Raw genomic sequence first — 72,089 nt, 5'->3', positions numbered from 1 at the left:
ACAATGTTTACAATGGTATGCCAATTTTAAAATTACTTTTTCCTTAAATAATCTGAAAGAATGAAACCTAATTTTAGAGAAAGCTTATTGTTTCTAAAAATGAAATGTTCAATTTTTATTTTGAGGCTTCTCAAATGACAGATTTTTGACCAACTTTTAACACAATTTTGGCACCTCAAATAGTGATAAAATATATAATGGAATAGATGGGCCTCTGCAATGCCTACAAACCTTCCCAAATTGTGTAATTATTATTTGCTTATTTAGCAAATTGTAATTATTATTTGCTTTTTATTGAAAAGTTATATAACTGCAAATAGGGCAATAATGACATTAAACTTTATTCTCCCAAACAGGCAATAAATATATATTGACAATCCATTATGTACAGGACTGGGTGTGCAAAGGTAAGAAAACCCTTTTCTAAAGGAAGCATAATGTGAAGTGTTTACAGATGCAAAATGGGATATACTAAACAGTGATTACAGAAACTTCCATCTCAGGCATTAAAGGAGAAATAAAGTGAAGGCTAGAGAGACACGAAAATCAAACATTGTCTGATTCATGCTTCCAATGGCAAAAGGCAGATAAGACATCTCCAATGACATGGTCAGTCTAATGTTCCCTGCTTTCATCATCTATACAACAGTCTTCTATTTTCAGAGAGAAAAACATTCAAAATGATAAAGAAAAAAAAAACACAGAGATAATACTTTTCTTCTTACTAGTATTAATAAGTGGGAAAAGAGGAAAGGGGATTGTGCAAACAGTGAGGAAAGAGAGAAGACCTACTCTACAAAAACTGACAGTAAGAGAATTCGAATTTTCTTCAACATGGTGAGAAAGAAAAAAGATTTTCAATAAAATTATTTTAAACACAGAAAATTTCTATTTGTCACCCTGTGACTAATTGCACAGAGAGATCATTTCTAATTAAATTTTTCTTCTATTCAGAGTTTTTCTCAGAGCAGTCTTCACATCTTTATTTCTCAAGCTGTAGATTAAAGGATTCATCATGGCAACCACATTGGTGTAAAAGAGAGAAGAGATCTTTCTCTCATTCATAGACCCAGCAGAAGATGGTTTGAGATACATAAATATACATGATCCAAAGAACAGAGAAACAGCAATGATGTGGGAACTGCAGGTATTGAAGGCTTTGGACCTGCCCTGTGTGGAGCGTATGCAGAGGATGTTGGTGAGGATGAGGCCATAAGAGACAATGATGGTGAGATCAGGTACAACGATGTTAATACCTGCCACAATGAAAAGTTCTAGCTCATTGACATAGGTACTTGTGCAGGAGAGCTGGAACAGAGGAAGGATGTCACAGAAATAATGGTTGATGGTGTTTGCATCACAGAAGGTCAGTCTCAGCATGCATCCAGTGTGAGCCATGGCACAAGAAAATGCCACCAAGTAGGAACCAAGTATAAGGCTGGAACACACTTTAGGAGACATAACAACATTATACAAAAGTGGGTTGCAGATGGCCACATAGCGATCATAGGCCATTGATGTCAGCACATAGATTTCAGAAATACAAAAAAAACAGAAAAAGTAAAGCTGAGTCATGCACCCCAAGTAAGAAATAATATTCTTCTTTGATGTGAAATTAATCAGCATTTTGGGTGTAAACACAGAAGAATAACAGAGATCTATGAAAGACAAGTTAAAGAGGAAAAAGTACATGGGGGTGTGTAGGTGTGAGTTTAGCCCAATTAGGATTATTAATCCCAAATTCCCCATCACAGTGACCATATACATTACTAGAAACAGGAGAAACAGGGGAAGTTGGAGATATGGTTGGTCTGTTAATCCCAACAGAATGAATTCAGTCACAAAAGAGTCATTTCCAGGAGCCATTCTTCTCTAAGGGAATCTGTGGACTCAGGAGAAAAGAGTATCATTAGAAAACACCTCAGTTCTTGCCATAATATTTCATCCTAAAATAGAGTGCATACACTGGCAATGCATGAGCTTAGACCTTACCTAGATGTGTGGAATTAACCTTTACCATTATCATGATACAGGGTGAAATGGACTTTCATTTTATCAGAGCTTTTATAAGCTAATATAGCAAAGGCATCACAAACTTAGCCTATAGTGGGAAGACCACAGGCAATGATGACGCTGGAAAAACTAAGGGAGAAGAACTGTTGATCAGGACAGGGGTGTATTACTTTCCTCTCAACGTTTCCTCATTCACCTGAACTCTTTTCTCACCAGTAAAATAAGAGGCAGTGTTCCTAGCAAGCTGGCACTAGCTTCTAATGCAGATTAGTCTTGACTGGTAGGAACCAAGAACACTGTTTCTAATACAAAATGAAGGCACCAGAATCCTTATGTGGTTAAATTATTTCTCCTGCCAGACAGTAAAGGCTACAAAGGCAGAAGACGGAGAGTTCCACCTACTTAGAGGAGACTTCCTGACTGATATACTCTTTGAGCCCCTGAATGACTCTGAATATCCTCTGACCAATCCCCTGAAGAGATTTTCCCACAAGTTTCACTTGAGTCTCAGAACTACACAAAACGGGAAAGAATGGACGTATTTAGGTCCCTGGATTTTCGTGTCAAAACAAGGATTATATGTTGTACATTGAATTCAGAAACTTACCCTCCTTAGTTTAGAAAACCTCAGGACTGGCTGTCTTACCAGTGGTCTCTCCCCAGTTGATACTCGAAATGCATTTTCAGATTCTTGAGGCTTAATTCCTTTGATTCTAAGGGAGACAGCCTAGACTTAAATCAACATATTCCTTGGAAATTTTTCTTAACTAAAATAATATCTGATAATTATTTTCAGTCCTTTCGAGCAGCAGAGAAAAAAAAGTCTTTTTATTATTACACTTGCTACCTGATTAGACACAGAGGATTTAATGTGTGTGTAATGATGTGATGCATTTGGTTAAAAATAAGCTAGAAGCTCGTTCAGTCTTTTCCCCAGGGCATAGATTATATGTATAAATGGGAATAAGGCAATTATATATCTTGGATCATGACCAGTCTTTTGTTTCTTGGAGGATCACTGTTTTACTCCTTTTCATTTTAGGTATTGTACATCCCTCAGTGTAGATCTGAAGTAAATTCTCATATCCTCATTACCTTCACCTCGAAGGAAAAACTACTTAATTATTTCATTCCCTCTTTATTTCCATTTCCCCAATGTACATATTCTCTGTAAGGCTCCTATTTCCAGGTTTCCTCATTTCTTTATCTGAAATTTTTCAAGTGTTGCAGTAACTCATTTCAGTTCTTCTCTCTCTAGAATATCTCTGAAATAATTTGCAATGTTGTACACTCCTTCTATGGGGCTTCCCCAGTAGCTCAGTGGGAAAGAAACTGCCTGCCAATGCAAGAGACACAGGTTTGATCCCTGGATCAGGAAGATCTCCTGGAGAAGGAAATGGCAACCTTTTTCAGTATTCTTACCTGGAAATCCCATGAACAGAGGAGCCTGGTGGTTTATAGTCCATGGTGTCACAAAGAGTAGGACACGACTTAGCAACTCAACAATATATTCCTTCTATAGTTTATATTTTTAAAAAACTTACTTGAAATTTCTACCTGATTTGCTCGCTGGCTCATTTTATATAACATTTCAATAACTGAGATTATCAAATTCTCATCACAGAAAAGAATAGGGGCTATGGAGTTAGAAAGAGTGTTGTTTATCTTAAATTCCTACTTACAAACTATAATTCTTTGGGCAAGTGACTTCTCTTTCTGTTCCATCTTGTAAAATAGTGGTGGTAGAGACAGTTTCTGTTTCATTGGACTACTCTGTTGATTTAATAGAAAAAGCCTAAGTGAACTGGTTAAGAAAGTACCTGGCATATGGTAAATAGTCAATAAATGTCAGCTGTCATTATCCATGCTCATAAATTCCACTATGTTCTCCACCATAACACTCATCAGAACTTTTTGCCACTTGAATACCTGTGTTCCTCTAGAAACTGTAAATTCTATAAGGAAAAACATTTATTCTATTTTGTTTACTATATGGTTCCCAGATCTAAGAAAATGCAGAGTACATAGAAGAAACTCAATAAATATTTCTGAAAATCATGTTATTTTTCTCTAAGATCCATCAGAACATATTCAACATTTCTCTTACACAAAATCACAACATATACAACCACAATGACCTCCATCCATGTCCTTTAGCCACCACACAACTTCTGGCTTTTGATGTTTAAACTGAACTACAACCTAGATAGCATATTCAAAAGCAGAGACATTACTTTGCCAACAAAGGTCCGTCTAGTCAAGGCTATGGTTTTTCTAGTGGTCATGTATGGATGTGAGAGTTGGACTATGAAGAAGGCTGAGCGCCGAAGAATTGATGCTTTTGACCTGTGGTGTTGGAGAAGACTCTTGAGAGTCCGTTGGACTGCAAGGAGATCCAACCAGTCCATTCTAAAGGAGATCAGTCCTGGGTGTTCTTTGGAAGGAATGATGCTAAAGCTGAAACTCCAGTACTTTAGCCACCTGATGCGAAGAGTTGACTCATTGAAAAAGACCCTGATGCTGGAAGGGATTGGGGGCAGGAGGAAAAGGGGACGGCAGAGGATGAGATGGCTGGATGGCATCACCGACTCGATGGATGTGAGTTTGAGTGAACTCCGGGAGATGGTGATGGACAGGGAGGCCTGGCATGCTGCCATTCATGGGGTCGCAAAGAGTCAGACACGACTGAGTGACTGAACTGAACTGAACTATAATATTGAACTTCAATGGCTTCTAATGATTATTTTAGCATTTTTCAACATACCCACTCTTATTTAGCCATAAGCATTATCATTAAGCTCACTCTTATTTAGCTATATACACTGAAGTCTGAAATCATTGCTCTATGTCTCTCTAGTTCAAGTACCTTCAATGATTCTCCATTACCCACTTGAAAATTCAAACAATGTAATAAAAATATACTTTTCAAACTTATGATTAAATATTTGTTAAAACTAAATAAGAAATTGAATCAGAGTTATCTTTGATGAGAAGCCATGAAAAGACCAATTGATTTATGAAGTCTTTTGCACAAATTAACTATTGTACAAAATTTAACCTTCTCAAAACCATGTTAAAGAAAATGAGACAATGTTTACTTTTCTCAGACAATGCAATTGCTTTGGGGAGTTCAATCTATTTTAGAAATATATATATATATATATATATATATGTGTGTGTGTGTGTGTGTTTGTATGTGAAAAATAAACATTTATAAGTATATTTATACATAAATTGCTTACATTTAGTGGAACGAGGGGAAAGATTATCATTTGCCAATATAAGAGGCTTCTCTTATTAGTAGAAAAGCATCAAATTCTCAAAAAAAGTAGTACTCCACACACAAAACAGTCACTTGTGCTACCAAAATTAAATGATTTTTTTTTCATAACAACTCCAAAGAGAGAGATGGAAAAGACCAATAGGAACTGAATTTCTAATGTATAAAAATTAAGAGTACGGCATCTAAATTTTGGGCTTTTTTGAAAATTTTCATAGCTCCCTACTTCCTGTTTAGAATCTTTCTAATATATTGTATAATATTTAAATTGACTAGTCAACTAAATTAGGTAAGATAAGGTATGATACATGATATATAATTTTGAAAAAAAAAATCCAATGTAAAGAAAAAATTACTAATTATATGAACACTAATTATATGAGGTTAGAAATACCCCAGGAAATTTCACAAATGCTTATGATATTAATTTTAAATAAGAGACACTAGACTCTCTTCAGGGAAATCCTTGTACCAGTCCTGGCTCTCCATCTCAAAGAAAGTCTGATTATACACAATAAAGATTCCAGTGGAAGTTATGATGTATTAAGAGCTGACTAAAGTGAAAGAGGAGTGAAAAAGTTGGCTTAAAGCTCAACATTCAGGAAACGAAGATCATGGCATCTGGTCCCATCACTTCATGGGAAATAGATGGGGAAACAGTGGAAACAGTGTCAGACTTTATTTTTTTGGGCTCCAAAATCACTGCAGATGGTGACTGCAGCCATGAAATTAAAAGACGCTTACTCCTTGGAAGGAAAGTTATGACCAACCTAGATAGCATATTCAAAAGCAGAGACATTATTTTGTCAACAAAGGTTCGTCTAGTCAAGGCTATAATTTTTCCTGTGGTCATGTATGGATGTGAGAGTTGGACTGTGAAAAAGGCTGAGCGCTGAAGAACTGATGCTTTGAAACTGTGGTGTTGGAGAAGACTCTTGAGAGTCCCTTGGACTGCAAAGAGATCCAACCAGTCCATTCTGAAGGAGATCAGCCCTAAGATTTCTTTGGAAGGAATAATGCTAAAGCTAAAACTCCAGTACTTTGGCCACCTCATGCGAAGGATTGACTCATTGGAAAAGAGTCTGATGCTGGGAGGGATTGGGGGCAGGAGAAGGGGACGACAGAGGATGAGATGGCTGGATGGCATCACTGACTCGACAGACATGAGTCTGAGTGAACTCCCTGAGTTGGTGATGGACAGGGAGGCCTGGTGTGCTGTGATTCATGGGGTCGCAAAGAGTTGGACACCACTGAGCGACTGAATTGAACGGAACTGAACTGAAAGGGACTGTGATTCAGAGACACTAAGTAAAGATAATGAAGCAGAAGGAAGACCTGTCAATCCATGTGATCAGTGCTCAGTTTTCATGTCGTCTTCAGAAGCAAGTGGCCATATTTGAGTGCCCTTTCATTTCCTCAAAAAATCCCATAGCCAGAAATTTCTGAACAAATGAAAGAATGAAAAATTGCTTGCAGAAATGCATCTTAACAAATCCTGCAGTGTAACAGTACATGCATTATTTGAAAAGAAGTGCAGTAATCTGGGGTTCACTCTATTTAGGGTATCAACTATCCTATCAATGAACACTTACAGGAAAAATATCTTGCCTCCGAGACTCATTAGATCATAAATTCTCCAGTCTACAGCATAATAGATGATAGATGAAGAAAAAGAACATTGGATCCAAAGATCTTCTTTCCTAAAGGGAAAAAGAAAGCCTTCTTCAAATACCATCTGTCCTAAAAGTAACAATATTCTTCTGAATCAAAACTAACAAAGAGTGAAAAATCAATCTCTGATTATTCTCCCTGTGAGTTAAGGAAGAATGTTATTTGTCTCTGAGTAGGTCCTTGTCAGAGAATGGAGATTTTATCATTTGGAAATGTTTTGGAAACATTTTAAAATGTTTTCAAGATAATTAAGTAGCCAGCTCCCATTGGTGGGAAAATTTGACTTGGATAAGATTTGAATTAATTAAAAAAATTGCTTTAGCAAATTTCCCAAATGAGGGCTCTTAAGAAAAATTTTAAAAATCAGATTAAGATCCTTGAAATATATGGCTAATGTTTTTAATTGCAGAAAAATTTATATTATGGGAGAATAAATCGGCAATTATTTTGAAAGCTACTTTCACGTCTTCTTATTTCTCTCTAAGAAGACTTTGAGTTCTTCAGAGGAATGTTATTAGGTCCTCTGGAAAGCAGTTCTTTTTTTAATTTAAACTTTTTATTTTCTATTGGAGTATAGCTCATTCACAATATTGTGATAGATTCATTTGACAGTGAAAAGGTTCAGCCATATACATTCATTTTTCCCTTCTCCCCCAAACTAGTCTCCCATCCAAGCTGTCACATAATATTAAGTAGAGTTCCCTGTGGTATACCAGAGGTCCTTGTTGGTTATCCATTTTTAAATATAGGAGTGTGTACATATCCATTTCAAACTCCCTAACTATCTCTTCCTCCCTTCCTTCCCCCAGCAACCATTAGTTCATTCTCTAACTCAATGAGTCTCTTTCTGTTCTGCAAGTTCATTTGCATTATTTCTTGTTAGATTCTGAATATAAGGGATTTCATATGATATTTCCCCTTCTCTCTCTGATGTACTTTGCTCAGTATGACAATCTCTAGATCCATCCATGTTGCTGCAAATGGCATTATTTCATTCTTTTTTTTAATGGCTGAGTAATATTCCGTGGTATATAGGTACCACAGCTTTCTTATCCATTCATCTGCTGATAGACATCTAGGTAGCTTCCATGTCCTAGCTATAGTATTGCGATGAATACTGGGGTACACATGTCTCTTTCAGTTCTGGTTTCCTTGGTGTGTATGCCCAGCAGTGGGATTGCTGGGTCATAAGGCAGTTCTATTTCCAGTTTTTTAAGGAATCACCACACTGTTCTCCATAGTGGCTGTACTAGTTTGCATTCCCACCAACAGTGTAAGAGGGTTCCCTTTTCTCCACACCCTCTCCAGCATTTATTGCTTGTAGACTTTGATTGCAGCCATTCTGACTGGAGTGAAATGGTACCTCATTGTGGTTTTGATTTGCATTTCTCTGATAATGAGTGATGTTGAGCATCCTTTCATCTGTTTGTTAGCCATCTGTATGTCTTCTTTGGAGAAATGTCTGTTCATTTCTTTGGCCCATTTTTTGACTGGGTCGCTTATTTTGTGGAATTGAGCTCTGGGAGTTGCTTGTATATTTTTGAGATTAGTTCTTCGTCAGTTGCTTCGTTTGCTATTATTTTCTCCCATTCTGAAGGCTGTCTTTTTACCTTGCTTATAGTTTCCTTTACTGTGCAAAAGCTTTTAAGTTTAATTAGGTCCCATTTGTTTATTTTTCCTTTTATTTCCATTACTCTGGGAGGTGGGTCATAGAGGATCCTGCTGTGATTTATGTCGGAGAGTGTTTTGCCTATGTTTACCTCTAGGAGTTTTATAGTTTCTGGTCTTACATTTATTGATTTATTTTAAATATAAATTTATTTATTTTAATTGGAGGTTAATTACTTTACAATATTGTATTGGTTTTGCCATACATCAACAGGAATCTGCCACAGGTATACACGTGTTCCCCATCCTGAACCCCCCTCCCTCCTCCCTCCCCATACCATCCCTCTGGGTCGTCCCAGTGCACCAGCCCCAAGCATCCAGTATCATGCATCGAACCTGGACTGGCGATTCATTTCATATATGATATTATACAAGTTTCAATGCCATTCTCCCAAATCATCCCACCCTCTCCCTCTCCCACAGAGTCCAAAAGACTGTTCTATACATCTGTGTCTCTTCTGCTGTCTCGCTTTACAGGGTTATCATTACCATCTCTCTAAATTCCATATATATGCGTTAGTATACTATATTGGTGTTTTTCTTTCTGGCTTACTTCACTCTGTATAATAGGCTCCAGTTTAATCTACCTCATTAGAACTGATTCAAATGTATTATTTTTAATGGCTGTGTAATACTCCATTGTGTATATGTGAGAGAGTCATTTCCTAGGCAGGTTGATAGGGAGTCTAGGGGTCCCCAAGGAGAGAGGGGTCTGGAATTCCCAAGGAGGAAGAAAGGACAAACTTTTTTCTTTCTCCACATTCCTTAGGATTATATAACAATAATGTATCCTGCCTGAGGACAGTCTCTGGATTAAGGACAGTCTCTGGATTAAACCTTCTGTTATCTTAAAATGTAAATTATGGGAGTAGACCTGGTCTTTACAAGGATGTATCCTGCCTGAGGACAGTGTTATCTTAAAATGTAAATTTTGGTCTGATGAGGTCTTTACAACCTCCAGACATTCTTTAGATTATATAACTTCACTGTTAACACTAGCAAACGGGTACTCTTTCTGCCCCCTTCCGATGCCTATGTCAGAAGCTTTCTCTATCTCCTTTATACTTTAATAAAACTTTATAACACAAAAGCTCTAAGCGATCAAGCCTTGTCTCTGGCCCCTGATTGAATTCTTCTCCTCAGGGGGCCAAGAATCCTGGTGTCTTCGCGTGATTCAACAACAACCTTTCATATGTACCACAGCTTTCTTATCCACTCATCTGCTGATGGACATCTAGGCTGCTTGCATGTCCTGGCTATTATAAACAGTGCTGCGATGAACACTGGGGTACACATGTCTCTTTCAATTCTGGTTTCCTCGGTGTGTATGCCCAGCAGTGGGATTGCTGAGTCATAAGGCAGTTCTGTTTCCAGTTTTTTAAGGAATCTCCACACTGTTCTCCATAGTGGCTGTACTAGTTTGCATTCCCACCAACAGTGTAAGAGGGTTCCCTTTTCTCCACACCCTCTCCAGCATTTATCGCTTGTAGACTTTTGGATCACAGCCATTCTGACTGGTGTGAAATGTTACCTCATAGTGGTTTTGATTTGCATTTCTCTGATAATGAGTGATGTTGAGCATCTTTTCATGTGTTTGTTAGCCATCTGTATGTCTTCTTTGGAAAAATGTCTATTTAGTTCTTTGGCCCATTTTTTGATTGGGTCATTTATTTTTCTGAAATTGAGCTGCAGGAGTTGCTTGTATATATATATTTTTAAATTTTATTTTATTTTACTTCTTAACTTTACAATATTCTATTGGTTTTGCCATATATCAAAATGAATCTGTCACAGGTATACATGTGTTCCCCATCCTGAACCCTCCTCCCTCCTGCCTCCCCATACCATCCCTCTGGGTCGTCCCAGTGCACCAGCCCCAAGCATCCAGTATCATGCATCGAACCTGGACTGGCGAGGTTTTATATATGATATTATACATGTTTCAATGCCATTCTCCCAAATCATCCCACCCTCTTCCTCTCCCATAGAGTCCAAAAGACTGTTCTATACATCAGTATCTCTTTTGCTGTCTCGTATACAGGGTTATTGTTACCATCTTTCTAAATTCCATATATATGCATTAGTATACTGTATTGATGTTTTTCTTTCTGGCTTACTTCACTCTGTATAATAGGCTCCAGTTTCATCCACCTCATTAGAACTGATTCAAATGTATTCTTTTTAATGGCTGAGTAATACTCCATTGTGTATATGTACCACAGCTTTCTTAGCCATTCATCTGCTGATGGACATCTAGGTTGCTTCCATGTTCTGGCTATTATAAACAGTGCTGTGATGAACATTGGGGTACCCGTGTCTCTTTCCCTTCTGGTTTCCTCAGTGTGTATGCCCAGCAGTGGGATTGCTGGATCATAAGGCAGTTCTATTTCCAGTTTTTTAAGGAATCTCCACACTGTTCTCCATAGTGGCTGTACTAGTTTGCATTCCCACCAACAGTGTAAGAGGGTTCCCTTTTCTCCACACCCTCTCCAGCATTTATTGCTTGTAGATTTTTGGATCACAGCCATTCTGACTGGCGTGAAATGGTACCTCATAGTGGTTTTGATTTGCATTTCGCTGATAATGAGTGATGTTGAGCATCTTTTCATGTGTTTGTTAGCCATCTGTATGTCTTCTTTGGAGAAATGTCTATTTAGTTCTTTGGCCCATTTTTTGATTGGGTTGTTTATTTTTCTGGAATTGAGCTGTAGGAGTTGCTTGTATATTTTTGAGATTAGGTGTTTGTCAGTTGCTTCATTTGCTATTATTTTCTCCCATTCTGAAGGCTGTCTTTTCACCTTGCTTAGAGTTTCCTTTGCTGTGCAGAAGCTTTTAATTTTAATTAGGTCCCATTTGTTTATTTTTCCTTTTATTTCCAATATTCTGGGAGGTGGGTCATAGAGGATCATGCTGTGATATATGTCAGAGAGTGTTTTGCCTATGTTCTCCTCTAGGAGTTTTATAGTTTCTGGTCTTACATTTCGATCTTTAATCCATTTTGAGTTTATTTTTGTGTATGGTGTTAGAAAGTGTTCTAGTTTCATTCTTTTACAAGTGGTTGACCAGTTTTCCCAGCACCACTTGTTAAAGAGATTGTCTTTTCTCCATTGTATATTCTTGCCTCCTTTGTCAAAGATAAATTGTCCATAGGTGCATGGATTTATCTCTGGGCTTTCTATTTTGTTCCATTGATCTATGTTTCTAGGTCTTTACCCTGTTGGTTCTGCAAATGTCATTTCACATTCTCCAGGCTTGATCCTTTTGTTTTTAGAGGACAGGAGTAGACATTAATTCACCTATGCCATGGAAATCTTTCTGAACTTCTGTAATTTCTTATATTTTCAGTGTTTTCAAGAGACAGAAGAAAATAATCTTTTATCATACTTGTTACTTGATTAGGCACAGAAGATTTAATGTGAGTGTAATGTTGTAATACACTTGGTGAAAAATAGGGTAGAATCTTGCTCATTCTTACTCAGGGTGTAGATTATATATATATAATGAAATAAGGAAATTATGGATCTCAGTTCATGATCTGTCTAGTTCCATAGGGACCCACTCTTTTAATCATTTTGTATTTTTTCTAAGGACTGTATATCCCTCAGGTAGATCCGTAGTGAATTCCCATCTCCTCATTATCTACACCTCTGAAGGGAAAGCTACTACATTGTCTCATTCCCTCTTTATTCACATTTATTAAATGGACATGTTTCTACAAGAGATTTACTTTCAGATTTCTTTATTTATTTATCAGAAATTCTTCAAATGTTGCAATCACTCATTTCAGTTGTTCTCTCTCTGAGATGTCTCTGAACTAATCTCTAATATAGTCCATCCCTTCTATAGTTTATACGTTCAACATGCACCTGAAATTTCTACCTTACTCTTCTACCAGCTCATTTTCTGTAATATTTCAGTAACTGAAGTGTTCAATTTCTTCTCATTGTAGAAAAAAGTAGAGGCTATGCAGTTAGAGTGTTGTGAATTCTATCCTTCTTCTTCCACTTTTACAAACTACATCACTTGGGACAAGTTACTTAATGTCTTGGTTCATCTGTGTAGAATAAGGACTGTCAAAACAGCTTTTTTTTTTTTTTTTTGAGCTGTTGTGTTAAATAAATGGAAAAAAAAAAAGTAAAATGGTTGGGACACTGTCTGGCATATAATAGTCAATAAATGTCAGCTGTTATTAATGTTCTCATAACTTTTGGTATATTCTGTTTTATAACATTCATCAGACTTTTCCCCTTTAACTGTGTTCTCTATAAATTATAATTCTATAAGGACAAAAATTTATTCTATCTTGTTAAGTATTTGGATCCTGAAACTAAGAACAATGCAGAGTACACAAAAAGAATTCAACAAGTACTTCTAAAACTCATCTTATTTTTGTCTAAGGGCTTTAAGAATACATTCAAAACTTCTCTTATGCTAAGCTATAAGAACTACAACCACAATGACTTCCATCCACGTCCCTCAGCCTCCACTCAACTTCAGAACTTGTCTTTAAACTGCACTAATGTAATACTGAACTATATTGGCTCCTAACTATAATTTTAGCATTTTCCCACGTATTCACTCTTATATGGTCATGAACACTGCTCCTTGAATAAGGTCTGAAAGCATAGATATGTCCTTCCCTAGTTCAAGAACTTTCAATGGTTCTTTATGCACTTGAAAAAATGGAGTTATGTAATAAAAATACAATTCTCAAAACAATGATTTTGGCTTGGTCAAAACTAAAAAAAATTGAGTCAGCATTATCCTTTTTTAATTTAAATTTATTTATTTTAATTGGAGGCTAATTACTTTACAATATTGTATTGGTTTTGCCATACATCCACATGAATCCGCCACGGGTGTACACGTGTTCCCCATCCTGAACCCCCCTCCCACCTCCTTTCCCGTACCATCCCTCTGAGTCACCCCAGTGCACCAGCCCCAAGCATCCAGTATCCTGCATCGAACCTGGACTGGCAACTCGTTTCATAGATGATATTATACATGTTTCAATGCCATTCTCCCAAATCATCCCACCCTCTCCCTCTCCCACAGAGTCCAAAAGACTGTTCTATACATCTGTGTCTCTTTGCTGTCTCACATATAGGGTTATTGTTATCATCTTTCTTAATTCCATACATATATATGCATTAGTATACTGTATTGGTGTTTTTCTTTCTGGCTTACTTCACTCTGTATAATAGGCTCCAGTTTCATCCACCTCATTAGAACTGATTCAAATGTGTTCTTTTTAATGGCTGAGTAATATCTTTGATGAGAAGCCATGAAAGTACCAGTTTGATTGATCAAAGTATTTTACACACATTACATATGGTACAAAATTTTAACCTTCTCAAAAACATAAAAAAGGAAGTTGGATAATGTTTACTTTTCAGAGACCACTCAATTCTCTTGGGAGATTCAACCCATTTTAGAAATATATAAATATATGTGTCTGTGCTAAAAATAAGCCTATATGAGTCTATATTTAAACACACTACTTATATTGAGTGGGAAAAGGGAGAAGAATATCATTCTATGATAAAAGAGAGTTCTTTTATTGATAGAAAAGCATCAAAATCTCAAAAATATGTCTTCAAAATGTTCTAAAGAAAGAAGGCCTCCACAAACAAAACAATGAATTGTGCTACCCCAATTATGGGATTTGTTTGCTTGTTTTGAGTATGGTGATTTATTCACTAAGTCATGTCCAACTATTATGACCCCTGTGAACTGTAGCCTGCCAAGTTCCTCTATCCATGGGATTCTCCAGGCAAGAATACTGGAGTGGGCTGCCATTTCTTTCTCCAGGGGATCTTTCCAACCCAGTGTTTGAACCCAGGTCTCCTGCATTGCCGGCAAACTTTTTACCAACTGAGCTATAAGGGAAACCCATTTTTAGTATGGCAACCTTTAAATGAGAGAGCTGGAAGAGACTGTTCAGCACTGATGAATGATGATGAATGAAAATTCATCATTTCTGATTAATGAAAATTAAAACTATGTCATGTGAAATTTTAAATGTAGGCTTCTTTGAAACATCTTAGCTCTCCATCTCTTGCTTAGAATCTTTCCAACACATTGTATAATATCTGAAATCACTAGTATAGCTAAATTAAGTAAGAAAAGGAATATATACAGTGTAGCATTTTGGGAAAGAATCCACACTTCACACCAACACAGAGAAAGCTCCATCCTGGTTCACAGGCACAAGAGAAATCTAGGGCTTAAGAGGTTGACTCTTAGCTTTAATACCTTCAGCAGAACTGCAACTTCCCTCAAAACCTGTCAGTGCCAATCACATAACTCAAGAAAGCAAAAACTACTAAGGTAGCCATGTTATGAATGCAAAATACTCTGACTTGATCTCCCCTCCACTTAAAAGAAGTACAAATATGGAAATACACAGTTCCGTTGCTAGCTAAAACATGATTAAGTTGCTGAACAATCAGCAAAGTTGCCTCTTTTAAAACGCTACCACCTGCAGTTTTCACAAACTGTATTCTAAGTTACTTTATTTTTTTCAAATTAACCAATGGTAGAAATTACTCATTTTAAAGAGCAGTTCTTTTATGTAAATGAACAGGTTTCATATTAACTTTGAGGCTCTTGTAATGAAAGATTAAGTGACCGGGCTCAACTCTCTCTTGGGGATCCTCAAATTGTTATCAAGTACCTAACAGAGTAGATGCAGCTCTACTCTGTAGATTTCCAAATGGCCCAGTTACATTCACTTCTTGAGAGGCACATTCGTTTCCATTCAAAAAAGAAGTTTATATAGGGAAACACTAGTTTAAACAAGGATACTCTAACCAAGATCAAACATTTTATATGAATAGAAATTGTTAAGGGAAAATCAATCATGTTCACGATGCAGTCAGATGGAATATGAGTGGTCATTGAAAACCATCAGCCAAGGATTTCTCTGTGCTGAACATCTGGAAACAAACTAGTCAAAAATCAGCTTTGACAAATTTCAAAAGGCAAAAATACTTACTGGAGATTAAGAAAGTTTTAAATAAAGAAAATTATTCAAAATACCTTATAAAATGTTTACATTGTCACTGACTGCTACAGCATATTGAGGAGTTTTAAAATAGCACATTTTTGCCTTAAAAAATAATCCAACATCATCTCTCATAATTTTATTCACCACATATTTCTTTCATATTGTCATTATTCTCCAAGCTGCAATTTGATGTTTCTATACCTAAAAATCTATATGAGTGTAGCACACAAAAGCCAAAAAAAAACAGAAATAATCTAATTGTTCAAAGGTCATCTAGCCCTGTTGGTTTACCATTTTAAATCATAAATAACTTAAGCTTTCACCCTATCTAGAGAAATCTGGTGATCTCAATAATATGTCTAGGGTCTTCCACAAGGAGTGAGTCCATTGGTAAGCATTTTCAGTATCCAATACTTCTCTGTGTAAGTTACTTCCTTTCTTGATGCAATTACTCCTCACAATTTATCTCCTATAAACTGATGCCCTCTATCTACCTGTTTTTCTTTCTAAAGTTGTGTTGAGTTTATGTAAATCATTATCCACTCTTGGCTTCACATTCCCATCCATGCAAAACATGTCTTTTGATGATCAGCTATGTGTCAATTTGACTTACAAAAGTAAAAAATAAAGCTCTTTGCCAAAAGAAGTTTACACCAAACATTTACAGATGCAAAATGGGTTATCCTCAATAGACTTAGAACCTTCATTCTCTGGCATTTAGCTAGGTATATTCTTCCCAAGTGAAATATGAAAGATAAGAGTATAAACAGAGTATCTTATTCATCCTTATTGCAAGTGACAGATAAAAACACCCCCAGTGATATGTTTTCAGTCTAGTGTAATGAAATGCAGTATTTGGAGAGTATTCATCTTTCCCAGTGGAAAAAATTTCAAAATGACAAAGAAAATAAAAAGATAAAATATTTACTATTTAATGATTTTACAAAAAAGGAAATAGAGAGGATATGTATTGTAAAAACAGTGGGGAAAACAAATACTTGCAAAAAATGGAAATAAATTATTCAAGCAGGACTCAAATTTGTTTAAGGTATTAGGAAAAAAAGATAATAGAAAGAATATGGCAAGAAAGCTGTCACTAAAATTAAACAGAATCTCACTGTCCTGTAATTCATGCATGGTGAGTGTTTCTGATCAAAACTGTCTCCTCCTCAGGGTTTTTCTCAGAGCACGTTTAACATCTTTGTTCCTCACACTGTAAGTTAAGGGGTTGAGGAAGGGAACAGTATTGGTGTAAAAGAAGAAATTTTACCCTCATCCATAGACACAGCAGAAGATGGTTTGAGATACATAAATGCCCCTGATCCAAAGAACAGAGAAATAGCAATGATGTGAGAACCACAGGTGCTGAAGGCTTTGGATCTGACTTCTGTGGCCTTGATGTGGAGGATGTTAGAAAGGATGAGACCATAAGAGACAAAGATTGTGAAACTGGGTGCAATGATATTGATGCCCACCACAATGAGCATTTCCAATTCATTGATATAGGTACTTGTGCAGGAGAGCTGGAGCAGAGGAAGGATGTCACAGAAATAATGGATGATGGTGTTTGCATCACATAAACTCAATCTCAGCATGCATCCAGTGTGAGCCATGGCACCAGAAAATGCCATCAAGTATGAACCAAGCATAAGGTGGGAACACACTTTAGGGGACATGATAACATTATACAAAAGAGGTTTACAGTTGGCCACATAGTGGTCATAGGCCTTTGATGTCAGCAGATAGCATTCAGAAATGACCAAAAAAAAAACAAAAAAACAAAAAAAACAAAAGTAGAGCTGAGTCATGCATCACATATAAAAAATAATATTCTTCTTTGATATGAAATTAACTAATTAACATTTTGTGTGTAAACACAGAAGAATAACAGAGGTCTATAGAGGACAAGTTAAAGAGGAAAAAGAACATGGGGTTGTGTAGATGTGAATTTAGCACAATTAGGATTATCAAGCCCAAATTCCCCAGCACAGTGATCATATACTTGCCTAGAAATAAAAAGAATAGGGGGAGTTGGAGATCATGTCAGTCTGTTAATCCCAACAGAATGAATTCAGTCACAAACAGTCATTTCCAGGAGCCATTCTTCTCTAAGGGAATCTGTGGGCACAGGAGAAAGGGTTCCATTAGAGAACAACTCAGCCCTTGCCACAGTGTCTCATCTACAAGGGAGGGTAAACACTGGGAATGTCAGAGACTCATCCTACCTGGTCCCACAGAATCTGTCTTTACCTTTATCAGGATACAGAGTGATGGGGATTTATATAAGCTAAATGCAGCAAAGGAAACCACAAAGTTCAGATCTAAAGCCAGTGCTGCTTTATGCACACATAACTGCTGGAAGGTCAAGAAGGATAGATCAGGACAGAGCGACCTAATGTCTCTAAGCATTCTCTGATGACCCTCTAACAGATTTCTCCTCCAGTTACACCTGAGTCTCAGATCTGCACAAAATGAGAAAGAAAGGGCATGTACTAGGTCCCTGTACTTTCATCTCAAATCAGGGAATGAGTATGTAAATTGAATTCAGAAATTCACCCTCCTTAGTTCAGGGAAAAAAAAAAAACTTCTTGGCTGGCTCCCTTATCCTTGGTCTTTACCCAGTTGGGACTGGAAATGAAATTTCAGATTGCTGAGGTTTGATTTCTTTGATCCTGAGAGGTACCAGCCTAGATATATGCCTGAGAAGTCTTTCTGAACTACTATGATTTCTAATTATTTCAGTCCTTTCAAGCAGGAGAGAAAATAAAGCCTTTTAACTATCACACTTGATACTTTATTAGACACAGAGGATTCAAAGTGAGTATAATGATGTATGAACTTGAGAAAAACAAGCTAGAAGCTTCTCAGTCTTTTCCCCAGGGAGTAGATCACATGTATAAAAGGGAATACAGAAATAATATATCCTGGATTATGATCTGTCTTTAGTTCCTTAGGAGTTTGTTCTTTTACTCTTTTTCATTTTAGGTATTATATACCCCTCAGTGTAGAACCAAAGTAAATTCCTATCTCTTCATTACCTTCACCTCTGAAAGGAAAGCCACTACATTGTTTCATTCCCTTTTTATTCCAATTTACCAAATGGACATATCTTCTGTAAAGCTCCTGTTTCCAGGTTTCTGTACTTCTTCATCAGGAATTTTTCAAATGTTTCAGTAACTCATTTCAGTTCTTCTCGCTCTGGAATATCTCTGAAATAATTTGTAACATTGTATATTCCTTCTATAGTTTATACTTTAAAAAAGTCAGTAACTAGACTTATCCGTTTCTTCTCATCAAAGAAATGAGTAGGAACTATGGAGTTAGAGAGAGGGTTGTGAATCTTAATTTACTTACAAAGTATAATTCTTTGGGCAATTTATTTAATCTTTTGGTTCAAAGTTATAAAATTGGATGGTAAAGATGGTAATCTTTCATCGTGCTGCTGAGTTAATTAAATGAAAAAAGTCTAAAGTAAAATGGTTGAGTCAGTGCCTGGCATATGGTAAATAGTCAATACATGTCAGCAGTCGTTATTCATTTTCACCTAAATTCTACTAGGCTCTCCATCATAACACACACTAGAGATTTTTTTCCCCTGAATACCTGTGTTCCTTGATAAACTGTAAATTCTATAAGGAAAAGTATTTTTCCTATCTTGTTTACTGTTTGCCTCCTAGATCTAAGCACAATGCAGAGGACATAGAAGAAACTTAATAAATATTTCTGATAATCATGTTCTTTTTGTCCTAGAGTGTTCAGAATGTGTTCAACATTTTTCTAATGCTAAACCATAGCATCTGCAACCACAATGACCTCCACCTATGTACCCCAGCCACCACACAACTTCTGGCTTTTTGCGTTTTAACTGAAGTACTGTAAGGTTGAACTATACTGACTCCTAATGATAATTTTAGTATTTTCCAACATACTCCTATTTAGCCCTAAACACTGAGGTCTGAAATCATAACTCTGTCCCTCTCTAGTTCAAGTACTTGCAATGATTCTCCATTACCCACTTGAAAATTGAAGCATGAATTAAAAGTATAATTCTCAAAATTATGATTAATCCTTGGTTAATTTCTTCCTAAAGGAGAAATTGAGTCAGTTATCTTTGATGAGAAGCCATGAAAGTACCATTTTGATTGATATATATATTTTGTGCAGATTAACATTTGTACAAATTTTTCACCCCAAAAATCTAAAAAAGAAAATTGGAGAATGTTTACTCTTCTTAGTCCATGTAATTGTCTTGGGAAGTTCAACCTATTTTATATAAATATATGTGTGTTTGTGTGTGAAAAATAAAAATATATGCCTATATTTACACTTATTGCTTATATATATTGGAAGGAGGGGTAAGAATATCATTCTGCAATAAAAGAGGTTTCTCTTGTTAGTAGAAAAGCATCAAAATCTTAAAAAAGGTCTTCATATTGCTCATAAAAAAGGAAGTCCTCCACACAAAACAGTGACTTGTGCTATCATGATTATGTGATTTATTGATTTATTCATTTGCATGGCAATGACAAAGAAAGAGAGATGGAAAAGACCAATAGGCACTAAATTTCTGATGAATCAAAATAAAGATTATGCCATTTGAAATTTTAATTTTGGGCTTCTTTGAAACTTTACATAGTTCTGTATCACTTATTAAGAATCTTCCCAATATATTACATAATATTTAAATCTATTAATCTAAATAAATTAGGTAAGGGAATGGTATGATACATGATGGAGCATTATGGACAAGGATCCAATGTAAACATAAAATTATTAATTATATGAATTGAGGTTATAAATACCTCAGGAAACTTCACAAATGCTTATGATATTTAATAAGAGACACTAGACAACAACCTGTGGGAAATTCTTTAAAAAAATGAGAATACCAGACCACCTAACCTGCCTCCTGAGAAATCTGTATGCAGGTCAAGAAGCAACAGTTAGAACTGAACATGGAGCAACGGATTGGTTCCAAATTGAGAAAGGAGTATGTCAAGGCTGTATATTGTCACTCTGCTTATTTAACTTATATACAGAGTACATCATGCAAAATGAAGAGCTAGATGAAGCACAAACTAGAATCACGATCGCAGGGAGAGATCAATAAGCTCAGATATGCAGATGATACCATCCTCATGGCAGAAAGTGAAGAGGATCTAAATAGCCTCTTGATGGACGTGAAAGAGGAGAATGAAATGGCTGGCTTAAAATTCAACATACAAAAAACAAAGATCATGGCATCCAGTCCCATCGCTTCATGGCAAATAGATGGGGAAACAATGGAAACAATGACAGACTTTATTTGGGGGGGTCCAAACACTACAGATGGTGACTGCTGCTGCTGCTGCTAAGTCCCTTCAGCCATGTTCAACTCTGTGTGACCCCATAGACAGAAGCCCACCAGGCTCCCCCGTCCCTGGGATTCTCCAGGCAAGAACATTGGAGCGGGTTGCCATTTCCCTCTCCAGTGCGTGAAAGTGAAAAGTGAAAGGGAAGTCCCTTAGTTGTGTCCAACTCTTAGCAACCCCATGGACTACAGACTACCAGGCTCCGCCGTCTAGGGGATTTTCCAGGCAAGAGTTACTGGAGTGGGGTGCCATCGCCTTCTCCGATGGTGACTACAGCCGTGAAATTAAAAGAGGCTCTCTCCTTGAATGAAAAGCTATGACCAACCTAGACAGTATACTAAAAAGCAGAGACATTGCTTTGCCCACAAATGTCCATATAACTAAAACTATATTTTTTTCAGAAGCCATGTATGGATGTGAGAGTCAGACCATTAAAAAAGCTGAGCATGGAAGAATTGATGCTTTTGAACTATGGTGTTGGAGAAGACTCTTGAGAGTCTCTTGGACTGCAAGGAGATCCAACCTGTCCTGTCCGTCCAAGAGGAAATCAGTCCTGAATATTCATTGGAAGGACTGATGCTGAAGCTGAAGCTCCAATACTTAGGCCAACTTATGCGAAGAGCCAACTCATTAGAAAAGATTCTGATTCTGGGAAAGACTGAAGGCAGGAGGAGAAGTGGATGACAGAGGACGAGATGATTGGATGGCATCACTGACTCGATGGACATGAGTTTGAGCAAGCTCTGGAGATGGTGAAGGACAGGGAATCCTGGCATGCTGCAATCCATGGGGTCACAAAGAGTTGGACACGACTGAGACTGAACAACAACAAAAAAACTCTCTTCAGCAGTGTCCTTATACTAGACCTGGCTTTATATCTCAGAGAATGTCTGATTATAAGGGCTTCCTTGACAGCTCAGTTGGTAAAGAATTGGCCTGCAATGCAGGAAACTCTGGTTCAATTCCTGGGTTGGGAAGATCTGCTGGAGAAGGGACAGGCTACCCTCTCCAGTATTCCTAGGCTTCCCTGGTAGATAACCTGATTTTAAATAAAAACATTTAAATCAAAGTTGTGATGTATTAAAGACTGACTAACATGACTGTGTTCCTGGAACTCTGAATACTGGATGAGTTGTCATTCCCTTCTCTGGGTGATCATCCTGACCCAGGGATTGAACTTGGGTCTCACGTTGCAGGCAGATTCTTAGCATATGAGCCACTTAGGAAGATCCTAAGTAAAGATAAAGAAGCACAAAGAGGACCTGACAATCCATGACTCATGTGATCAGTGCTGAGTTTTCATGTTCTCTTCAGAACCAAGTGGCCATGTTTGAGTGCCCTTTCATTTCCTCAAACAGTTCCAGAGCTGAAAACTTTTGAAAAGATCAAAAGAAGAGAAATAGGACTCAGAAATTCATTCTAGCAAATTCCATAATGTAACAGAATCTGCATTATTTGAAAGAAAGTGCAGTAATATGGAGTTTATCCTATTTGGGGTGCCAACAATCCTATCAACAGCCCACTAATAGGAACATTTTGTTGCCTCTAAGATTTGTTAGATCATAAACTCTCTAAAAAGTCTACAACATAATAGATGATTTTTGAGGAAAATAACACTGGCTCTAAAGACTTTTTTCTAAAGGGGAATGCCTTCTTACAGATTTCATTTGTCCTAAAGTAAAAATGTGCCTTTGAATCAAAACTACTACAGTGTGAAAATTAATCTCTGATAACTCTTTCTGGGAATTAAGGAAGAAGTTATGTAATCCAAGTAGGTCCTTGTAATTTTATCATTTGGAAATCTTTTGAAATGTTTTCATGATAATCTAGGCAAACAGCTGCCTTTGGTGGAAATTTTTGACTTGGGTAAGATTTGCATTAAAAGAAAAAATTGCTTTAGGGAATTTCCCACATGAGGGCTCTGAAGAAACTTTTTAAAAATCAGAGATCCTTGAAATATATGTCTGATGTATTTTACCTGCAGAAAACTTTATAAATTATAATACTATAGGATAACAAATCCTTGATTATGTTCCACTCTACTTTCACTCGGAGAAGGCAATGGCACCCCACTCCAGTACTCTTGCCTGGGAAATCCCATGGACGGAGAAGCCTGGTAGGCTGCAGTCCATGGGGTCGCTGAGGGTCGGACAAGACTGAGCGACTTCACTTTCACTTTTCACTTTCATGCATTGGAGAAGGAAATGGCAACCCACTCCAGTGTTCTTGCCTGGAGAATCCCAGGGACAGGGCTGCCGTCTATGGGGTCGCAGAGTCGGACACGACTGAAGTGACTTAGCAGCAGCAGCAGCAGCTACTTTCACTGCCTCTTATCTCATTGGAAGCAAGCTTTGAGTCCTTTAGAGGAATATTAATGGGTTAAAGGAGCAGTTTTTCCAGAAACGAGTTCAGGAGAAAAAAGTGTCAGTAAAGCCTCTTCCTTTTACCTCTCTGCCCTCTCTCTTACTGTCATGATGGTCACAAGTTCTAGCTTGAAAACGTTATAACATCATGCCAACATTTGCTTTTAACCAATGGAAATAAAGCAATTTTAAATAAATATATTTAAAAACAATGATGCAAGCACAGTAGAGAAATGAAGTGAAAGAAAATGAACAGTTAGAGCACAGATATGAATTCATTGCATTTACATACAAACATGAGAGCCCGAAAATAAGCCATTCCATTTATGTTCACTTGATTTTCAACAGGGATGCTATGATTATGTGATGGAGAGAGTAGTCTTTCAACAAAAGCTACTAGAATGATTAAGTCTATTTTGAAAGAATGAATTTGAAGGACTCCACAAAATAAGAAAGTTAACTCAAAATAAACCTTATATCTAAATAAGAAAGGTAATATTATTAAACTCCTAGAAGAAATCATCAGAGTAAATCTTTTTGACTTTGGGATGGACAATGGTTCTCAGATGCCGGGAGCCGGCATATTGCATATTGAGTGAGGATCTGTAATAGCTCAACTGGAATTCTATCACTGCCGGGAGCCAGCGTGAGGAACTCCGCCCATGACAAAGGTCATGAGGAAGGAGGCTCGGCATACGCAAAGGCGGGATCGAGCCTCAGGAGTCCCCCTGGAAATTCTCGAGCATCTACCCCCAAAACCAGAGTCTGCCTACTTTCTGCTTTGTGCTTTCACCTACACCTCTGACTTTACGGGGGGCTGTCTCCCACTACCTCTCTCTGAAAAAAGAGTTAGCTTACAGCTCCAGTTAATAATTCTTGGATGTGACAGTGTTTCAACCTACAAACTCCTTTGGAAATCCTCTAGCCTGCCTGAATGGGTTTTTCCGGCCACATGTGATTGTTCAGAGCCTCCCAACTGTGAGAGGCAGGAGATGTTCTAAACTGCCTAAACACAGATTCCTTTGAGTAGTTAAAAGATTGATTAGAAATTGTATTGGTGAAGGGTTTTTCACTTGTTCGGCCAATGTTTGCTGCTAAGGCTCCATACTCCTTACCTACTGTGTCCTTGGCAGTGTATTGATTGATATAATGGGTGTATAGAAATGTAAAATGCAGCTTTGTCCAATGCTTTTTTGGAAGGCTGGCGCCTGACTTTGGAATAATCACCTTTAGAGAAAGATAAGTTTCTTAAAATGTTAACAGGCCTCCTGGCCAGAAGATGATGTCTATCACCTGAACTTTTGCATATGATAAGTTTACAGGAAAAAAGCCTGGCTTGCTGCATGACTCTACCCCTTCCCCCATTATCCTCTATGCATAACTTAAGGTATAAAAACTACTTTGGAAAATAAAGTGTGGGCCTTGTTCACTGAAATTTGGTCTCCCCATGTCATTCTTCCCTTTAACTTCCAGCTGAGTGTCCATCTGGAGCGCGGATGTCCTCTGCGACCATTTATTTGCCTGGGCTTCTAAGACCCACTCGAGAAGGTGTCTAAGGTGGGGCACCTTCCGCTATTCGAGAGGGCGCCTGTGGCCTCCGTGGTCAGAGCTAACCTGGTGTCACGGGTTATATTGATTTTCCGCGTAAACCAAGCCACCCAGCTTCTTTTCTCCACTGAATTTTCCTACTGAGCTATCCTTATTTCAGCCGCTTTTCTCCACTTAATTTCCTCACTGAGCTATCCTTATTCTATTACTCTTTGTATCCTTAATTAAAGTGTAATTAAGCAGTTGTTCCCTGACCCTCGCCTAGCCGTCTCTCCTTCGAATACCCTGGATCAGCCGGGGCTGGTCCCCGGCACTCAGATATCTTTAATAAAGGACAAATGAAAAAAGAAAAAGAAGTGGATGCTGAGTATCATGAAATTAAAACTTTTGAAGTTTCAAAGATATCATCAAGAGAATGAACAGAGTACTAACAGAATGGAAGAAATACTTGTAAATCATATAACTGATGCTATATAAGCTAGTGACATATAACCTATTGTCCAGAATACATTCAAATCCAAACATGTGCATTTTTTTTTAAAACATGTTTCTTCTGGGTTTTGAAATATAATCTGCTTCTGGATGGCTCAGATGGTGAAGAATCTGCCCGCAAATGCAGGAGACCTGGGTTCAATTCCTGGGATGGAAAGATCCCTTGGGGAAGGGAATGGCTACTTACTTCAGTATTCTTGTCTGGAGAATTCCATGGAGCTTTTGGGTACAGTCGACGAGGTCGCAAAGAGTAGGACACTACTGGGGAGCCTAATGTTTTCACTTTTTTTCATATGGTATTGTGTAAATTTAAAGTGTACAGTATAATGTTTGATTTAAATGCATCATGAAGCAATAACCACAATAAGAACATCCATTATCTGATATGGATACCAAAAAAAAAAAAAAAAAGGGAAAAATATCCTTTTTTCTTTGTAATGAGAACTCTAAAGATTTCCTCTCTTATCAACTTTCATATAAAACATACAGCAGTATCATTTATATTCATCATATCGTACATTACATTTAGTACTTTTTTATCTTAAACTGGACATTCATCCTGTCTTCATCCACTTCCCTTTTTCTTCAGATCCCCACCTTTGGTAACCATAAATCTGATCTATTTTTCTATACATCTGTTTGTTTGTTTGTTTGTTTTTAAAGTATACTTTTCCAACAACATTAAGGTAGTTCCTAAGGGGTAATAAGATGATTTGCTATTTCTATACTCTTTGAAATTAACACCAATATGTCTTGCTACCAACTTTCAGCATACAAAGATGCTACATTATAATCAACTACATTCCCCACAATGTTCATGACTATTACTTGTTTATTTTGCAACTGGAAAATTATACCTCTTAAACTCTCTCACCAATTTCTATCCTGTCCCCGCTTCCTTCATTCTGGCAACAATCTGTTTATTCTCTGTATCCATAACAGTTTCTGCTTGCCTATGGTTAATCTTTTCTGTTTTGTAGATTCCAAATATAAGTGAAATCATATAATATTTGTCTTTCCCTATCTGACTTATTTCACTTTTCACTTTGCATTCTATAAGTTCCTTTATGTTTCCTCAAATAGCAAGATTTCATTCTTTTTCATGTATAAAAAATGTTCCATTGTATAAATATACACCACATCTCCTTTATCCATTCATCTATATCATCAGGCCTTTAGGCATACGTAACTTGGCCATTGTACATAATGCTCCAGTGAACTTCAGGGTATGCACATATTTTTGAATCGGTGATTTTGTTTCCTTTAGGTAAATACTTAGGAGTGGAGTGGCTGAACTGTAGAGTAGTTCTATTTTTAATTTTTGAGGAACTTTCAGACTGTTTTCCATTGTGTTTACATGCTGCCAACAGTGCATGAGAGTTCCCTTTTCTCCACATCTTAACCAGCAATTGTTGCTTGTTGTCTTTTTGTTTGCCATTCTGACAGTAGTGAGGTATCTCCTTGGATCTGATGTGCATTTTCCTGAAGATTAGTGAAATAAGCAACATTTCAGGGGTCTGGTAGTCATCCATATGTCTTTGAAAAAATATACCACTGCCTATTTTTCAATTGGGTTCTTTGTTTTCTAGATGCTGAGTAATATACATTATTTGTATATTTTGGATATTAGCCTGTTACCAGACATATTGTTTTCAAATATTGTCTCCCATTCAGTAGACCGATTTTTCATTTTGCTAAGTTTCTTATGCTGCACAACATCTTTTCAGTTTGATGCAGTCCCTTTTGCTTAATTTTGCTTTTATTTCTTAGGTTGAGGAGGCATATCCAAAAAAACTTTTCTATTACTGCTGTAAACCTTTCTAATAACCACTCTGATAAAGAGTCATATACCACCCAAAGACGAAGTCAACTTTCAAATTAGAGTATTTTCTCCTTTCTATGTTTACTGAAACAAAAACAATGACATAAAGTAGAAACAAAGTGCCACTCTCAACTTAGCTCTCTCATCCAGGTAATATATTTTAACAATGTGTTACATGCACGACAGTATGTGCAAACTAAGACTGCTACCATAAACATCATGTGTAATGTTCAGAGAAGTAAAGCTGTTTATTCTTAATAGTCATTATGGAACCTTCCATATCAGACATTTAAGGAGATACATTCTTGCTCAAGGACGACTGAAAAGATGGGAAGAGAAAATAATGTCTGATTCATACTTCCAATGGCAAGAGGCTGATAAGACATCCCAGTTCCAGTTCCACTTCAGTCGCTCAGTCGTGTCCGACTCTTTGAGACCCATGAATCGCAGCACGCCAGGCCTCCCTGTCCATCACCATCTCCTGGAGTTCACTCAAACTCACGTCCATCGACTCGGTGATGTCTTCCAGCCATCTCGTCCTCTGTCATCCCCTTCTCCTCCTGCCACCAATCCCTCCCAGCATCAGGGACTTTTCCAATGAGTCAATTCTTCACATGAGGTGGCCAAAGTATTAGAGTTTCAGCTTTAGCATCAGTCCTTCCAAAGAACACCCAGGACTGATCTCCTTTAGAATGAACTGGTTGGATCTCCTTGCGGTCCAAGGGACTTTCAAGAGTCTTCTACAACACCACAATTCAAAAGTATCAATTTTTCAGTTCACAGCTTTCTTCAGAGTCCAACTCTTATATCCATACATGACCACTGGAAAAATCATAGTCTTGACTAGACGGACCTTTGTTGACAAAGTAATGTCTCTGCTTTTTAATATGCTATCTAGGTTGCTCATAACTTTCCTTCCAAGGAGTAAGCATCTTTAATTTCATGGCTGCAGTCAACTTCTGTAGTGATTTTGGAGCCCCAAAAATAAAGTCTGACACTGTTTCCCCATCTATTTCCCATGAAGTGATGGGACCAGAGGCCATGATCTTTGTTTTCTGAATGTTGAGTTTTAAGCCAACTTTTTCACTCTCCTCTTTCACTTTCATCAAGAGGCTCTTTAGTTCCTCTTCACTTTCTGCCATAAGAGTGGTGTCATCTGCATATCTGAGGTTATTGATATTTCTCCCAGCAATCTTGATTCCAGCTTGTGCTTCTTCCAGCCCAGCGTTTCTCATGCTGTACTCTGCATATAAGTTAAACAAGCAGGGTGACAATATACAGCCTTGATGTACTCCTTTTCCTATTTGGAACCAGTCTGTTGTTCTATGTCCAGTTCTAACTGTTGCCTCCTGATCTGCATATAGGTTTCTCAAGAGGCAGGTCAGGTGGTCTGGTATTCCCATCTCTTTCAGAATTTTCCACAGTTTATTGTGATCCACCACAATTAAAGGCTTTGGCATAGTCAATAAAGCAGAAATAGATGTTTTTCTGGAACTCTCTTGCTCTTTTGATGATCCAGCAGATGTTGGCAGTTTGATCTCTAGTTCCTCTGCCTTTTCTAAAACCAGCTTAAACATCTGGAAGTTCAGAGTTCATGTATTGCTAAAGCCTGGCTTGGAGAATTTTGAGCATTTCTTTACTAATGTGTGAGATGAGTGCAATTGTGTGGTAGTTTGAGCATTCTTTGGCATTGCCTTTCTTTGGGATTGGAATGAAAACTGACCCTTCCCAGTCCTGTGACTGCTGAGTTTTCCAAATTTGCTGGCATATTGAGTGCAGCACTTTCACAGCATCATCTTTCAGGATTTGGAATAGCTCAACTGCAATTCCATCACCTCCACTAGCTTTGTTCATAGTGATGTTTTCTAAGGCCCACTTGACTTCACATTCCAGGATGTCTGGCTCTAGGTGAGTGATCATACCATCATGATTATCTGGGTAATGAAGATCTTTTTTGTACAGTTCTTTTGTGTATTCTTGCCGCTTTTTCTTAATATCTTCTGCTTCTGTTAGGTCTATACCATGAGGACCAGTAAGAAAATGATACTTGTGGCAGAAATTGGAAAACTCGAAAAGAATTCCATTGAAGGGCCAACTTCTTTCATATCATTTACTATATTTGGGCTGAATGTTTATTTTTGACTGGGCTTAACCGAGCAGAAGCTTGGCCGAGAGGAACTATCCCTCGCCCAAGGTCAGGGGCGGTGACCACAAGTGCCAGGCTGTGAGGGCGCAGGAGCGGCCGAAAGGAGGTACCCCACATCCAAGGTCAGGTGCAGCGGCTGAGACAACCATGGAGAAGCGTGGCCGAGACAGACCACACAGAAGCATGGCCGAGAGGAGCTACCCCTCGCCCGAAGTCAGAGGCGGCAGCCGGGAGGAACTACTCCACGTCCCGAGGTCAGGAGTGGTGCCGGGACAAACTACCCCACACCTGATGTCAGGGATGGCGGCTGAGATGAGCTACCCCATGCCCGAGGTCAGGGGCGGCCCTGAGGAGATACCCCTCGTCCAAGGTAAGGAGCAGCAGCTGAACTTTGCTGGAGCAGCCGTGAAGAGATACCCCGCGACCAAGGTAAGATAAACCCAAGTAAGATGGACACCTGTTGTGAGACGGCATCAGAGGGCAGACACACTGAAACCATAATCACAGAAAACTAGCCAATCTGATCACACAGATCACAGCCTTGTCTGACTCAATGAAACTAAGCCATGCTGTGTGGGGCCACCCAAGACCGACAGGTCATGGCGGAGAGGTCTAACAGAATGTGGTCCACTGGAGAAAGGAATGGCAAACCACTTCAGTATTTTGCCTTGAGAACCCCATGAAAAGTATGAACAGGCAAAATGAACAGTATGAACAGGCAAAACGAACTCCCCAGGTCAGTAGGTGGCCAATATGCTACTGAAGATCAGTGGAGAAATAACCCCAGAAAGAATGAAGGGATGTGGCCAAAGCAAAAACAATACCCAGTTGTGGATGTGACTGGTGATAGAAGCAAGGTCCGATGCTGTCAAGAGCAATATTGCATAGGAACCTGGAATGTCAGGTCCAGGAATCAAGGCAAATTGGAAGTGGTCAAACAGGAGATGGCAAGAGTGAATGTCGACATTCTAGGAATCAGTGAACTAAAATGGACTGGAATGGGTGAATTTAACTCAGATGACCATTATATCTACTACTGTGGGCAGGAATCCCTCAGAAGAAATGGAGTAGTCATCATGGTCAACAAAAGAGTCCAAAATGCAGTACTTGGATGAAATCTCAAAAACGACAGAATGATCTCTGTTCATTTCCAAGGCAAACCATTCAAATCACTGTAATCCAAGTTTATGCCCCAATAAGTAACACTGAAGAAGCTGAAGTTGAACGGTTCTATGAAGACCTACAAGACCTTTTAGAACTAACACCCAAGAAAGATGTCCTTTTCATTATAGGGGACTGGAATGCAGAAGTAGGAAGCCAAGAAACACCTGGAGTAACAGGTAAATTTGGCCTTGGAGTACAGAATGAAGCAGGGCAGAGGCTAACAGAGTTTTGCCAAGAGAACGCACTGGTCATAGCAAACACCCTCTTCCAACAACACAAGACAAGACTCTACACATGGACATCACCAGATGGTCAACACCGAAATCAGATTGATTATATTCTTTGCAGCCAAAGATGGAGAAGCTCTATACAGTCAGCAAAAACAAGACCAGAAGCTGACTGTGGCTCAGATGATGAACTCCTTATTGCCAAATTCAGACTGAAATTGAAGAAAGTAGGGAAAACCACTAGACCATTCAGGTATGACCTAAATCAAATCCCTTATGATTATACAGTGGAAGTGAGAAATAGATTTAAAGAACTAGATCTGATAGACAGAGTGCGTGATGAACTATGGACGGAGGTTCGTGACATTGTACAGGAGACAGGGATCAAGACCATCCCCATGGAAAAGAAATGCAAAACAGCAAAATGGCTGTCTGAGGAGGCCTTACAAATAGCTGTGAAAAGAAGAGAAAGGAAAAGCAAAGAAGAAAAGGAAAGATATAAGCATATGAATGCAGAGTTCCAAAGAATAGCAAGGAGGGATAAGAAAGCCTTCCTCAGTGATCAATGCAAAGAAATAGAGGAAAACAACAGAATGGGAAAGACTAGAGATCTCTTCAAGAAAATTAGAGATACCAAAGACATCCTCAAAGATGCTATTTTACCCTAATTTCACCTGATTTCAACAAGTATAGAGTACTTTTCTATTTGCAGAAGAGAAACATGTTCAAATTGAGAAAAAGACAAGAGGTAATAAATTTTTCTAAATAATATTAATAAATGGGAGTTGGTGACAAAGTCTGCAACTGATTAGGTAAGAGATAAGTCTGGCTCTACACAGAGTGGAAATAAATTGAGAGATGACTCAGATTTCCTTCTACCTGGTTAAAAAGAAACAAAAAAACTGTCAAGAAAATTATTATGATTAAACACAGAACCTTTCTCCCCTGTGACCAACTGCACAGACAGATACCCTAGTCTATTCAAAATTCTCTCCCACTCAGAGTTTTTTCTCAGAGCAGCTTTCACATTTTTATTCCTCAAGCTATAGATTAAGGGGTTCATCAAGGCAACCACATTGGTGTAAAAGAGAGAAGAGGCTTTTTGCTTACCCAGAGATCTAGCAGAAGATGGTCTGAGATACATAAATGCACATGATCCAAAGGACAGAGAAACAGCAATGATGAAGGGAACAGCAGGTACTGAAGGATTTGGACCTGCCCTCCGTGGAGCTAATGTGGAAGATGCTGGAGAAAACGAGACCATAAGAGACAAAGATAGTAAGACTGGGCACAATGTTATTGATGCCCACCAGAATGAAAAGTACCAGCTTATTGACATAGGTACTTGTGCAGGAGAGTTGAAGCAGAGGGTGAATGTCACAGAAGTAATAGTTGATGGTGTTGGCATCACAGAAGGTCAGTCTCAGTATGCATCCAGTGTGAGCCATGACATCAGATAATGCCATCAAGTAGGAACCAAGCACAAGGCTGGAACACACTTTAGGGGACATAACAACAGTATACAAAAGTGGGTTACAGGTGGCCACATAGCAGTCATAGGCCCTTGATGTCAGCACATAGATTTCAGAAATAACAACAACAACAACAAAAAAAAAAAAAAAAACAGAAAAAGTACAGCTGAGTCATGTACTCCATGTAAGAAATAATATTCTTCTTTGATATGAAGTTAATCAGTATTTTGGGTATAAACACAGAAGAGTAACAGAGAACTATGAAGGACAAATTAAAAAGGAAAAAGTACATGGGGGTGTGTAGATGTGAATTTAGCAAAATTAAGATAATCAAGCCCAGGTTCCCCATCACAGTGACTATGTACATTCCTAGGAACAGGAAGAACAAGGGGAGTTGGAGATCTGGTTGGTCTGTTAATCCCATCAAAATGAACTGGGTCATGAAAGACCCATTTCCAGGAGCCATTCTTCTCTAAAGGAATCTGTGGATACAGGAGAAAGAGTTCCATTAGAGAACAACTCACCTCATCCAGTGCCCCATTCTCCAAAACAGAATACACACTGCAAACGCCTGACACCATCCTGACCCGGTCCCATACAGTCTGCCTTTTCCATTATCAGGATACAGAGTGATGTGGACTCACCTATATAGAGTTTCTATAAGCCAAATATAGCAAAGGAGATCACAATCATACTAAAGAGGGAAGACAAGAGATGCCATATGCAAATATACCCTCTGGAAAAACCCAGGGAAAAGAAGGATGGACAAGGATGCAACTCTTCTCCTCTCTTCTCAACATTCCCTCATTCCCCTGAACTCTTCCCTCACCAGTACAACTGGAGGCAGTGACCCTAGCAACCTGGCGCTGGCTTATCATGCAGATACACCTTATGTGGCAGGAACCAAGAACACTGCTTCTAAACCAAGATGAGGGGACCTGAGTCTAGGAGAATTGTTACCAACCTTGTCACAGAGTAAAAATCATAAAGGAAGAAGAGTGAGAGATCAACCTACTTAGAGGAAATTTCCTGACTGATATGTCCTTTGAGCCCCTCTAATATTCTCTGATTCCTCTCCAACAGATATTTCTAGAAGTTTACTTGCATCTCAGCTACACAAGACAAGAAAGAATGGACATATAATAGGTCCCTGAACTTTAAACACCAAACAAGGAATAAGTATTGTAAATTAAATTCAGAAACTCACCCAATTTTGATCTTAAAACTGCAGGACTGTCTCCCTTACCCTATGTCTTTACCCTGTTAGTTCTGGAAATGTCATTTCATGTTCTCCAGGCTTGATCCCATTGATTTTAGGGGAGAGGAGCTAGACATTAATTCACCTATGCCCTGGAAATCTTTCCAAGCTTCTTGATTTCTGATATTTTCAGTGTTTTCAAGCAACAGAAGAAAAATAATCCTTTCATTATCATCTTGCTACTTGATTAGACACAGAAGATTTACTGTGAGTGCAATGATGTAATGCACTTGGTGAAAAGCAGGTTAGAAGCTTGCTTGGTCTCCTCCCCAGGGTGTAGATTATATGTACAATATGGAATAAGGAAATTATGGATCCTGGTTCATGATCTGTCTTTAGTTCCTTAGGGGCTCACTCTTCCACTCATTTTTGCTTTACTCTGGGGACTGTACATCCCTCAGGAAGATCCAAAGTGAATTCGCATCTCCTCATTATCTACACCTTTGAGGGGAAAGCTACTATATTGTCTCATTCCCTCTTTATTCACATGTACTAAATGGACCTATTTCTACAAAAGACCTACTTCCAGGTTTCTTTATTTATTTATCTGAACACATCAAATGTTACAGCAACTAATTTCAGTTTTTCTCTTTGTGAGATGTCTGTGAAATAATTTGCAATATAGTATAGCCCTTCTATAGTTTATACTTTTAACATAGTCCTGAAATTTCTACCAGACTCTCCTGCTGCCTAACATTTCAGTAAGTGAAGTTATCAATTCTTCTCATCATAGAAAAGAGAATGGGTTATGGAGTTAGAGAGTGCTATGAATCCTACCTTCCTTCTTCCACTTTTACACACTATAACCCTTTGGATAAATTATTGAATCTCTTGGTTCTCCTATGTAAAATAAGGAATGTAAAAATAGCATCTCTTTCATTGAGCTGTTGTGTTATCAAATGAAAGAAAAAGAAAAAGAAACTAAAATGGTTGGGCCAGTATTGGCATATGAGTGTCAATAAACGTCAGCTGTTATTACTCATGTTCTCATAAATTTCAGTAGATTGTCTTTCATAATACTCATCAGACTTTTCCTCTTTAATTCATGTTTTTCTATAAACTGTATATTCTGTAAGGACAAACATCTATTCTATCTTGTTAACTATTTGGATCCTGAAACTAAGAACAATGTCAGAACAATGCCGAGAACACAGAAAGAATTCAATGAATACTTCTGAAACTCGTTTTATTTTTATCTAAGAGCTTTCAGAATACATTCACAACTTCTCTTGTGCTAAACCACAATATCTGCAACCACAGTGACCTGCACCCATCTGTCCCCAGCCACCGCACAACTTCTGGCTTATGATTAAACTGAACTAGTGTAATGTTGAACTATAGTAGCTCCTAACTATTATTTTCACATTTTCCCACATATTCACTCTTATTTGGTCACGAATAATGCCACTAGAGTAACGTCTGAAAACACACCTCTGTCCCTCCCTAGTTCAAGAACTTTCAGTGGTTCTCCATTAACCACTTGAAAATTGAAGCTATGTAGTAAAAACATAATTCCCAAAACTATGATTAAGGTTTGGTTAAAATTCAAGAGAAATTGAGTCAGAGTTAACTTTGATGAGAAGCCTGAAAGTACCATTCTGATTAGTATCTTGCACACTTTAAATATGGTACAAAACTTTAACTTTCTCAAAAACATAAAAAAGAAAGTAGGAGAATGTTTACTTAACAAAGACCATTCAATTGTCTTGGGAGATTCAACCCATTTTAGAAATATATATGTTTTTGTGTGAAAAATAAACCTACATGAGTCTATCTTTAAACACACTACTTATATTGAGTGGAAGGAGGGAGAAGAATATCATTCTATGATAATAGAGTGTTCACTTTCTTATTGATAGAAAAGCATCAAATGCTCAAAAATATGCCTTCAAAATGCTCCAAGAAAAGAGGGCATCCACAAACAAAATAATGACTTGTGCAGCTGCCACAATTATAGAATTTGTTTGTTTTTAGTGGGGCAAAACTTAAAAGGGAGATGGAAGAAACCACTAGGCACTGAATTTCTGATGAATGAAAATTAAAATCATGCCATGTGAAATTTTAAAAGTAAGCGTCTTTGAAACATCTTCTTAGTTATCTATGTCTTGTTTAGAATCTTCCCAATATATTGTATAATATTTGAAATCACTAGCTAGCTAAATTAGGAAAGAAAATATATATTCATGATACAACATTTTGGAAAAGAATCCAATTTCACAGCAATTTAGAAAAAGTTCTGTCCTGGTTAATGGGCACAGGAGAAACCAAGGTTATAAGGTTGACTCTAAGATTGAACACCTTCAGCAGAACCGTAACTTCCCTCAAAACCTGTCAGTGCCAGTCACATAACTCAAGAAAGGAAGAACTACAAAGAGATCAAACCAGTCAGTCCTAAAGGAACTCAGTCTTGAATATTCATTGGGAAGACTGATGGTGAAGCTGAAGCTCCAATACTTTGGCCACCTGATGCGAAGAGTCATCAGAAAGGATGCTAATGCTGAGAAAGACTGAAGGCAGGAGGAGAAGGGGACGACAGAGGATGTGATGGCTGGATGGCATCACCAAATAGATGCACATAAGCTTGAACATGCTCCAGGAGTTGGTGATGGACAGGGAAGCCTGGAGTGCTGCAGCCCATGGGGTCGCAAAGAGTCAGACACAACTGAGCAACTGAACTGATCATTTAAAATACTCTAATGCATATATATGGAATTTAGAAAGATGGTAACAATAACCCTGTGTACGAGACAGCAAAAGAGACACTGATGTATAGAACAGTCTTTTGGACTCTGTGGGAGAGGGAGAGGGTGGGATGATTTGGGAGAATGGCATTGAAACATGTATAATATCATTTATGAAATGAGTTGCCAGTCCAGGTTCGATGCACGATACTGGATGCTTGGGGCTGGTGCACTGGGACGACCCAGAGGGATGGTATGGGGAGGGAGGAGGGAGGAGAGTTCAGGATGGGGACACATGTATACCTGTGGTGGATTCATTTTGATATATGGCAAAACCAATACAATATTGTAAACTTAAAATAAAATTTAATTTAATTAAATTTAATTAAAAAAAAAAAATACTCTGGCTTGATTCCCCCTCCACTCAAAAGAAGTCCAAACACAGAGATGCACAGTTCCATTGCTAACTGAAACAATTCCATTGCCGACTGATTAATTTGCTGAACAATCAGCAAAGTTGCCTCCTTTACAACGTTACTACAGGTAAATTATTACAAATTGTATTTTAAGTTACATATAATTTTTTCAAATTAACCAAAGATATAAATTACTCATTTTAAAGAGTAGTTCTTTTATGTAAATGAACAGATTTCATTCTAATTTTGAGGGTCATGAAATGAAAGATTAGTGCCAGGCTTAATTCACTCCTAGGGATACTCAAATTTTTATAAAATACATAATAGAGTACATGCAGCTGTATTCTATAGGTTTCCAAGTGACCCAGTTAATTTCACTTGTTTAGATGCATTTCTTTCCATTCAAAAAAAAAAGTTTATAGAGGGAAACATGAGTTTAAACAAAAAAACAAAACTCTAACCAAGATCAACAATATTATGTAAATAGAACTTGTTAAGGAAAAATCAATCATGTTCATATTGCAATTGAGAGATGAAATATGAGTGGTCATCTAAAAATATCAGCCAAGGATTAAGTTATGCTGAACATCTCAAACAAAAACAAGTCAAAAATCAGCTTTGCCAAATTTCAAAATACATAAATACTGACTGGAGATTAAGAAGAGTGTTTAGTAATTAATATTTTCAAAATATTTTAGAAAATGATTACAGGGTCACTGATACAGCATATTGAGGATTTTTAAAGTAGCACATTTTTGCTTTCAAAAAATAATCCAACATTCATGTCATAACTTGCTTTATTCTCCTAATATTTCTTTCACATTGGCATTATTCTCCCAGCTGCAATTTGATGTTTCTGTACCTAAAACTCCATATGAAAGTAGCGCACAGAGGCCAACAAAACCAGAAATAATTTACTTGTTCAAAAGGCATCTAGTCCTGTTGGTTTAACATTTTAAATCATAAATAACTTAAGCTTTCATCTTATATAGAGAAATTCTGTGATCTCAATAGTATCTAGGGTCCTGCACAAGGAGTGAGTCCATAGGTAAAGGTTTCTACTGAAATAGAATAACATTATCAGGAGTGTATAGAGTATACTGAAGAATAATATACTTGAAGTCAAAATGATAAGACTTTAGTCTACAATTTTTCTTTCTAAAGCTGTGTGACTTGAAATAAATCATTATTCGCTCTTGGCTTCACTTTCCCACCCATGCAAAACATGTATTTTGATGACTGGCTATGTGTCAGTTTTACTTACAAAGGTGAAAAACAAAACTCTTTGCTAAGAGAAGCTTAACACTAAAGGTTTACAGATGGGAAAGGGATTATCCTTGATACTCTTAGAACCATCAATCTCTGGTATTTCAAGAAGGTATATTATTGCCAAGTGAAATATGGAAAGATAAGAGTAGAAACAGAGTATCTTATTTATCCTTCTTATTGAAAGTTGATAGATTAAAAATAACCCATGTGAAAGGTTTCAGTCTAATGTTATGTAATTCATTATTTGGAGGCCATTCATCTTTTCCTAGTGGAAAAATAATTCCAAAATGATAATGAAAAAAGATAATATGTTCACTATTTAATGTTATTACTATGCAAGAAAAAGAGATGATATGTACTTTGAAAACACTAAGAAAAATATATAAAAATGGAAATAAATTATTCAAACAGGACTTAAATTTCTTTAAGACATTAGGTTTAAAAAAGATAATAAATGCTTGGGGCTAGTGCACTGGGACGACCCAGAAGGATGGTATGGGGAGGGAGGAGGGAGGAGGGTTCAGGATGGGGAACACATGTATATCTGTGGCGGATTCATTTTGATATTTGGCAAAACTAATACAATTTTGTAAAGTATAAAAATAAAATAAAAAATTTAAAAAAAGGTAATAAAAATATGGTAAGAAGGTTGCCATTAAAATTAAAAACTCAACATCTCACAGTACAAGTTACTTGTGCACACAGACAGTTCTAATTAAAACTGTCTCCTACTCAGAGTTTTTCTCAGAGCAAGTTTAACATCTTTGTTCCTCAAGCCGTAGATTAATGGGTTCGTCATAGGAATCATATTGGTGTAAAAGATGGAAGAGATTTTCCCCTCATCCATAGACACAGCAGAAGGTGGTTTGAGATCCATGAATGCCCCTGATCCAAAGAAGAGAGAAACAGCAATGATGTGCGAACTGCAGGTGCTGAAGGCTTTGGACCTGCCCTCTGTGGAGCTGATGTGGAGGATGTTGGTGAGGATGAGACCAAAAGAGACAAAGATGGTGAGACTGGGCACAATGATATTGATGCCTACCACAATGAACACTTCCAGCTCACTGACGTAGGTACTTGTGCAGGAGAGCTCGAGCAGAGGGAGGATGTCACAGAAATAATGGTTGATGGGGTTTGCATCACAGAAGGTCAGTCTCAGCATGCATCCAGTGTGAGCCATGGCACCAGAAAATGCCATCAAGTTTGAACCAAACATAAGGCTGGAACACACTTTAGGGGACATGGCAGCATTATATAAGAGTGGCTTACAGATGGCCACATAGCGGTCATAGGACATTGATGTCAGCACATAGCATTCAGAAATGACAAAAAAAAACAGAAGAAGTAGAGCTGGGTCATGCACCCCATGTAAGAAATAATATTCTTCTTTGGTAAGAAGTTAATCAGCATCTTGGGTGTAAATACAGAAGAATAACAGAGGTCTATGAAAGACAAATTAAATAGGAAAAAGTACATAGGGGTGTGTAGGTGTGAATTCAGTGCAATTAGCATTATCAATCCCAGATTTCCCAGCACAGTGACCATGTACATTCCTAAGAACAGGAAGAATAGAGGAAGTTGGAGATCTGGCTGGTTGGTTAATCCCAACAGAATGAATTCGGTCACAAAAGAGCCATTTCCAGGAGCCATTCTTCTCTAAGGTGATCTGTGAGCCCAGAAGAAAAAGGTTACATAGAGAACAATGACTCAATTTTCACACAATATCTCCTCTCACAAGTGTGCTGTTTGGGCTGGGGATATCTGAGAGTAACCCAGCCTGGACTCATGGAATTGTCTTACCTACTCTCCCATGGAACTGTCTTACCATTATCCTGAGACTGAGTGACAGGGATTTTCACTTTTTTGGGTCTTTATAAACTAAGTAGGAAAGAATATCAAAACTTAGCCTACAGAAGGAAGGAAACCACTGCCCTGTGCAGACTTGACTGCTTGGGATTAAAAAAAAAAAAAAAAAAAAAAAAACAGTGGATAAAGGAGAGGTTTGGACCAGGACTGACTCATTCTTCCCACATCTCAACATTTCTCCTTTCACTTGGAGTCTCCCCTCACCAGTAAGACTATGGGCAGAGACTCTAGCAATCAGGTGCTGGCCTTTAAAGCAGATTAGACCTGGTGGGGTGAGAACAAAGAAAATTGCTTCTTAGCTAAAACTAAATGGCCAGAGTCTATGAGAGGTTAACTCTTTGCCCCACATTACGGGGTAAAACCTATAACTGTAGATGAGTGAGATTTCCGTCCATGGACAGGGAACTTACTGACTGATCTAATGCATCCTTTTAGGCCCCTAGTGTCTCTAAGTGTTCACTGATCCATGCCTTGAATAGACATTTTTCTAAGTTTTATGTGAGTCTCAGGGTGCTAAATTGGAAATAAATTGTCATATCTTAGATCCTTGGACTTCCACTTCAAACAAGAAGGGCATGAATAAATGGAATTCAGAAACTCACCTTCCTTTCTCCAGAAAACCCCAGGGCTTTCTTATCATTGGTTTTACCCTCTGGTCTTAGTAGGGCAATTTCAGGTTCTGAAGCTTTGATTCCTTTGATTCTAAGAGAATGCAGCCCACATGTATTTTCTGATTTGATTTCAAAATCTTTTAAAAATATAGATCATAATTTCTGTTTATGACTTTCAGTCCACTCAAGCAGCAGAGAAAAATAAACATTCTTCTTTATTATTATTTTTGCCACTTGGTAAGCCACAGATTTAATGTGAGTGTAATGCTCTAATGCACTCAGTTATAAAAGTGGCAGAAGCTTGTTCAATCTCTTCCCCAGGGAAACACTGTATGTATAATAGGACCTGGGGGGATTGCACTTGCATCCTGTACCTTAATCTGTCCTTAGTCCCTTAGAGATTCCATAGTTTACTCAAGTTTTCCCTTCACTTAGGGATTGTCCATTCACCCAAGAAGAGCCGAATCTCCCATGTTCTGTTCATTTAGATTACAGAAATGAAGAGGAAGCCCTAGTCTCTTTTTTCCTACAAAAACAAATGATGCAAAAACAATTTATGTACCGAATATGTAAGATTCAGAAAATTGTTAAGAGAGTCTTTCACCCCGTTCATGCATTAAGCCAGACATATTGAAGCTGGGTGTAGGGGCAATGAGCAATTGCATTTCTGGAGAATATGATTCTGAAATGAGTCCTAGCAAATCAGTACTGGTGCTGTGCTTACTCGCTCAGTCTTGTCCAACTCTTTGTGACTGTAACCTGTGACTGTAACCTATGGACTGTAACCTGCCAAGCTCCTCTGTCCATGGGCATTCTCCAGGTAAGAATACTGGAGTGGGTTGCCATGCCCTCCTCCAGGGATTTTCCCAACCCAGGGATTGAACCCATGTGTCATTCATTGCAGATGGATTCTTTACAATCTGAGAAACCAGGGAAGCCCAAGAATACTGGAGTGGGTAGCTTATCCTTTCTCCAGGGTATCTTCTTGATCCAGGAATGGAATCAGGTTCCCCTGCATTGCATTCGGATTCTTTACCAGCTGGGCTACCAGGGAATCCCAATTAACTGGCCTATCAATGACTCACTTATAGGAAAAATGTTCCCTCTGAGATTTTCTAATCCACCAATTCTCTACACTGTCTAGAAAATAACTCTTATTAAAGGAGCAAATGAACACTTGGTCTTCAGGTGAAAGCTTTCTTATAATTTAAATGGTTCTGAAATAACAATTTTCTTCTATATCAGAACTTGAACAGTGCAAAAAACTCAGGTTTGTGTGTACCCTCACCATTTTTGGTTTCTGCACCAGAGTAGAGTTTACAGTGAGACTGTATCTCAGCCTGTTCTATCTACCTCAGTGTGGCCTTTTTCTCACCTTTCAAGGTAAAAAAAGTTCTCAGCAAGTTTTCAGATCTTTTTCAGAGGTGATTCTTTCATATATAGCTGTAGAATCACTGCATTCATGAAGGGAGATGAGCTCAGGATCTTCCTATGTCACCATAGTGAACCACGTTCCCTAAAACTGGGCTTCCCTGATAGCTGAGTTGGTAAAGAATCTGCCTGCAATGCAGGAGACCCCAGTTCAATTCCTGGGTCAGCAAGATCTTCTGGAGAAGCGATAAGCTACCCACTCCAGTATTCTTGGGCTTCCCTTGTGGCTCAGCTGTTAAAGAATCCACCTGCAATGCGGGAGACCTGGGTTCGATCCCTGGGTTGGGAAAATCCCCTGGTGAAAGGAAAGGCTACCCATTCCAGCATTTTGGCCTGGAGAATTCCATGGACTGTATAGTCCCTGGGGTTGCAATGAGTCAAACATGACTGAGTAGCTTTCACTTTCACTAATTGTATGCAGTCAATTTTTTCTCAATAAAACTGCAAAAGTATGAAAAAAGTTACTAAATAAGATATTTTCTTTTTAAATGACAGAAAATGTATGGCCATTGGACTTCCCTGGTGGTCCAGTAGTAAAGAATCCACCTGCCAATGCAAGGGACATGAGTACGATTCCTGATACAGGAAGATTCCACATGTCCTGGTACAAGTAAGTCCATTCACCACAACTACTGAGCCCTTGGGCCACAACAACTGAAGTCCGTGTGGCAACTACTGAGTTTGTGAACCACAACTTGAGAGCAACCCCCACTCGCCACAACTAGAGATAGCCCAGATGCATGTTTGGAACAATTTACGTATGGGAATCTATTTCTTCAATTGTAAATTTAATGAAATCTAAATAGAGATCAAGTGCTTTTAATTAAAAAATTTAGTGTCACATTGATCTGGGCTATTCTGAGAATGCTTTGAAGGCCTAGTACAATAAAAGGTAAAAATGTCTTAATTTTTATATTGATTGTGCAATGAAGTAATAATACTTGGGTATATTGAGTTACATGAAACATTATTGTAATTAATGTCACATCTTTCTCTTTTACCTTTTTAATTTGGCTAGCAAAAAAATTGAAATCACATGTAAAAGTACTTGAAGTATTTTTAAATTGGATATCACTGGTCTAGCACATAGACAGTGCCTAATAGTTTTCATTTTTTAGTTAATTTTTATTTCAGTATAATTGTTCTTTACAATGCTGTGTTAGTTTCTTGCTGTACAGAAAAGTGAATCAGTTATATGTAATGATATAACCAATCTTTTTTTTTTTATTTCCTTCCCAGTTAGCTCACTACAGAGAATTGAATAGAGGTTCTTGTGCTATACTGGAGGTTCTCATTAGTTATCTATATTATACATAGTAGTGTTTATATGTCAGTCCCAATGTCCTAATTCATCCCACCTCCTCTCCTTCTTCTTTTTTTGTTGTTGTTGTTGTTCAGTTGCTCAGTCTTGTCTGACAGTTTGCGACTGAATGGACTACAGCACACCACGCTTCCCTATCCTTCACTATCTCCCAGAGTTTGCTCAAACTCATATCCATTGAGTCGATGATGCCAGCCAACCATCTTATCCTCTGTCATCCCCTTCTCCTCCTGCCCTCAATCTTTCCCAGCATCAGGGTCCTTTCCAATGACTCAATTCTTTGCATCAGGTGGCCAAAGTATTGGAGTTTCAGCTTCAGCATCAGTCCTTCCAATGAGTAGTCAGGGTTAATTTCCTTTAGGATTAAGTGACTTGATCTTTCTGTCCAAGAGACTCTCTGGGACCCTATGAACTGCAGCCCACCAGGTTCCTTAGTCCATGGAGATTCTCCAGGAAAGAATACTGGAGTAGGTAGCCATTCCCTTCTCCAGGGGATCTTCCCAACCCAGGGATCGAACCCAGGGCTTCCATGTTACAGGATGATTCCTTACCTGTCTGAGCCAACAGGGAAGCCTCTTCCCTTCTTAGTACCCATAAGTTTGTTCTCTACATCTGTGACTCTATTTATGCTTTACCATTTTAACTAATGGTCGTTAATCGCTACCATTTTTCAGTGTGTAATTTAGGAACTTTCTGGTCTGTGATTCAGAGGACCATTTTTGTTAAAACTAGAAAACCAGAGTTTTCAGCTATATTTAGTACATAAGTACAGTCACATTCCGTGGTTTACATGATGGACTCTCAGTTGTGATAATTTCAACAATTTCTCTTGTTACTTTTTGGCTCCAGTCACGTATATCAAAGAAGCAAAAACAACTAAGAATAACTATGCTGTGCAAACAAAATACCCTGACTTGATTTCCCTCTTTTGAAAGAAGTACAAAACCCACTCCAGTACTCTTGCCTGGAAAATCCCATGGACAGAGGAGCCTGGTAGGCTGTAGTCCATAGGGTCACAAAGAGTCGGACACTTACTGAGAGACTTCACTTTCACTTTTCACTTTCATGCATTGGAGAAGGAAACGGCAACCCACTCCAGTGTTCTTGCCTGGAGAATCCCAGGGACGGCGGAGCCTGCTGGGCTGCCATCTGTGGGGTTGCACAGAGTCGGACACGACTGAAGCGACTTAGCAGCAGCAGTACTTATTTCTAACTAAAATGTGTTCAAATTGCTCAACTCTCAGCTAAGTTATATCTTTAGAAATGTCACCACTCTTTATTATAACAAATACAATTTAAACTATTTTATTAATTTTTTCCAATTAGTCAAAGACAAATTACTTTCAAGGAAACTTAATTTTTTTCTGTAAATGAAGCACATTTTATTTGCATTTTGAGTTCATGAAAGATTAGTAACTGTGTTTCAGCCACTCTTGTTGCCACCTCAAGTTATGATAGAACATATAATCTAGTGGACACACCTCTGTGATGTCCACAGATTTCCAAATACCACTTGGATATTATTTGTACCTGTTTATATATACTTTTCTTTCAGCAAAGAAAACAAGTTTTTTGAAATAAAGAGTAAGTAAAAGAAAGGGAAAGAAGCAGAAAGCTGCAGCCAAAATCAACAATTTCACATAATTAGAACTTGTGAAGTTAAAATAAATTGTGTTAATATTGGGTCAGGGGAGGGGAATGAGTGGTGTTTTTAAACTGAGACAGCATTTAACAATCACAGCATGCAAAAAACTAACAGACAAACAAGCCAGTCATGCTGAATTTTAAAATAACTGAATAGTGAGTGGAGACTAGGAATGTGGCAAATGGTGAATATCATCAAAGGTATCTTAGAAAATATTTAAATTCTCACTTGATATATTGAGTTGAGGGTTTTTAGAGTTGTTTTTTTTAGAGTTGCATTTTATCCCCAAAATGATAATAATTCAGAATCCTTTCCAGAAGTCATGGTCACAACTTGGTTCATTCAGCCAATATTTTTTTTTTAATTTATTTAATTTCTCATTGCTACACCAACTGCAGTTCAAGGTTTTCATACCTAAAAATCCAAATGGAAATAGCATATGGAAGCCAACAAGAAGGTGCTATTTAGTCATTTCCAAGTCCTCCAGTTCCGTGGGTTTAGTTTATTTTTTCTTTTAATTAGAGTAAATTATGTTTTTATCATCCAAATAAATTATGTGACCTCCACAATATATCTAGGGCCTTCCAGAATGTAGAAAGCTATGGGTAAGGGCTTCCATTATCTACCATTCTTTGTTCTAAATTCCTTTTTCTTAAATTGAGTTCCAGTTATCCCTAGCTATTTTATCTTCTGGAGCTTCCCAGGTGGCTCAATGGTAAAGAATCTGCCCATCAATGCAGGAGCTGCTGCTGCTAAGTCGCTTCAGTCATGTCCGACTCTCTGCGACCCCACAGACGGCAGTCCACCAGGCTCCCCCATCCCTGGGATTCTCCAGGCAAGAACACTGGAGTGGGTTGCCATTTCCTTCTCCAGTGCAGGAGACAAAGGTTCAGTCCCCAGGTTGGGAAGATCCCCTGGAGAAGGAAGTGGCTACCCACTCCAGTATTCTTGCCTGAAAAATCTCACGGATAGAGGTGCCTGGCAGGCTAGAGTCCTGCTCACAGACTTGGATGTGACTTAAGCCACTGAACAACAATTTTATCTCCTGAAGAGCTCTCTACCTGCTTCCCGAAACATGGCTATAACTTTTCCATCTTCATTTCCAAACACTACCATTGTATGGACATTGTGCATTATAATTTTATTAAGGCCTTATGGACACCAGAATGTATTTACAATACTCAGTGAGATATAAATTCAGATTGAAACTGTATCATGATCACTCCCAAGGGGGACCTCTTATTTTCTGACCATGTGTCTCTCTCAGTCCTGACATATTGCATGATTTAGACTCCTTTTTCTCACATATACTGTTCCTGAATTACAGATAGTTGCAAACTTTCTAAATTCAATTCTTTAATTTTTTTTTCCAGAAAAAGTAACTTCCTTATTTGAGCCAATCTGCTCCCCAATATATTAACCCCAAAGTTTTCCTCTGTCCCAACAAAAAGAACAATTGAGCTGTTTTTCTAAAAAATAACTAAAAAACATGATAAGCACACTGAGGGAAATTCATTTATCATCTTGGGACAAAGCAGAGTCACCTTTGAAATTAGCAGTGTTTTCTCATATTCCACCATTACTGAAATAAAAGTAATAGAAGAAAGTAACAGCAAAATAGATTACAAAGTAGGAAACTTGAAATCAGGTTTTCTTTGTAAAGCTAAGTGACTTAAGGAAATCTAACCACTCTAATGTTAACTTTTGCATGCATACAATAAATATAGTTTGATGAACTGTTATGTCTCACCTTGACTGTACAAAGGTTAAAAAAAAAAAAAACTTTTTGCCAAAAGAAGCTTAACGTGTAACATTTATATATGTAAACTGGATTATCCTTGATAATTATCATAGAACCTTTGAACTCTGGCATTCTTGAAAACAGCATGAAAAGAGTAGAAATATTTAATTCATGCTTTTAATAGCAAGTGGCAGATAAAAACACCCTCGAGGATATAATGTCACTCTATTGTTAAAGAATGTCTTTATTTGAAGACCACGCATAATGTTCTGGGAGACTGCAATTGCCCCACTCCAGTACTCTTGCCTGAGAAATCTCATGCACGGAGATGCCTGGTAGGGTGCAGTCCATGGGGTCACTAAAAATCGGACACATCTGAAGCGATTTAGAAGCAGCAGCAGCATAATGTTCCAAAGGGAAAAAAGAGTTCAAAGGTGACAATAATATAAAAAAGATGGAGATAATGCTATGATTTAATTAATGCTATTAGTAAACGGGAAAAAAAAAAAAGGGTAGAAAGATGTTTTGGTAATCACGAGAAAAAAAAAAAAAAGACCTACTCCAGAAAGACTAGAAATTACTTATGAAAAAAGACTCAAATTTCCTTTATCAGGTTAAGGGAAAAATAGGATTAAGAGGCTGCCATGAATAATATATAATTGCAGCACAGAATCTCCTTGTCATATAACCAACTGTGCAGACAGATACTCTTTGATCAAAACTATCTCGTACTCAGGGTTTTTTTCAGAGCAAGTATAATGTCTTTGTTCCTCAAGCTATTAATTAAGGGGTATAGCAAGGGAACAGTGTTGGTATAAAAGACGGAAGAGATTTTCCCCTCATCCTTGGACCCAGCAGAAGATGGTTTAAGATACACAAATGCACCTGATCCAAAGAACAGGGAAACAGCAATTCTGTGGGAACTACAGGTGCTGAGGGCTTTGGATCTTCCTTCCATGGATTTGATATGGAGGATGCTGGAGAAGATGAGACCATAAGACGTAAAGATGGTGAGACTGGGCACAATGATATTGATGCCCACCACAATGAAAAGTACTAGCTTATAGATGTGGTAATTGTGCAGGAGAGCTGACAAGAGGGAGCATGTCACAGAAAAAATGGCAGATGATGTTTGCATCACAGAAAGTCAGTGTCAACATATTTCCAGCGTGAGCCATGGCACCAGAAAATGCCATCAAGTAGGAACCAAGCACAAGGCTGGAACACACTTGAGGGGACATGGCAGCATTATACAAAAGTGGATTACAAATGGCCACATAGCAGTCATAGGCCATTGATGTCAGCAAATAGATTTCAGAAAGAACAAAAACACACAAAAAGTTGGGTCATGAATCCCATGGAAGAAATAATGTTATTCTTTGATATAAAGGTAACCAGCATTTTTGGTGTAAACACAGAAGAATAACAGAAATCTATGAAGCACAAGTTAAAAGGGGAAAAGTACATGGGGGTGTGTAGATGTGAATTCATCCCAATTAAAGTTATCATGCCCAAGTTTCCCAACACAGTGACTGTTTTATGTTACTAGGAACAGGAAGAACAAGGGGAGTTGGATATCTGGTTGGTCTGTTAATCCCAATAGAAGGAATTCAGTCACAAATGAACCATTTCCAGAAGCCATTCTTCTCTAAGAGAATCTGTGGACAGAGGAGAAAGAATTACACAGAGAAAAATTCAACTTTCAGACAACATCTGTTCTCCAAAGAATGCTGCATGCACTGGCAAGATCTGAGACCTGGCCAATGTGGACCATTGCCTATTTTACCATTATCATGAAACTGAGTGACATGCGCATTCCCTTGTTAGTCTTTATAAGCTATATGAGCAAAAAGTATCAAAACTTAGCCTACAGCATGAAGCACTTTGCTTCCAGATGCAAACATGACTGCTGTAAAATCCACAGGATTTTGGAGAAGTTTGGACAAGGACATAGTTACCCTTCTATCCCTCATCAATTGTTCCTTCACATGACCCTTCTGTTCACAGTAAAATTGGAGACAGCAACCCCACTAACCTGGTACTTGTCTCAAACATAGATTAGACTTGGTTGAGGAAGAATCAAGAGGATTTTCTAAACCAAAACTAAGGGACCAGAATCTAGGAGGGATTAAGTTACTGCTCTATGTCACAAGGTAAAAACCATAAATATAGAAGAATGAGATGTCTTTGATGGAACTGATTGAGATAACGCATTCTCTGAGAGAAATAATGTCTTTAAACTTTCCTGGCACCCTTCTTTTAACATATTCTTCTGCCAGTTTTGCTGAATCCCAGGACTACAAAAATGAAAAAAAAAAAAAAAAAAGTCATCTATCTTAGCTCCCTGAACACTCATCACAAAAGGAGGGCATTAATATAAGTGTAATTCAGAAACTCACCTTTCTTAGGCCATCAACCTTGCTATTTCCTTAATTTGATTTCTTACCCCCATGTCTTGGAAGAGCAACTTCAGGCTCTGAGGCTTTGTTTCCTTTCTTTCTAAGAGGATGCAACCTACACTTAATTTCTGATATGCCCCATAAATTTTTCAGAACTACAGCTCATAATTTTTGAGCAAAATGAGTTTTTATTATTATCATCTTTGCCACTTGGAAAGCCACAGAAGATTTAACGTGAGTGTAATGATGTCATATACTCAGTTATCCCAGGGCAGAAGCTTGCTCAGACACTTCCTCAGGAAAACATTTTAGGTGTAATAAGGACCTGAGGGGATTTTATTTACAAATATGACCATTATGTGTTTTTCATCCCTTAGGGATTCAAATGTTTCCTCAAGTTTTCCCATCACTATAGGGACTATTGTCCTCCTTGGCCGTCCAGTGGTTAAGACTCTGAGCTTCCAATGCAGGGGGCCAAGTTCAATCCCTGGTCAGGGAACTAAGATCTCACATGCCACGTGGTGCAGACAAAATATATTCTGGGCTTCCCTGGTGGTTCAGCTGGTAAAGAATTTGCCTGCAGTGCGGGAGACCTGGGTTTGATCCCTGGGTGGGGAAGGGAATGGCTACCCATTCCAGTATTCTGCCCTGGAGAATTCCATGGACTGTATAGTCCATGGGGTTGCAAAGAGTCAGACACAGCTGAGTGACTTTTCACTTTCATAGAGATATACATCCCCCAAGGAAAAGCTGAAAATAAATTCCTGTTACCTATTCAGCAAGATGATAGAAAAGGAAGCCCCAGAATCACCTACCCCCCATGAACACACTGATTCAGAAACATTTCAAGTACAGATTTCCTTGGTAAGAAATCCATAGAGCCATTAAAAAGGTTCAGCTCCTAGTAATGTGTGAAACCAGTTATACAGAAACTGTTAGGGAAATTCAGGATATCTTCTTTTCTTTTTTCCTTTTTTTTAGTTTTTATTTTTATTTATTTTTTAAATTTATTTATTTTAATTAGAGGCTAATTACAATATTGCATTGGTTTTTTTTCTTTTTATTTTTTTATTATTTTATTTATTTATTTATTTTAATTTATTTTTTTATACTTTATAATATTGTATTGGTTTTGCCATACATCAACATGAATCCACCATGGGTGTACACGTGTTCCCAATCCTGAATCCCCCTCCCACCGCCCTCCCCATCCCAGTGCACCAGCCCCAAGCATCCTGTATCCTGCATCGAACTTGGACTGGCAATTTGTTTCTTATACGATATTATACATGTTTCAATGCCATTCTCCCAAATCATCCCCCCCTCCTCTCCCACAGAGTCCAAAAATGTCTTCTTTTCATAGGACTTATTCTTTCAAAGAACCTTCAGGTGGGGACCAACTCCCCAGCTCTAGCTTCTCCCTGAGGAAGGAAAGGTATGCACTATGTGGCCAATGCCCCAACTTTTCTTCGGGCTGCCCAGGAGACTGGCTTCAAGACAGCCTGTGTGTCAGAAAGCAGAGGGGACCCAGGATAAAGAATTAGTAGCTATCCTGGGTGAGAGAGAACCATCCAGGGCTGGAAGTCACTATAGCTCCCCCTTACCAGATCAGCAGAGAGCAAAGTACTGAAAACCCCTCTCTTACAGCTTTCCCTGGAGAGGAAGGAAATGCACCATACATCTCAGGATACAGCATATCTGGGGGCTGCATGTGGTCTTGGCTTCGGTCTTGCTTGTTTAGACCACTGAGGAGACCACGCACACTTGGAATACCTGGAACCCCACCAAGAACAAAGAGAGAAGGCTGAACTAACACAAAGGTTGAGCAGTCCACACTGGCCAGGCTTATTAGTACTTTCTCCAGCACAAGGCCAGCCCATGAAAATTAGACAGGTGAGTGTTTTGTGCAACATGCAGACACCAAAGCAGAGTTAATGAGGATGAAAATAGTTGAAATATTTTCCAAAAGAGTTTAAGATAAAGTACTCCAAACTGACTTTAATGGAATGGATATGTAAATTACCTGACATAGAATTCAAAAAAGTATCACACTTACTGTAATCAGAGAATAATACATAAACAAAGTGAGAATTTCACAAAGATACAGAAAACTTAAAAATACTAAGCAGAAATCATGGAGCTGAAAAATAGAATAGAGAGAATGTAGAATGTCAGTCAGTCATGTCCGACTCTTTGTGACCCCATTGACTGTGGTCCGCTAGGCTCCTCTGTCCGTGGAATTCTCCAGGCAAGAATACTGGAACAGGTTTCTCCTTCTCCAGGGTATCTTACCAACCTAGGGATTGACCCGCACCTCTTTCACTGCAGGACGATTCTTTACCGCCTGAGCCACCAGGGAAGCCTAAAGAACACATACATATTTATTTACACACACACATATTTAGTAGGGCTACCTTAGTGACTCAATAGTAAAGAATCCACCTGCAAAGGAGATGTTGTTCAATTCCTGGGTCAGGAAGATACGCTGGAGAAGAAACTGGCAACCCACTCCAGTATTCGTTCCTGGGATATCCCATGGACAGAGGAGTCTGCTGGGCTAGAGTCCATGGGGTCACAGAAGAGTCAGACACAACTTAGAAATAAACAACATTTAGTAGGGAAAAACAGTATCATTTTTACCTATATGGCAGGGTCCCCTAAGTAGTTAAAGAAATTACCAGACTCTCTGAAATTTGTCAAACTGCACAGAATAAGAAGTGGTCACAATTCAAAACCCAGAACAATGACCTGTGCTACCACAATTATGGGATATTTTTTGCAAAGCAACTCTAAAGGGAGAAATATTGAAAAGATTAAAAGACATTGCATGATTCCATTTTGGCTGTGTGTTAGTCGCTCAGTCAGGTCCGACTCTTTGTGACCACATGGACTGTACAGCCTGCCAGGCTCTTCTGTCCATGGGCTGGAACCTGCCAGGCTTATCTGTCTTGAATTCCCATAAAATTCTCCAGGCAAGAATGCTGGAGTGGGGTGCCATTTCTTTCTCCAGGGGATCTTCCCGACCCAGGGATCGAACCTGGGTCTCCTGCATTGCAGTCAGATGCTTTACCATCTGAGCTACTAGGGAAGCCCATTTTGGCTGCTACAATAAAATCTGGGGCTTCCCTGGTGGCTCAGATGTTAAAGTATCTGCCTACAATGCAGGAAACCCAGGTTCGATTCCTGGGTTGAGAAGATCCCCTGGAGAAGGGAATGGCAACCTACTCCAGGATTCTTGCCTGGAGAATTTCATGGGAATTCAGGACAGATAAGCCTGGCAGGTTCCAGCCCATAGGGTGGCAGAGTCAGACATGACGGAGAACTAACACAAACACACACACACACACACACAGTAAAATCTACAGATTGAGGGCCTTATAAAAAACCAAAGTTTATTTCTCAAAGTTCTGGATCCAAGGAAATCCAAGATCAAGGCCTTGGAAGATTCAGTGTCTGGTGAGGTCCCTCTTCCTGGTTCACAGCCTGCCATTTCTTGCTATATCCTCTCAGGACCAAAGATAAAGCAGACCTCTCTGCTGTCTCTTTTACAAAAGCACTGATCCCATCCATGAGAGCTCTATCCTTATGATGTAATCAACTACCACAGTTCTCACCTCCTAAGGCCATCACTTAGGTTTCAATATATGAATTTCAGGAGGACACAGAAGTCAGTCTATAGTGATCTTCACTCAAAGATTACACAGTTTGACATTTTAATTTTAGGTTTCACTTTGAATGTTTTCCTTCATTCTTTGTATCTACAACCTAAGATCTATGTTTAGGATCATTCCAGTATATCGCATTGGATTTTGAAAATGCTATCCTCATACAATTAGGAGAATGAGGAAATTCATAATGTAGCATTTTTGAAAAGAATCCAAATAAATAGATGATTATTAATTATATGAATTGCAAATAGATATCCTTCTAGGAAATTCCAGAAATGTTTGTGGTATTAAAAAGAGACACCAGACTCTCTTCACAAGAATTATTTTGACAACCAAAACTCCCCATTTCAAAGCAAGTAGCCATGATTGAGGGATGTTCTTTTAGTCAAATCTTGTCATATTTTGAATTTTAAACAGATCAAAAGAATAGAAATCCTGGGGGCAAAGGCAATGGATAATTGCATTTCTGGACAACAGAACTTAGAAATGTGTCCTAGCAAATCCCACAGTGTTACCATACATGTATTATTAGAAGAGAAGTGCAGTTATCTGGGGTTTACCCTTCTATGCATATCAACAGTCCTAACAATGACTTGGAGGAAAAAGGTTTTCTCTTAGATTCACTAGTTCATATAGATAAATTATCTACATAGTCTAAATATAACTCTTGGCAAAGGAAAGAAAGGACACCAATTTTTAGGGGACAGATTTCTTAAAATTTCAAGTATCCTAAAATAAGCTTTTCGTCTGTATCAGAACTACAACCTTTTGTGAAAAAAAAAATTAATGTGTTAATTGTCCTTGTGTATTAAGGAATAGAGTTGTGAGGTATGAAACAGTCCCTATCAGTGAAGAGAATTAGTCTCAATTGGAAATTGTTTCAGCAATAATCTAAGTAAACAGCTCCCTCTGATGGGAACTTTTTTCTTAAATAATGTTGGAACTAACTTAAAAGAAAAAAAATTGCTCTAAGAAATATACCAAGAGTATAGAAGAGATTTTCCTAGAAGCACAAAACTAACCAAAAATGAATCAAATAAAGATCTGTGGCAAGCAAAAGAGTAAAATTAGACCATTATCTTACACCAAACACAAAAATTAATGCAAAATGGATTAAAGAATTAAGTGAAAGACCTGAAACCATAAAATTTCTAGAAGAAAACACAGGTGCCAACCTCCTTAACAGTAATCCTAGAAAGGTTTTTAATTAATTAATTACTTTTTAATGAAAGCATAGTTGATTTACATTGTTATATTAGTCTCACATTAGTTATACTAACAGCATAGTTATTCATTCATTTAAATTTTTATATTTCATTTATAAGTGAAAAATGTAGAATGTGTCTTTCTCTATATGACTTATTTCACTAAGCATAATAACTTCGTAAGTCCACCAATCTTGCAAATAGGAAAATTTTTTTTTTTTTGACTGATTAGTACCTGCTGCATATATATTCCAAATCTGCTTCATCCCATTCACTTACTAATGGACTCTTAGGTTGCTTCCACATCTTGGCAGTTATAAATAATGCTGCTATGAACAACGGGGTTGGAATTAGTGTTTTCATTTTCTTCAGATATATACCCAGAGTAGTAATTGCTGGATCATACAGTGATTCCATTTTTACTTTTCTGAGGAACCTCCATAATGTTTCCCATAATGGCTGTATCAGTTTACATTCCAACCAGACTCCATGTGGATCTCTCTTTACAGCCTTGGTTGTGGACAGCTGTTCTGCTTTCCCCAGGCTGATTTCAGCAAGAGTTGCTCTAGGTGCGGTTGTAGTCTGATATGTTCTTCAGGGAAGGTGAACCCACTGTCTTCCTACTCTGCCATCTTGATCTCCCTTTTTATATTTGTAGTTTTGATTGTTATAGGCAATCTCTGTGTTGAGGGCCAGTCTCGGGCAAAACAAGTTCTTCCGTGGTCTGTTTAAGCCTGCACTTCTCACTGTACATGCATGAAGACTTTCTAATTTTTTGTGTGTATGCCTCTTAAAAGTTCAAGTCTTTAATATCTGGCCTCCAAAAGACAAAAAAAAAAAAAAGAAAAAAAAAAATGAAGATGGGAGGGATACAAGGTACTGGTCTTTAAATTCCCTGAAACTCACTTCAGCTGGGCAGGGGGGAGACGGGGCAAAGCCATGGTGGAGAGATGCACCAATTATGACTGCTGTCCTCTCTGCACCTCTGATTCAGAAGGAACCATCAATAATCAGAGAATAGACATTGGATATTTGAAGGAAAATGTCCTATTTACCACCTGGCATCCATAAGCATTCTTGCAAAGTTCAACTGGAACTTATGCAGGTGGGTTAGCCATAGAGTTGTGATTGGGCGTGGTTAGCTGCACTACAGTGAAATGACTGAAATCAACCACAATTAACTGTGCAAGTGTCCTGGAAGTTGTGAGGCCTCAATAGACTACACAGTGGGGGGTCCAGCCCCAGTGGATCCAGGGAATTTGAAGCGGGGACGGCGTCGGCGAGGATCAGGAAACATCTGCTTAATTAAACGTTAATTAAGGATATAAAGAGTGGTGAAATAAGGATAGCTCAGCGAAGAAATTCAGTGAAGAAAAGAGGCTGAATAAAATTCCAAAGCAGGGAATTTACGTCACCAACGAAGGCCGCAGGCGTCCTCCCGTTCTCCGGAAGGAGAGGAGACACTAAGGCCTCCCCGGTCAGATCTTAGAAGCCCAGGCAAAATTAGTAGGCTTGAGGAGCTTCCCCACCTCAGAGGAAAAATTCAGCCAGAAGGAGAAAGAAAGAACGACATGGGGAGACCAAGTTTCAGTGAACAAGGCCCGCACTTTATTTTCCAAAGTAGTTTTTATACCTTAAGTTATGCATAGAGGATAATGGGGGAAGGGGTAGAGTCATGCAGTAAGCCAAGCTTTCTTCCTGCAAACTTATCATATGCAAAAGTTTAGGTGATTTGCATCATCTTCTGGCCAGGAGGCCTGTTAACATTTTAAGACCCTTTCTTCAGAAAACTTATTTTTCTCTAAAGGTGATTAGTCAAGCGCCACCCTCCAAAAGCATTACATAAAGTTGCTTTCCTATAGGGCAAAGGTGTGGTGGGCTATAACAAGAAAAAGAATTAACTTAAGGGTCCAAGGTTACAAACATTAAAGGTACTACTTACACCAATTATATTAATCAATACACTGCCAGGGACACAGCAGGTAAGGGATATGGAGACTTAGCAGCAAACATTGGCCCAACAAGTGAAAAACCCTTCACCAATACAAATTCTAATCAATCTTTTAACTGCTCAAAGGAATCTGTATTTAGACAGTTTAGAACATCTCATCCCTCTCACAGTTGGGAGGCTCTGAGCAATCACATGTGGCCGGAAAAACCTATTCAAGCAGGCTAGAGGACTTCCAAAGGAGTTTGTAGGTTGAAACACTATAACACCCAGGAACTTTATTAACTGGAGCTGTAAGTTAACTCTTTTTTTCAGAGCGAGGTAGTGGGGGACAGCTCCCCGCAAAGTCAGAGGTGTAGGTGAGAGCACAAAGCAGAAAGTAGGCAGATTCTGGTTTTGGGGGTAGATGCTCGAGAATTTCCAGAGGGACTCCTGAGGCTCGATCCCGCCTTTGTGTATGCCAAGCCTCCTTCCTCATGACCTTTGTCATAGGTGGAGCTCCTGCTCCTGGCAACACAGCTCCAAAATAGTTATATAAGATAGATTCTGGTAGTGCAATTATTTTTAAGTGGGGAAATATTTGCAGGGCTTCCTATTTACCCTCTTCCTGGGATCCTCCTCCTTCCCCTTTTACATAGCAATCCATTTCTTTTCACAGCTACCCTCCAGCTCATCAACCCAGTTGCACAAGTTTAAACCTAGCATACCCTCTCATATTTCTTACTTGTTTGATATACTCAAATACATTTAGAGGTGCTATGTCCTTGACTTAAAAGAAATATTATTTAAAAGAGTATCTGACCTCTTATTTTGAAGAACATTTCTGACCATTTAAAACAACTTCATTGAAGCCTTTTCAGTGTTCTATGCTGTAAACATAATTTATCCAACCATCTCACATAGACAGAGATTTTATATACTTCCAGTTTTTATCATCAAAAGCAATGACAAACTAAACACCAGTATACATACATCATTTTATGCCAGTACTTTTACTTCAATAACATCCCAGAAAGTTGTCTTTCTGTGTGTTATATAAATCAAATATTTCTCTGAAGTGAGTCAGTCAGTTCAGTTGCCAAGCCTTGTCTGACTCTTTGGATCCCCATGGATGGCAGCACACCAGGCTTCCCTGTCCGTCACCAGCTCCCAGAGTGTGCTCAAACTCATGTCCATAGAGTCAGTGATGCTATGCAACCATCTCATCCTCTGTGTCCCCTTCTCCTCCCACCTTCAATCTTTCCCAGCATCAGGGTCTTTTCTAATGTCAGTCCTTCACATCAGGTGGCCAAAATATTGGAGTTTCAGCTTTATTATCAGGTCCTTCCAATAAATATTCAGGACTGATTTCCTTTAGGATTGACTGGTTGGATCTCCTAGCTGTCCAAGGGACTCTGAAGAGTCTTCTCCAACACCACAGTTCAAAAGTATCAGTTCTTCAGCACTCAGCTTTCTTTATGGTCCAACTCTCACATCCATACAAGACTACTGGAAAAATCAGAACTTTGACTATATGGACATTTGTTGGCAAAGTAATGTCTCTTCATTTTAATATGCTGTCAAGGTTGGTCATAGCTTTTCTTCCAAGGAGCAAGTGTCTTTTAATTTCATGGCTGCAGTGACCATCTGCAGTGATTTTGGAGCCCCCCAAAAATAAAGTCTCTCACTGTTTCCATTGTCTCCCCAATATTTGCCATGAACTGATGGGAACAGATGTCATGATCTTAGCTTTCTGAATGTTGAGGTACTTTTTGTTTTTAATTTATTTGCAATTGAAGGATAATTGCTTTACAGAATTTTGTTGTTTTCTGTCAAACCTCAACGTGAATCAGCCATAGGTATACATATATCCCCTCTTTTCTGAAACTCCCTCCCATCTCCCTCCTCATCCCAACCCTCTAGGTTGATTCAGAGCCCCTGTTTTAGTTTTCTGAGCCAAATTCCCATTGGCTATCTATTTTACATATGGTAATGTAAGATTCCATGTTACTCTTTCCATACATCTCACCCTCTCCTCCCCTCTCCCCATGTCCATAAGTCTATTCTCTATGTCTGTCTTTCCATTGCTGCCCTGTAAATAAATTCTTCAGTACCATTTTTCTAGATTCCGTATATATGTTAGAATACAATATTCCTCTTTCTCTTTCTGATTAACTTTACTCTGTATAATAGGCTCTAGGTTCATTCACCTCATTAGAACTGACTCAAATGTGTTCCTTTTTATGGCTAGTAATATTCCATTGTGCATATGTATATTATATACCATACTTCTTTACCCATTCATCTGTTGATAGACACCTAGGTTGCTTCCACATTCTAGCTATTGTAAATAGCGCTGTAATGAACAATGGGTTTCATGTGTCTTTTTTAATTTTGGTTTCTTCAGGGTATATGCCTAGGAGCTGGGTCATAAGATGGTTTTATTCCTAGTTTTTAAAAGAATCTCCATACCATCTTTCATAGTGGCTGTATCAATTACATTCCCACCAACAGTGCAAGAGCATTCCCTTTTCTCCACACCCTCTCCAGCATTTGTTTGTAGACTTTTTGATGATGGCCATTCTGACTAGTGTCAGGTGATATCTCATTGTAGTTTTGATCTGAATTTCCTTAATAATGAAGGATGTTGAGAATCTTTTCATGTGTTTGATAGTCATCTGTATGTCTTCTTTGGAGAAATGTCTGTTTAGGTCTTTCCCCTATTTTATGATTGGGTTGTTTGTTTTTCTGGTGTTGAGTTGTATGAGCTTCTTGTATATTTTGGAAGTTAATCCTTTGTCAGTTGCTTCATTTGCTATTATTTTCTCCCATTCTGAGGGTTGTCTTTTCACCTTGCGTATAGTTTCCTTTGCTGTGAAAAAGCTTTTAAGTTTAATCAGGTCCCACTTGTTTACTTTTGTTTTTATTTCTGTTGCTCTAGGAGGTAGGTCATGGAGGATCTTCATTTATGTCATGAAGTGTTCTGTCAATGTTTTCCTCTAAGAGTTTCATAGCTTCTGGCCTTACATCTCTGCCTGTAATCCATTTTGAGTTTATCTTTGTCTATGGTGTTGGAAATTTTTCCAATTTCATTCTTTTACATGTAGCTGTCCAGTTTTCTCAGCACCATTTATTGAAGAGGCTGTCTTTGCCCCAATTTGTATTCTTGCCTCCTTTGTCAAAAATAAGGTACCCATAGGTGAATGGTTTATTTCTGGGCTTTCTATCTTGTTCCATTGATCTATATTTCTGTTTTTGTGCTAGTACTATCCAGCCTTGATGACTGTAGCTGTGTAGTATAATCTGAAGTCAGGAAGGTTGATACATCCATTCTTCTTTCTGAAGACTGCTTTGATTATTTGGGGGTTTTGTGCTTCCATATTAATTGTGAAAATTTTTGTTCTAGTTCTGTTAAAATGCCATTGGTAATTTGATAGTGATTGCATTGAATCTGTGGATTGCCTTTGGTAGAATAGTCATTTTCACAATATTTATTCTTCCTACCCAGGAATATGGAATATCTCTCCAACCATTTATGTCATCTTTGATTTCTTTCATCAGTGCCTTATGATTTTCTGTGTACAGTTCTTTTGTCTTCTTAGGTAAGTTTCTTCCAGGATATTTTATTCCTTTTGTTGCAATGGTGAATGGGATTGATTTCTTAATTTCTCTTTCCGGTTTTTCATTGTTAGTATACAGAAATGCAGGTGATTTCTGTGTATTGATTTTATACCCTGCAAGGTTAAATTCACTGATTAGCTCCAGTAATTTTCTGATAGGATTTTCTACATACAGTATCATGTCATCTGCAAGAGCTTTATGTCTTCTTTTCTGATCTGGAGAGCTTTATGTCTTCTTTTCTGATCTGGATTCCTTTTATTTCTTTTTCTTCTCTGATTGCTATAGCTAGGACTTTCAGAAATGTGTTGAAAAATAGTGGTGAAAGTGGGCACCCTTGTCTTGTTTCTGATCTTAGGGGGAATGCTTTCAGTTTTTCACCACTAAAAAAAAAAGTTTGCTGTAGGCTTATCATATATGGCCTTTACTATGTTGAGGTAGGTTCCTTCTGTGACCATTTTTGAAGTTTTAATCATAAATTGGTGCTCATTATTGTCAAAGGCTTTTTTTTGCATCTGTTGAGATTATCATATGGTTTTTATCTTTCAGTTTGTTAATATGGTGTATCACATTGTTTGATTTGTGTATATTGAAGAATGCTTGCTTTCCTGGAATAAACCCAACTTGATCATGGTGTATGAGCTTTTTGATGTGTTGCTGAATTCCGCTTGCTAAAATTTTGTTGAGGATTTTTGCATCTATGTTCATCAGTGATATGGGCCTTTAGTGTTTTTTTGTGTGTGTGATGTCTTTGTCTGGTTTTGGTATCAGGGTGATGGTGGCCTCGTAGAATGAGTTTGTAATTGTTGCTTCCTCTGCAATTTTTGAAAGAGTTTTAGAAGATAGGCATTAGCACTTCCCTAATGTTTGATAGAATTCTCCTATGAAACCATCTGGCCCTGGGCTTTTGTTTTTTGGGGAGATTTTTGATCACAGCTTCAATTTCAGTGCTTGTAATTGGCTTGTTCATAATTTCTATTTCTTACTGGGTCAGTCTTGGAAGATTGAACTTTTCAAAGAATCTGTCCATTTCTTCCAGGTTATCCATTTTATCACCATATAATTGTTCATAAAAGTCTCATCAGTTCAGTTCACTCAGTCGTGTCCGATTCTTTGTGACCCCATGAATCACAGCATGCCAGGCATCCCTGTCCATCACCATCCTGGAGTTCACCCAGACTCATGTCCATCGAGTCAGTGATGCCATCCAGCCATCTCATCTTAGTCGTCCCTTCTCCTCCTGCACAAAATCCCTCCCAGCATCAGAGTCTTTTCCAATGGGTCAACTCTTTGCATGAGGTGGCCAAAGTACTGGAGTTTCAGCTTTAGCATCATTCCTTCCAAAGAAATCCCAGGGCTGATCTCCTTCAGAATGGACTGGTTGGATCTCCTTGCAGTCCAGGGGACTCTCAAGAGTCTTCTCCAACACCACAGTTCAAAAGCATCAATTCTTCAGTGCTCAGCTTTCTTCACAGTCCAACTGTCATTGTTTGTATTTCTACATTGTCTGTTGTAACCTCTCCTTTTTCATTCCTAATTTTGTTGATTTGATTCTTCTCTCTTTTTTACGTGATTAGTCTGGCTAAATGTTTGTCAATTTTTTTTTTTTTTTAATCTCAAAGAACCAGATTTAAATTAATTATTCTTTACCATTCTTTCTTTAATTTTTTTTCAATTAAGTCTTCTCTTATCTTTATGATTTCTTTCCTTCTACTAATTTTGGGGTTTCTCATTTATCTTTTTATAGTTGTTCTAGGTGTAAAGTTAGGATGTCTATTTGATGTTTTTCTTGTTTATTTGGGTGGGATTGCATTGCTATGAACTTCCCTCTTAGAACTACTTTTGCTGCATCCCATAGGTTTTGAGTTGTCTCATTTTGATTGTCATTTGTATCTAAAATTTTTTTCTCTTTAATTCAACATTTACTGCTTTATTTTTTAAATTTATTTATTTTAATTGGAGGCTAATTACAATATTGTATTGGTTCTGCCACACATCAGCAAAAGAGAAACAGATGTATAGAACTGTCTTTTGGACTCTGTATCTAGAAATTTTTTATTTCCTTTTTGATTTCTTCAGTAACCTGTAAAAATATTGCTTAATCTACATTTGTTTGTGCTTTTGGCAGTTTTTTTTCTTGTAACTGATATCTAATCTCATAGAGTTGTGATCAGAGAAGATGGTTGATATGATTTCAATTTTCTTAAATTTACTGAAGTTTGATTTGTGACCCATGATGTTGTCTATCCTGCAGAACGTTCCATGTGCACATGAGAAGAACGTGTATTCTTCTGAATTTGGATGGAATGTCCTGAAGATATCAATGAAATCCATCTCATCTAATGTATCGTTTAAGACTTGTGTTTCCTTATTAATTTTCTGCTTTGATGATGTGTCCATTGGTGTGAGTGGGGTTTTAAAGTCTCCTACTATTATTGTGTTACTGTCAATTTCTCCTTTTATGTCTGCTAGTGTTGTGTCTTATGCATTGAGGTGCTCTTATGTTGGGTGCATAGATATTTACAGTTGTTATGTCTTCCTCTTGGATTGATCCCTTGATCATTATGTAGCGTCCTTCTTTATCTCTTGCAATCTTCTTTATTTTAAGGTCTATTTTGTCTGATATGAAGTTTGCTGCTTTAGCTTTCTTTTGCTTCCCATTTGCATGGGATATACTTTTCCATACTCTCACTTTCAGTCTATATGTGTCTTTAGGTCTGAAGTGGGTTTCTTGCAGAAAGTATATATATGGGTCTTGGTTTACATCCATCAGCCAGTCTGTGTCTTTCAGTTGAAGCATTTATTCCCTTTATATGTAAAGTAATTATTGATATATATGTACCTATTGATGTTCTCTTAATTGGGGTTCATTTGTAGATCTTTTTCTTCTCTTGCATTTTCTCACGATAAAAGTCTCTTTAACATTCGTTGTAAAGCTGGTTTGGTAGTACTGAATTCTCTTAACTTGTGCTTGTCTGAAAAACTTTTGATTTCTCCATCAATTTGAAATGAGATCCTTTCTGGGTATAATAATCTTCGTTGTAGATTTTCCCCTTCAGTACTTTAAATATATTCTGTCATTCCCTTCTGACCTGCAAGGTTTCTGCTAAAAAATCAACTGTTAAACATATGGGGTTTCCCTTGTATACTACCTATTGCTTTTCCCTTGTTACTTTTAATATTCTTTCTTTGTGATTAGTCTTTGTTAGTTTGATTAGTATGTGTCTTGGCATGTTTCTCCTTGGGATTATCCTGTTTGGGACACTTTGTGCCTCTTGGACGTGATTGACTATTTTCTTTTCCATGTTGGAGAAATATTCCACTATAATTTCTTCAAAAATTTTCTCATACCCCCCTTTTTTTTCTCTCTTCTCCTCTGGGACCCTTATAATTTGAAAGTTGGTGCATTTGATATTTTCCCAGATGTTTGTTTGCTTTCTTTAAAAAAAAATAACTCTGATGGGTATGGCTGAGTAAGGTGGCAATCCTGGTCTGCTGATGATTGCGTTTGTATTTTTGCTTTGTTTGTTGTTTCAATGAGGTGTCCTGCACAGGGTGCTACTGATGATTGGTGATGCCAGGTCTTGTATTCAAGTGGTTTCCTTTGTGTCAGTTCTCACTATTTGATACTGCTTATGCTTATTTCTCTGGTAGTCTAGGGTCTTGGAGTCAGAGCTCCCACTCCAAAGGCTCAGGGCTTGATGTCTATTCAGGAATGAAGATTTCACAAGTGGTCTATTATGGCATTAAGTGACATTAAAACATACCCAAAAAATGAGAAACCAAAGATCAACCCCAGACAAATGGCAGTTACAAAACCAGGCATATAATAATTAAATTAATAGAATATACACCCATAAGCAAAATCAAAACAATCCAACTAAAATATAGTAGATTGACCCAGCATACAAAGGAAATAAAAAAATTATAGCTACCAGTTGAGAACAAAACTAACTAAAGCACAAACTGGAAAAAAAAAAAAAAAAAAACTAAAGCAAGTTGCCATGTGGGGAATTAAGCAATGAAAACAAAACTAACAAATATGTTGAGAGGAAAGGAAAGAAAGTAAAGAAATAAAGAACAGATAGGCAAAGTCAAGTAGAGGTAGATAAAGAAGATTTATATACATTAAAGATTAACTGCAAGGGGAAGAGAACAGTAGGAAAACCAAACAAAGGAATAAATATAGAAAAAATATAATAGGTTTAAAAAATTAAAACAAACCAAAAAAGAGAAAATCAAAAGAAAGAAGAAAAAGGAAGAAGACAGAAAAAAGTAAAAAAGGAAAACTCCACAGAACTGCAAAAGCCTGATGTAGATGCAGAGATTTGTAACAACAATAAAAAAAAAAAATGTGACCCCCCGCAAAAAAAAACCTCAAAAGCTTAATTAGAATTCATAGTGCCAATAAAATTGACAACTACAACTGGGGCGGGGGCGGGGGGGGCAGGGCAAAGGAAAAGAAAAAAAAATTTTTAATCCAAAAGAATCTACAGAAGAAGTCAAAACGTAAGAATAATAAATGATTTTCTTGAGTCACTGCTGTCTGAGTCCTTTCCCTCACTGGGAGTCACAGTCCACCTCACCTCCCTAGGATGCCCTCCAACACTGTGCTGGTCTCTGGATGTGCTGTGAGGGCAGCTCAGATTCTAATCTGGCCCTGCTCCCATGTGTTCCTGCCTCCAATGTCCACATCTATCAGAACTAGTGCGTTTTCTTCTGTGGGAGCTCTCAGTGTACTTTTATATATTCCATAGACAAAGAGTCTGCCTAGTTGGTCATGTGGCTTTAATCTGCAGCTTGTACAGCTGGTGGGAATGTTTTGGGTCTTATTCCTTAGAGATACCACCTCTGGGTTTCAATTGTGGTTTTATTTCCACCGCTGCATGTGGGTTGTCCACTGGGGTTTGCTCCTGCGGTTTCCCTGGAGGAGTTGGGTCTGCCCCAGTGAGGGCCAGGTGTGGAGGTGGTACAGCTGCTTGGGTTGCAGGGGCTCTGGCAGCACCAGGTACTCAGGGGAGTTGGCAGCTAGGGCAGCAGGAAATATGGCACTCCAGAAGAGTGGCAACCAGTATTGGCCAATGCACACGGTTATTCTTGCCTGAAGAGCCCCTGTGACAATGAAGCCTGGCAGGCCACAGTCCACAGGGTCACAAAGAGTTGGACACGACAGAAGTCACCCTGCATGCACAGACACAAGAATATTTTTGCCTATCGCAGCTCTGCTTCAGTGAAGTTTGAATGTGAAGGCGGCACAGCTGCTTGGCTTTTGGGGACCCTGGCCGTGCCAAGTGAGCAGGGATGCAGACTGCCTCTGTCGCAGGAGTTTGGCCCTATCAGAGTCTTTTTTGAGCCTCTTGTAGATGGAGATCAGAAGGCCTCTCTATCCAGTCTTTCTCGATAGTGCCACCCAATCAGGCACTTAGAGGGCTTCCTTCCTTGGGTCCTTCTCTGTTGTTTGGCGCATCAGGCACATAGAGGGACCAACCTGGCTGGGATCCTATTCAGTATATCACATATCAGGCACTTACAGGGGTATCCTGGTTGGGTTCCTACTCTTTAGTCAGTGCATCAGGTGTTTGACGGGCCAGTCTCTCTATTGTTCAGCTGCCATCGCTTGCATCTGTGGAGAGAGAGGTTATGGTGATGGCTCCAGCCCCTAGGTGTGACTCAGCAACATCGCCTTGGTTCCATGGCTGCCTGGCTTTCCTCCACAGGCATTTCCCACCACAATCTCCTCCCTCACATCCCCTTGATCTGTCTCTCCACAGTCAACAGCAGCCCTAGCCATGGGATTGCTCCATAATCCCTAAACTCCAGCTTTCAGCCACTGCACCTTCCAGAGGACTTGCATCCCTGTCCGGGGTATAAATGACTGTGACGAGGACTGTCTGAATATCTTTCCATTTACGCTGCCACAGATCAGTTGTTTCACTCTCAGCCTTAAAATGTTTCTCCTCTGACTCAGACTATTGGGCCACTGTGGGGCTCAGACCCCTGCTTCAGTTCCCCAACCAGCGGAGGGTAGGTCCAGTCCTACTAACACTCCTGTTTTTCCCTCTAGTTCCTTTGTCCTATTGAGTTTTGTGTCTTCTATATATTATTTTCTGCTGCTCAGATACTCCTGTCTGATCTCAGCTGGTTTTCTGCATGCACATCTGTGTCTGAAGGTGTATTCCAGATGTATCTATGGAGAGAGATATTCTCCACATCCACCTACACCTCCACCATCTTGTTTGTCTATCCAGTTTAGTTCAGTCGCTCAGTCATGTCCTACTCTTTGCGACAGCATGAATCGCAGCACGCCAGGCCTCCCTGTCCATCACCAACTCCCGGAGTTGGCCCAAACTCATGTGCGCCAAGTCGGTGATACCATCGAGCCATCTTACCCTCTGTCACCCCCTTCTCCTCCTGTCCCCAATCCCTCCCAGCATCAGTGTCTTTTCCAATGAGTCAGCTCTTCATGAGAGGTGGCCAAAGTATTGGAGATTCAGCATCAGCATCAGTCCTTCCAATGAACACCCAGGACTGGTCTCCTTTAGGATGGATTGGTTGGATCTCCTTGCAGCCCAAGGAACTCTCAAGAGTCTTTTCCACACCACAGTCCAAAAGCATCAATTCTTTGTCATTCAGCTTTCTTCACAGTCCAACTCTCACATCCATACACGACTACTGGAAAAACCATAGCCTTGACTAGACGGACCTTTGTTGGCAAAGTAATATCTCTGCTTTTGAATATGCTATCTAGGCTGGTCATAGCTTTCCTTCCAAGGAGTAAGCGTCTTTTAATTTCTTGGCTGCAATCACCATCTGCAGTGATTTTGGAGCCCAAAAATATAAAGTCTGACACTGTTTCCACTCTTTCCCCATCTATTTGCCATGAAGTAATGGGACCAGATGCCAAGATCTTAGTTTTCTGAATGCTGAGCCTCAAGCCAACTTTTTCACTCTCCTCTTTCACTTTCATCAAGAGGCTTTTGGGTTCCTCTTCACTTTCTGCCATAAAGGTGATGTCACCTGCACATCTGAAGTTATTGATATTTCTCCTGGCATTCTTGATTCCAGCTTGTGCTTCTTCCAGCCCAGCATTTCTCATGATGCACTCTGCATATAAGTTAAATAAGCAGGGGGACAAAATACATCCTTGATGTACTCCTTTTCCTATTTGAAACCAGTCTGTTTTTCAATGTCCAGTTCTAACTGTTGCTACCTGACTTGCACATAGGTTTCTCAAGAGGCAGGTCAGGTGGTCTGGTATTCCAATCTCTTTCAGAATTTTCGACAGTTTATTGTGATCCACACAGTCAAAGGCTTTGGCATAGTCAATAAAGCAGAAATAGATGTTTCTCTGGGACTCTCTTGCTGTTGCAATGATCCAGCAGATGTTGACACTTTGATCTCTGGTTCCTCTGCCTTTTCTAAAACCAGCTTGAACATCTGGAAATTCATGGTTCATGTATTGCTGAAGCCTGGCTTGGAGAATTTTGAACATTACTTTACTAGCATGTGAGATGAATGCAATTGTGCCATAGTTTGAGCATTCCTTGGCATCGCCTTTCTTTGGGATTGGAATGAAAAATGACCTTTTCCAGTCCTGTGGTCACTGCTGAGTTTTCCAAATTTGCTGATATATTGAGTGCAGAACTTTCACAGCATCATCTTTCAGGATTTGAAATAGCTCAACCGGAATTCCATCACCTCCACTAGCTTTGTTCCTAGTGATGCTTCCTAAGGCCCACTTGACTTCACATTCCAGGATGTCTGGCTCTAGATGAGTGATCACACCATCGTGATTAGCTTGGTCGTGAAGATCTTTTTTGTATAGTTCTTCTGTGTATTCTTGCCACCTCTTCTTAATATCTTCTGCTTCTGTTAGATCCATACCATTTCTGTCCTTTACTGAGCCCATCTTTGCATGAAATTTTCCCTTGGTATCTCTAATTTTCTTGAAGAAATCTCTAGTCTTTCCCATTCTGTTGTTTTCCTCTATTTCTTTGCATTGATCACTGAGAAAGTCTTTCTTATCTCTCCATGTTATTCTTTGGAACTCTGCATTCAGGTGCTTATATCTTTCCTTTTCTCCTTTGCTTTTTGCTTCTCTTCTTTTCACAGCTATTTGTAAGGCCTCTTCAGACAGCCATTTTGCTTTTTTTGCATTTCTTTTCCATGGGGATGGTCTTGATCCCTGTCTCCTGTACAAGTCACGAACCTCCATCCATAGTTCATCAGGCACTCTGTCTATCAGATCTGGTCCCGTAAATCTATTTCTCACTTACACTGTATAATCATATGGGATTTTATTTAGGTCATACCTGAATGGTCTATTGGTTTTCCCTTATTTCTTCAATTTAAGTCTGAATTTGGCAATAAGGAGTTAATGATCTGAGCCACAGTCAGCTCCTGGTCTTATTTCTGCTGACAAGTATCTATAAACCAAAAATTAATTTCTATACTCAATAAACTATACAGATGTGTGTGGTGTGTACTACAGGCACTCCTCAAGAAACAAAACAAATCTCAAATAACAAACCATGGCTAAGGTCAGAGAATAAATAAATAAAATATAGATAGAAAAAAACAGAAATGTTAATGGAAAAAAGAGTTAGCTTTTCTTTAAATATAATAAAAAGTGATAAACTGTTAGCCATGCTTACCAAAAAGAAAGGAAAGAGGACTCAAATAAACAAAGTAAGAAAAGAAATAAGAGAAATAACAACTGACTTCACAGAGATACAAACAATTTATAAGCAAATACCATGAACTGTTCAGACCAACTCAATGGACAACCAATAAGAAATGGATAGATTTCTAGAAACACTCAACCAGGAAAGATAGAATCTAAAAGAAGCAGACAATGTGAATGGACTGATCACTAGTAGCAAAATTAAAGTTGCAATAAAAGATGTCTCCCAGCAAACAAAAGTTCAGGACTGAACAGCTTCATGGGGAAACTCTACCAAACCTATGAAGAAGAGCTAACACCTAGCCTTTTCAAACTATTCCAAAAATTTGAAAAGAATGGAGGACTCTCAGACTTATTCTAAAAGGCCATCACTATGCTGAAAGCAGAACCAAAGACACTTCAAAAAATTACAGGCTAATGCCTCTGAGGAATGTAAATGCAAAAGCCCTCAATGAAATACCAAAATGAATTCAACAATGCATGAAATAGATTATATACTACGATTAAGTAGAATTTATTCCATGGATGCATGGTTGGCTCAATATTCTCAGTTAAATCAATGTGCGGTGTGTGTGTGTGTGTGTGTGATTAGTCACTCAGTCATGTTTGACTCTTTGTTACTGTGGACTATAGCCAGCCAGGCTCTGTCCATGGGATTTTCCCAGCAAGAATACTGGAGCAACTTTCCACTGATATATCAGATTAACAAAAGGAAGGATAAAAGTCATATGACCATCTCAATGGATGCAGAAAATACATTGCACAAAATTCAACATCCAATAATGGTAAAAACTCTCATGATGGTGGATAAATAAGAAATATATTTTAACATAATAAAGGGCCATGTAAGACAACTTTCATCATACTCAGTGGTGAAAAGCTAGAAACTTTTCCTTTAAAATCAGGAACAAGACAAAAAGACTAATCTCACTATTTCTATGTAACACAGTATTGGAAGATCTAGCCATACAAACCATATAAGAAACAGAAAAAAAAAAAAAGGCATCCAAATTACAAGAGAAGAAGGAAAACTGTCACTGTTTGCAGATGCCCTGATACTTTTATAGAAAACCTTAAAGTCTTTGCTCAGAAGCTATCAGAACTAATTAATGAAGGCAAGAAATTTGGATTTGTTAATTAGCATAAGGTTAATATGCAAAATTCTGTTTCTTTTCCATAAAAAATAATGAAATATTCGAAAAATAACACTTAAAAATCCCATTTAAACCACATGCAAAGGAGAACTTACCCAGGGATAAACTTACCAAAAAGGGGAAAGTACTATACTCTGAAAATATAAAACATGGATGAAGAAAACTGAAGAATATACAAAGAAATGGAACAATATCCCACATATTTATGGATTAGAAGAATTAATATTAATGGCCATTTACCAAAAACTATCTACAAGTTTAAGGCAGTTCCCACCCATGAAATTTATTAAAGAACTAAAAATAATCATCATAAAATTATTATGGAACAACAGAAGACTTCAAACTGTGAAAGCCATCTTAAGAAAAAAGAACCAGCTGGGTGTATCACCCTCCCAGACTTCAGACCATACTATATTGCTATATACAAAGCTATAGCAATATAAACAGTGTGGAACTTGCACACCCAAAAACCACATATATCAGTAAAACAGAAGAGAGGGCCTGGTAATAAATTCACACAATTATGCTTAAATAAATAATGACTAGGAGTCAAAAATATGCAATGGACAAAATACAGTCTCTTCAAGAAGTGATGCTGGAAAAGTGAAGAAATTCATGTAAAGCAATGAGATTAGCACATTCCCTCAAACCATATGAAAAATTACCTCAACATAGGTTGAAAACCTAGATTAAAGTCTGAGGTCATGAAGCTTTTAGATGAAAACATAGGCAGAACACTCCTTGAAATAATGGTAGCAATATTTTTTTTTCAATGTGTTTCCAAAGGCAAATGAAATAAAAAGAAAAATGCATAAATGTGACCTAGTTAAACTTTAAACTGTTGCACAGCAAAGGTGATTATCAACAGAATAAAAAAATCAGTCTAATGAATAGGAGAAAATGATTGCAAATTACATATCCAGCAAGTCGTTAATATTCAAAATATATATGCAGCTCATACAAACCAATATCAAGGAAAAAAGTAACCAAATTAAGAAATGAGTGGAAGAACTGAATAGACATTTGTTCCAAAGAAAACATACAGATGGCCAACAAGTGCATAAAAGGATGCTCACCCTTGCAAATCACCTGGGAAATTCAAATCAAAACCATGAGATATTACCTCACACCTGTCAGAATGTCTATCATCAAAAAGACAAAAAATAGCAAATCTTGAAAGAATGTGAGGGAAATTGAACCCTTGTATAATGGTGTGAATGTAAATTGGTTCACCACAATGGAAAACAATACAGAAGTTCTTCAAAAAAAGCTAAAAATTGTTAATGTGGTGTATCACATTGATTTATTTGCAAATACTGAAGAATCCTTGCATCCCAGGGATAAACCCACTTGGTCACGATGTATGATCTTTTTAATATGTTGTTGGATTCTGTTTGTTAGAATTTTGTTGAGGATTTTTGCATCTATGTTCATCAGTGCCTCCTGTAGTTTGTGTGTGTGTGTGTGTGTGTGTGTGTGTGTGGCATCTTTGTCTGGTTTTGATATTAGGGTGATGGTGGCCTCAGAGAATGAGTTTGGGAATTTACCTTCCTCTACAATTTTCTGGAAGAGTTTGAATAGGATAGGTGTTAGCTATTCTCTAAATTTTTGGTAGAATTCACCTGTGAAGACATCTGGTACTGGGCTTTTGTTTTTTGGGAGATTTTTGATTACAGTTTTGATTTCCATGCTTGTGATGGGTATGTTAAGATTTTTTATTTCTTGGTTCAGTTTTAAAAGATTATACTTTTCCAAGAATTTGTCCATTTCTTCCAATAGATGCACAGACAATCTTTGACAAAATTCAACACCAATTTATGACAAAAACTCTCCGAAAAGCAGGCATAGAAGGAACATATCTCAAAATAATAAAAGCCACATAGATAAACCCACAGCAGACATTATCCTCAATGGCGAAAAATTGAAAGCATTCCCACTAAAGTCAGGACCAAGACAAGAGTGTCCACTCTCACCACTATTCTTCAACATAGTTTTGTATGTTTTAGCCACAGCAATCAGAGAAGAAAAAGAAATAATAGGAATCCAGATTGGAAAAGAAGAAGTAAAACTCTCACTGTTTGCAGATGACATGATCCTCTACATTGAAAACCCAAAGACACCACCAGAAAATTACTGGAGCTAATCAATGAATATAGTGAAGTTACAGGATGTAAAATTAATACAAAGAAATCCCTTGGATTCTGATAGACTAACAATGAGAAAACAGAAAGATAAATCAAGGAAACAATCCCAGTCACCATTGAGACAAAAAGAACAAAATACTTAGGAATAAATTTACCTAAAGAAACAAAAGACCTATATACAGAAAACTATAAAACACTGATGAAAGAAATCAAAGATGACACAACTAGATGGAGAAATACACCATGTTCATGGATTGGAAAAATCAATATAGTGAAAATGAGTTTACTACCCAAAGAAATCTATGGATTCAATGTAATCCTTATAAAGCTACAAACAGTATTTTCAGAGAACTAGAACAAATAATTTCACAATTTATATGGAAACACAAAAAACCTTGAATAGCCAAATCAAGCTTGAGAAAGAAGAATGGAACTGGAGGCATTAACCTGCCTGACTTGAGACTATACTACAAAACTATAGTCATTAAGACAGTATGGTACTGACACAGACAGAAATATAGATCCATGGAACAAAACCAAAAACCCAGAGCTAAATACATGCAACTATGGACACTTTATCTTTGATAAAGGAGGAAAAAATATGCAATGGAGGAAACACAATGTCTTTAACAAGTGGTGCTGGGAAAACTGGTCAACCACCTGTAACAGAATGAAACTAGAACACTTTCTAATACCATACACAAAAATAAACTCAAAACGGATTATAGATTTAAATTAAAGACCAGAAAATATAAAGCTCTTAGAGGAAAATATAGGCAGAACACTGTCTGACATAAATCAAAACAAGATCCTCTATGACCTACTT

The 72,089-nt window shown here is 38.1% G+C and overlaps 1 protein-coding gene and 4 pseudogenes across 1 annotated transcript; all 5 read right to left on the bottom strand.

Annotated features, from left to right (window-relative positions):
* Positions 1-933: 933 nt before the first annotated feature.
* LOC129653740 (olfactory receptor 8B3-like) lies at positions 934-1,866 on the bottom strand. Its single transcript, XM_055583440.1, has one exon. The coding sequence runs from the start codon at positions 1,864-1,866 to the stop codon at positions 934-936; it is 933 nt and encodes a 310-aa protein (XP_055439415.1).
* Positions 1,867-16,793: 14,927 nt separating this feature from the next.
* LOC129653739 (olfactory receptor 8B3-like) lies at positions 16,794-17,743 on the bottom strand (annotated as a pseudogene).
* A 13,894-nt stretch (positions 17,744-31,637) lies between these two features.
* LOC129654181 (olfactory receptor 8B3-like) lies at positions 31,638-32,692 on the bottom strand (annotated as a pseudogene).
* Positions 32,693-38,565: 5,873 nt separating this feature from the next.
* On the bottom strand, positions 38,566-39,500 carry LOC129653738 (olfactory receptor 145-like; annotated as a pseudogene).
* Positions 39,501-47,186: 7,686 nt separating this feature from the next.
* Positions 47,187-48,107, bottom strand: LOC129653736 (olfactory receptor 8B3-like; annotated as a pseudogene).
* Positions 48,108-72,089: the final 23,982 nt, after the last annotated feature.

The sequence above is a fragment of the Bubalus kerabau genome, chromosome 5 (genome assembly GCF_029407905.1).
Source record: "Bubalus kerabau isolate K-KA32 ecotype Philippines breed swamp buffalo chromosome 5, PCC_UOA_SB_1v2, whole genome shotgun sequence".
In the NCBI taxonomy this organism is placed as follows: Eukaryota; Metazoa; Chordata; class Mammalia; order Artiodactyla; family Bovidae; genus Bubalus; species Bubalus kerabau.
Note: the sequence above shows the minus strand (reverse complement) of the source record. Positions and strands in the feature narration are given on the sequence as shown.

Coding starts and splice junctions, on each gene's coding strand:
- LOC129653740 (XM_055583440.1), bottom strand. CDS start 1,866: ATGGCTCCTGGAAATGACTCTTTTGTGACTGAATTCATTCTGTTGGGA.